The 72,089-nt window shown below is 38.8% G+C and overlaps 2 protein-coding genes and 1 long non-coding RNA gene across 5 annotated transcripts; all 3 read right to left on the bottom strand.

Moving 5' to 3' along the window:
- Positions 1 to 23,504: 23,504 nt before the first annotated feature.
- LOC128367029 (uncharacterized protein C1orf232) lies at positions 23,505 to 26,472 on the bottom strand. The gene is made up of 4 exons (XM_053327817.1): positions 26,392 to 26,472; positions 25,128 to 25,205; positions 24,811 to 24,917; positions 23,505 to 23,865 (listed from the first exon to the last, which is right to left on the bottom strand). Exons 1-4 carry the CDS (start codon positions 26,470 to 26,472, stop codon positions 23,505 to 23,507), a joined length of 627 nt encoding a protein of 208 aa, XP_053183792.1.
- A 31,579-nt stretch (positions 26,473 to 58,051) lies between these two features.
- LOC128366553 (uncharacterized) lies at positions 58,052 to 61,832 on the bottom strand. The gene is made up of 6 exons (XR_008321863.1): positions 61,681 to 61,832; positions 60,255 to 60,272; positions 59,862 to 59,891; positions 59,459 to 59,506; positions 59,157 to 59,213; positions 58,052 to 58,696 (listed from the first exon to the last, which is right to left on the bottom strand). It is a non-coding gene; the product is annotated as an uncharacterized LOC128366553 (long non-coding RNA).
- A 2,124-nt stretch (positions 61,833 to 63,956) lies between these two features.
- Positions 63,957 to 71,007, bottom strand: dhdds (dehydrodolichyl diphosphate synthase). 3 transcript variants are annotated; one of them, XM_053327376.1, is made up of 9 exons: positions 70,994 to 71,007; positions 70,353 to 70,433; positions 68,734 to 68,850; positions 68,489 to 68,631; positions 67,193 to 67,309; positions 66,975 to 67,076; positions 66,735 to 66,849; positions 65,491 to 65,598; positions 63,957 to 64,696 (listed from the first exon to the last, which is right to left on the bottom strand). In XM_053327376.1, exons 2-9 carry the CDS (start codon positions 70,413 to 70,415, stop codon positions 64,451 to 64,453), a joined length of 1,011 nt encoding a protein of 336 aa, XP_053183351.1. In that variant the 5' UTR covers positions 70,416 to 70,433; positions 70,994 to 71,007; the 3' UTR covers positions 63,957 to 64,450. The 3 variants fall into 3 exon arrangements, with proteins under 3 accessions (XP_053183351.1, XP_053183350.1, XP_053183349.1); XM_053327375.1 differs by having other exon boundaries at positions 70,982 to 70,996; XM_053327374.1 differs by lacking the exon at positions 70,994 to 71,007 and adding an exon at positions 70,857 to 70,987.
- Between the last annotated feature and the right edge of the window lie 1,082 nt (positions 71,008 to 72,089).

Here is a 72,089-nt window from a genome sequence, read left to right as displayed (position 1 = left end):
CAGTATACACTGTCCAATAATCACTTGTGTAACACAGTCATTGATTACCACAGCTAATGCTTCATGCCTGTTCAGCGGTCACAGCTGTGCAAGCAATAGAGCTGCAAAATGATCTAAACAGGGAGACTGTTAGTGGTCAATCCTGTGAGAGAAGAACCAGATATTCAAGAACATAAATGCACATTGAGTTTAAATCTCACCAAAGAAGTAAAAAAAATTAAGAACATGTCATAAAATAATATATGCACCTCAAAAAGTAAAGGAGCTCAAGCTGTCAGACCCCTACTTGCATGTGATTTAGGATGTCACTTTAACCATCTGGCAGTTTACAGCAATTTAACCTCCCCAGCTGGCTCCATCAGCCTGTTTCCCATCGAAACAAGCAGGGGAGGCTGAAGCCGCCCTCCTTTTCTCTGATAACCACGGATCCTACCTCACTTCATCCATCCTTCAGTGATTCTCATTTTATCTCCATGAAAGGTCATTTCCATTGCTTGACCTGGAGGATGCCACTGAAATACAAACTCGGGGTCTGCAGAGGTATGCAGAGGTTAGACTGAGAGGCGTTCACGTCTGAGTGTTATTGAACCCAAGGGCACGTTATATTTGTACACGTGATAAATTAACACAATTAATTGCAGCCTTGATATGTTCTTTCTGTATTTGTCATCAGCATGACACGCTCCTGAAACTCCTGAAACCTGGACTTTGTTTGGTTTTGTTTTATATCTCCCCTTGAAAACCATTTGGTTGCATGTTTACAAAGTTGCTCCGTAGATTATGAATCTCTTTTTTTATTTGATATATATAAGAGATTTAGTTTTTATTCCAAAGACGTTTGTGTATGATGTACACAGCAAATAAACACAAATAACTAAATAATTAAGTGAATGTCGTTTTTCTTTGTCTTTGTTGTGTTTTTGTTGTGTTTTAGGGTAATTTTGGAGACTTTACAGTACAGTACCTAAACAGGAAAAGCTTATTTTATTAACACATATGTTTAAAAATCTATCAACACTATCATCATTTAAGAAATGTATATGTGTTATTGACATTACATTAAAAGAACATTTTTCCAATAGAGTGAAAGTAGAAAAAGCTTTGGCAGTGACTTATAGTCTAATCTTCTTAGAGCGTAATGGTCGACTGAGTCAGTGATGTTACGCTGTCTCGTCCTTGACTCTTTGTTGCCTCCCTTCACCACATCACGTCTCATTTTTCACATTATCTCAAGTGGCTACACGCTAATCCTTTTAGCATTCCCTACATGGTGTGCTCTTGAGTGAGTTGCAACAGGTTGTGTTTATAGACAAGGAGGCCTCTGTGTGGCTTGATGCTATGTCTACGCTGGCTAAGAGCAGACCCTCCACCCTGTCTGCAGACTTCTGACACTCTTTGTCTCTTCTCTCCTCTTCAGCCCTGAGTCAGCATTTGTTTCCACATGCATAACAGTGGGTTCAAATGTTAAGAGGAAAATCTATTTACTTCATGCTGAGCTTGAATCTTGAAGTGAAATAAGTATTTCTGTTTGAAGAAATAGTTCAACAGGCACATTTCTTGCTGAGACTGAGCTGAGGAGATCAACACCACTCTGAAGACAGAAAATTATATCAATCTTCTGATCTTACCGTCAGCAAGAAAGCGAATAAGTGCATTTCCCACGATTGTCAAACTGTCTCCAGATGATCCTAAATGTCAAAATGATATTCATCAAATTTGGTTTACAGATGTTAGTTACAGAGTATCTCCACACCCAAGTAATATCAACATATGTGTTGTCTGGCTTCAAGTTGTTCCATTATTCACTGTCCATATTCTGAAGATGACTTCACCACTGCAGAGGAGAGACGAGTTTAAATTCACAACGGAAAAAAAATAACCCTTAAAACTATTTTAAGGACTTTCCCTTTAAAGAAGGTTTGAGGACATTTAAGGTTCTGTTGTGCAAACGCTGAAGTTTTGCAAGCTGGTTGTTTCTTCAGCTAGCCCTACAGTCTGTAAGCTTCAAACAGCAACACATACAGTTGTATTTGCACACACACAATCACATGTCTGATTCTCTCTCCCTGTGCACACTTCCCTTTCCCTCTCCCTGTTTCTCTCTGTCTTTCCCAAAGCAGAACAAAACAATAGCCCTCCTGTGTTCCTGTGTCTATGTCAGTTTCTCTGACCGGAGGGCCTGCTGCGACATCCTGTTTTGGGTTCATAGGACAAGGTTTAAACATATGGTCATGTTTTGGGTTTGGCCTTTCTTCCTCAGTCTGCTTAGAAATAAACAGACAACAGCTGGTAGAGGACAATTCACTTCTTATTATTACAGGGTTTAAGTTGGTTTTGTGCTGAGCAAGCAAAGTTTTCAGGGAAAAGTTGAGCTAGTGTACGTGTTTAAGACTTCGGTGTGCTTGCAAAAACTGCCTGGTAGTTTAAAAAGTAGACGATAAACTGGCAGGGATCCACCACTCCAGGCTTTGATGCTGCTGATGTGGTTCCCATTCACACGAAAAAAAAAAAAAAACGCCACAGGGGGTCTGCAGACCTCCTGCTTCACACTTTTTGCCCACCAGCAAATCCTGTCCAGCAAATTACTGACCCAATTATGACTCAACACGCTGGTTTAAAGTTTTTACTGAGGAAAACCTCAGTTGAAACCTCAAAGAAATATTATCTTAGCTAGTTAATAAGCCACAAATGGAAGACATTACATTGTCAATAATTCACACAAACATCTGTGGTTTACTTTGGGTTATTTTGAGGGGGGGGGGGGGGGATTACAGGCACTCCCTGCCACAAAAGCATAACATATTCATTTTTTGGGTAACGGATGAAAATGTAATTCCATTTTAACATGAGTTTTAAACTTCCTGTAGCTTGTGGCTACTGTCGTGACAATATTTTCACTCTCACATTGCACAGGCAGGCATGACACAATCTTCTCTCAGGATACAGACCTTCAATCCAGTTGTTTGATAACAACTCAGCTCAGATACTATCAGTTTGTGTCTGAGTGGCCTCAAACTGCACTGATGCATTTGTAGCTGGGATTTTTTTCTCCCTTCTGTGTTCCGAAAAGCAATAATGTGTGTCAGAGTTAGCATGGGTTGTGAAGTGTGTCAAATCTGGCCTAGTTCTTCTGCGCCAGCAGCTTCAGCAGACTGCGGATGTCTACGCTTGGGAGAAGCTTGGTTCATGACTCAGGGACAGAAAGGGTAAAAACACGCATACACACACACACACACACACACACACACACACACTCTCAAAACTTGCACACAGGACTCTGCCAGGATAGGAATAAAACATTGTGGCCAATTAGCAGCTGTTACCGGGGCACATTTTAATCAGTAATGAGCTAGAAACATCAAAAAGCTACAAGCATCAGAAACAGCAGCAGTTTGTAGCAGCAGTGGTAGACTGGAGCTAAAGATACAGGTGCAGGACAAGAGCTGTGTTTCAGTTTCATACTATATACAGATTCTGACAATGTTTTCAGATGTTTACTCAAACATGTAAGAATGCACACTACATTTTCTATATGTCAGAGGGTGCTGTTGATTGACAGACAGAAAATAAATACTGCAGGAGCATTGAAAACAACAAAAAGTGCAGAATGATATCAATTAAATGAAAATATGCTTTTCCTGTGAATTTACAGTTTTAAGAACAAAGAACGCCATCAAACTAAACAGATGCTCCCAAAAAGACGATTTATTCAGTACAGTTATGATGTCTCATAGACTTACAATGGTTTTTGGGAGCATATATTTGGTGTGTGGTTGAGCTTTGTTCTTGATTTAGCTTTTAGCTGCTTACCTGATAAAATGTTGAGGTGTGAGACACTACTGTGAGACATGTATATTGACAGGAATATTCTACTCCAATTAGTTTATAGTATAAATATATGGTAGAGGTCAGATAATCATGACTCCAAATCATCTGAGAGGTAATATGTGGATGTATTTAAGATTGGACACCACAGATGGAAAAAGCTGTTTGCTGACTTTGTAAAATGCCAAAGTCTTACAGTAACGTTAGCTTGGTTTCTCAGGTGACTTGAGTAGCATCACTAATAAACTGAGCATCAGGTTTACAGTGTAGTTTAAGATATGGTGCACTGTGGATTGTGTTTGTAGTTATATGTTAAGTGCACATATTAGACAGGGGATGGCCTGTTTCAAACAGAAGCTGAAGTGAGAAGCTGTATAAAGGGTAATAAGATATGTTTTTCAGACTGTAAATCATGCAAATATATTCAGGTAGAGACCCAGAATATAAATATATACATGAAAGTGTGCAAGATAAGAAAACATATATGTTACCATTAGTTCTATCTTGATTTTTTTGAAGAAGTGAGTTTGTAATACTCTAATTTAAGCTGCTATGGTCTTGCGCCTATAACCAGAAAGGTCACCAAGACTGACTCACAACAGACACATTTTCTGACAGACTAAAATAAAAACTTAATAACTGAGTCCAAGGAATGACTAGAACGATCCAGCACAGCAGCGGTTGAATCAGTAGCATAAGGGTTTTCCAAAAATCCAACAGCTGGGTAACATGTGGGAATGCAAAGTACCGGATAACTGAGTTGTACCTGCTCATTGTCCTCATGCACTACATTTTAAAATCTAGTTTCACCTATACACACAACCCCTGTGACTCTGAATGCCAAGCTTCTTCATCTAAATGGCTGAAACCTTAAACCAACGTTGGCAGGAGATGGTGGGGGGATCTGCTTTGGTGTACCCCCACCTCTGTAACAAAAACCATCTCTGAGCGGAGGGTATCCTATAGCTACGTCAGGTCATAAATCAGAGGAGTGGCCCTTTTCATTCCCCTCTCTCTCATGCGTGACCTCTGCTTCCCGGGGGGTCAGGGAGATAGCCTGAGCCTCGCCTCTGTGGGAAACCCGACCAGGAGCCATGGACCCTCTTCAAATAACCGCCTGACGTCAGGATAGACTACAGCAGAACAACGGGAGCACTGCCGCGGGGTGTCTAGTTCAACCCTGACTGAAACTTACAGGAAGAGGAGACATGAGTTTTATGTGTTTTCTTTTCAGTGTGCTGTTAGGTCAGTTGACCCGCATTGTAGAACAAGGGCTGGGATTAACCACAGCTGGGCTGAACCGAAACTGAATATTGAAAAGTTATTACTTTGTTTTCATTTTAGGGAGTGATCCGACTATTGACAAATTCCTGGTTAATGGACTATTTGTTGCCAAGTGAAAGAGTTCACATTGGTATGAGTTAAACAATGGACTACATATGTTTTAACGCCTGTACTTTCACACACAGATTTACAATGTAACACTTCGTTATCAAAAGGCAAAAAATGTCAGCTATCTCCTTTGTGTGACTCAGCACTGGTAAGACACGTCTGGTACGGAAAGAGAAGATTAGTCAGTTAATCGCTATAATCTTTTTGGCACTCTGACCAGCATTATTTGTCGGCATTACTTGAAGCAGAAATCTAACAATCGACTACCCGTATGTGAGAAAAGGCATACCACAAAAGAGAATGGGATGTTTGGTTGCTACACTAATAATAGATGAGTAAGTTCAATCTAATTTTAACCCATTTCCAGGGTACTTGAGTAAGAATGTAAGACGTTTCCAACTAAATTATGCATAATCATTGCCAGTAACTGGGTGGTGGCTTTTTTTTTTTTGAGTATAATTTTTGTTAAAATATATTTGCACACTCTCAGTCATTCCAGCTATCAAAATCAACTCATTACATTAGTGAAAATGTTTGTGCTAAAAGTCAAACATGCAACATTTTGTTTAATTTCATGTTATTATAGTCGTGTTTTTACTGTCATCCATATGGCAGAAGAATGAAATATGAATATGTGAATATAAGAAATATGTTTGAGTTTTGGTTAGAAACATAAAACCCCATCAACATGTTTTGCACTGTTAACTATGGCACGCTAAGGTGATTACCCAAAGACTTTTATTTGTTGTGACAGGAAAGAAAGAAATTAAAGTTCTTTGTTGTGACAAATCCAGTGTTTTGGATAGCTGGGGTGGAGACTGTGTGGTCAAGAGTTCAGCCAAAAAGTAGCTGCAAATAATCCTCAGTGTTTGTTTTCACCTGCGAGGAGTGCAGATTAACAGGATTTACTGGAAGTATGAGTATGAGAATGAAGAAAGTTCTCACTGGAAAGTATATTAAATCAACATTCAAACACTGTAGCGTAGGAGCCCTTCCGATCTGGGAAAGAAAAGGAAATTAAAGGAAGGAAATTTGAAATATTTTAACTAAAACACTCTTTTGAAGAATGTCAGAGAGATCATACAAGATTTTGAGGATAATGGTTTTCTGCTGTTTTTTGAAAATGTGTCAGTTTGTTGATCATCAAAAGGCTAGTCACATTAAAATAATTATAAAACAATATCTGTCTGATTTCCTTGCTCTCTTCTTTCTACACAGTAAGATTTCATGAATTCTTGTTTTTCTGCTGTTCTTCCTGACAAAGGAGGATGTTTTCATTCTCCACACCCCTCATTCAAGAGTCTATGAGCATAAACACATCACGATTAAAGCCTGAAGAACATTTCTGTAGGCAGTACACCACAAAATAAGTCCAATATGTCACACTATTGTTGTCAAACACAGCATATTCTCAGTGACTCTGTTTGTAAGTTACTTTGGGAGCAGATACACCAAAAGCAGATGTTTCTCAAAACAAGAAGTAAACAGGTTTATAATAAAACGATGACTGTAAATCTAACTGCTAACCACATGACATCTTTCACCAGTTGCAGATGATGTTGTTGTACAGGGCGGGAAGCCTGCGCAGTGATCAAAACCAACTTCTCTTCGCAAGCTGACATTTTGTTTGTAAGACTTTAGCAAATTGCATTATTGAGATTAAAGAGAGATGGTAGGGAGAGATGATTTTGAAAATGGGTAATTTTCAATATTTTATTTTTAATTAGTCAGTCTGAATGTGAAGTGGCTCTCAGAATATGTCTGAACACATCAAACGTGTCTTAATTCAATACTTCTGGAGCAAATACCTATTCAGAATGCAAATGTGAGAACTTGCTATCACACCCTTACCACCCTGACAAACAACACAGAGAGTCCAAAAAAAAATCATTATCACAATCTGTGTAATATTGCAATTTATTCTACATCTTTTCTGAAATATATTCTTCACTGTGAAAGCATTTTAGGCCACTGAGTAGTGAGAAAGCAGCATAATCACATAGTCGGATCTATTCTGAGTCATGTGGGAATGAGAAAACATCAGGTCGACAGCTGGCACTCGCTTCTCGTCTGTATCCATGAAAACATTCTCCTAAACTTCTCCAGTTCTGATATTTGACTCCCACAAGGGCACCAAGTTCATAACTCATACTCTACCATACAGTCCCTTTTTATTGGTCCCTTTATTGCACCCCTATGGTTTCAGTTTACTCTCTTTCACTTTCAGTTCTTGATGTTTTCACCAAACAGCCTAAAACGTCTCCTGGGACCATATGTTCACGGTTACAACCAATGACAGGCCATTTCCATTTTAGGTGGCACCTTTGATGTGTTCCCCAGCCAGTTAAATTTGTTTGGGAAAATGTACATTTAAAAAAGACAAATCATCCACAGGCCCAAAAAGTCTCCTCCTCTTTCACACAAGCCTTCAGTGATGGTAAAGTCCTCAAGCCACACGTTTTTATCTTCAGGTTAACAAGGAGGTCAAGGAGATGCTCTACAGAAGCCTATCACTGTACTGGACACAAAACAGATATAAATGTCAACCTCATTTGGTTCTTATTGTTTAATGGTTACTCTAACACTTTGCAACCAAATGCTAACTGTTGGAATAATTGTACATAAGTTATCTCATATTTACCTTTTATATTGCAACTAATCTTTTCTATTAGAATGTACAAGTGTGCTGTTTAAGTTGCTTTTCAGGAAGCCTTCAAAGTGTTGTGTGACCGGCTTGTGGCCCTGCTGAGCTTCCGACGAAAAACAGGAACCGAACCAAGAGGCAGACGCAGCTGAAACCAGACAGGCTAATTTCTGCCACCGTTTCTAAGAAGAAGAGATTATACCTACTGAAGAAGTGATATGCTAATGCAAACTTTAAGTTTCGATTACGTTGCTGCTGTGTGACCCCCACCCTTTAGAGCAGCGACGACGATGTAAATTAGGGAAAGTCCTGAAGACAATAAAAAGAAAGGGTTCGGCAAGATATGCTCAGAGCGGGTTGGAGATTGTAACTGAGTATATCTCTTGTCCGTTCTCCTTGCAAGTAGAAACTCTAATCCTGTTGTCTTGTCTTCCTTTGTCTGATATTTGAATGTTTTAGACACTAACTAATCCAATTACCTTGTCACTTAAAATTGGGGGTCTATGCATTAAAAGAGCTACAATTTATACACTGTTCATGTAAAGTTGATGTAAAAACCCTCACCCTTCACACTGACATTAGCCTTGAAATAAATGCAGCCTGCTCAGTCACTTGAATGAGGCTAGCCCAGTGACACAGCAGGATTTACCAGTGCAGGGGGGGGGGCCCCGACAAAACAAAAAACACCAGCAAAAAAACGTCAAGCGCACATTCCTGGTTGCTCATTTTGTAATGTGAATGGAGTATTTGTACTGTTCACCTCGAAAGATAAAATAGTTGCCATTACTAAATGTTCCAGAGTTGTAAAATCTGGTCTCTGAGTATTATAAAAGTCTGAATCAACACGACACCACAAACCAAATCAAATGCAGGGTTGTTTTCAGTCTCATTACCCACTAAGAGTTTCCACTCTGTAGTTGTATTTAAAATCCCAAAACCTGCCACTGTACACAACCACACACAAATATATCTCATGTGCCATGTGCTGGCTATAATTTATGCAATGCAAAGGTGAAAACCAATATATCAATAGCAGTATATGGCTCCACAAAATAGCAGGTAGATGAGCATGACATACTCATTTTCAGTGTCTCTGTAACAATGTCCTGGAGGCCGAGCTGAAAATATTTTGGAAAAGGATGTCGGCTGGAAACATTCTGGTGTCATCACATTTTTTTGTTTTAGTTAATTTATGACAAAAACATTTTTGCCTCGAGCCAATATGAAAAACCTCTTTTGCACCGCAGATTAATTTTGAGCACAGCTTCAGAACAGACAGACTGAGTCCAGGCTTAGACCGTAACCGTCGGGCTGTTCAAGAGATTCAGCAGAGGCAGACACTCGAAATTGAGAGAGAGGCAGGAGGACTGGAGAGTAAATCACTGTCTGCTCCTTGAATCTCTGTCTGTACCACTCTAATCACACACTGTTGATCTGCAAGAGGCAATTTCTACATCTCATCTACAGTACGTACTTTCTCAGAGTGGGGGTCAAGCTGTGGCACAGTGGAAGGTTTGAAAATGGAGAGCTAGAGAAAAAACTGCAAACCAATGCACAAGACACATGAGAATAAATGGTGACCTTGGATAGATATTTACATGCGCTGCTCCTCTCTGATAGATGCACAGGAATTAGCCAGTGCACACACACCACATACACCACAGGAGCAACGTTAGCGATCAGCAACACTTGATCTGTCCTCCCGGAGCTTCAGAGGAAGAGCGTCTGTCTCCACCATCATCAAAGCAGACCAGAGCATCTGACCTCACCCTTGCCTCCACCGCATTTTTGGGGTTAGCCATTCCTAATTTAACCCCAGTCTGGTTGCCAGGGCGAGGGAAGGCCCTACACCATGGCGCCATGCTGGGCAGGACCTCCCCTGAGGATTCGGCCAGTGACAGCCCTCAAAACCCACAAAGGATCCCCACCTGACATATTATCCTATGTGGCATCTAATTGTGTTGTGCAGGAGAACGCCCGTCCATCATAAATGGCACGGAGGTATCATATTTATCTATCTTTTCTGTAATGCTTGCTAGTTTTTTAGGCCCTCTGCTCTTTTATTATGTCATGGCTAGTTTAATATATTCTTCCTGTTTCCCAAAGACTTGCAGCACTGTAAAATACTACTTTGGAGTCAGCACTTGAACATGAAAAGATGTGCACATGTTCCCCACACTGATAATTTGATGTTTTCAACAAAATTCCCTCAACTGTTTGGTGGATCTCTGCAAACAGAAACCCTCAGTAATGCTGATTCTAACTTTAGCCCAAACGGCAAATACCAAGAATACTTCTGCAGTCTAAAGCCTATACGGGAGTATCTTTAAGTCTAAAACTGATGTCCACTAGGTGGTGGCTCAGAAAAAGAATTCTTGGCTTCAACCTACTTCCTTTCAAAAAGCCTCCGCTTCTATGTAGAAAGTGAATTTCAGAGACTCTATTAAGTGTGTTAACTGTCATTTTGGAAATTGTTTCATTGTTAATGTAGTTGTTATAACTAAAGTTCAGGAATAAGACCATTTCCTGCTCTCTCATATTAATCCAAACACCCGCGCCTCACTAAGTCAATCACCTGTAGGTGTGTCTAACTCTTCTCTCTCCTATTTGTCTCACTTCTCATGACCCTTCCCCCCAAATCTCCTTCTCTTTCTGTCTCTCCTACCCGAAGTTAGCACTGTAGCCTCACAGCATAAAGGTCCTTGGTTCAATCTTTGGCTGTCCCAGGTCCTTTCTGTGGTGAGTTTGCATGCTCTCCCCATTTTCACATGGGTTTCCTTTGGGTGCCCCAATTTCCTCCCACTATCAAAGACATGCGCGTTAGAATATATACTTCCATCTCAGTAATGTTCCCTCTACATCTTTCATTATAGGAACCACTGGGGGATGATGAAGCTGAAAGCTCATCAAGATGTGCCCCCACCCTAAGTTTCAACCCCTGGGTTTCTAGATGCTCTAACCACATCATTACGCCAATTGGTACATCCAACTGACCCCTTTCATCCCTCTCCTCAACACCTATCATCCCATGGTACACGACCTCGACCAACCGCCAGCTCCTGTCCCACCCTCCAGACGATCGACCCTCTTCGTCCCTCTCCTCTACACCAATCAACCTACTGCAATTGACCCTCACCCAATTCTTCCTAAATCTTCATGCCAAACCCAATAAACTACAAACTAATAAACTGTGGCACAAATGGTGTGGTTATATGAGGCTTTGATGTCTGTCATTTGGGCGTTGATTAACAGCTGTTTGTTTGCTTGTCTGATACCTCCCCCAAAGAGATGGCACAGATCATAAGCATCAACTCGCTAGCTCCAATGGAAACCAGTGGATGATGTCACACCTCGTTGCATCTATCTTAATATACAGTCTATGGTTTGACCTTAAACCAACAATAACCACAACTATTACCCCTTGTCTTTGATTGGTTATATATACTAAACAGTTGCTTTTCATCACTTATTGTCATGGTAACAGTGAAAGCAGTGGAAGTGGAAAAACTATTAAGTTACATTAGCCTCTTGTGCATCGTCTGCTATTCGGAAAAACATCAAAAATGTAGTTTAATATTAGCTTCATCTAAAATAAAACAATAGACTTGAGTTACATTTTATAATAACGGCCAACAGCAAAATTGCTCCAACAAATAATTGGAAGTAAGTAAGGAATACTTAATGGAAGAATAAACTCAGTGACGTAATGAATACTGATGGTAAGTATCCACAGAGCTGATCCCAACTGATAGATAAGAAACTTAAAAACAAATTATCTGCCAACAAATTACATGTGAGCTGCCTGTTGACCCAGCTAAGTCCAATGTGATCTAATGCAGTCTGTTTCCTCTAATTACATTCTTCGGGCCATCAGCAGGAGCTCTCATGACTTATTGCCAAGATCCTGAATTACTGTGAATAGTCCAGTGAGGAATGCAGCTCCATGACGTTCACACTGCAGAATATCAGATGTTATGTAAGGACTGTTTTGATCCAGTCTTTTGTTAATTATTACGTACTATAAAGGGACAAAGGCAAGCTCTTTATAGTGGAGTTTTTTTGCATTTGGGAAACTAATCTTAGTCATTAACTTTAGAAATAACATTCATGAAGCAGACACAGCAGTGAATCGTGGTAGAAATAGTAGTCCAGTCTAAATTACAAATGATGTGATGTTCAAACTAAAGAAATCATGTAAGTTTGGCCTCATCACTTTCTCTGCTTGTAAAAGTCAATGTTTTCATAGGATGACAGGATGTAGACTGCTCTGTTGTGTAGTGTTTTGGCTCGAGCGTAGCATGAGTGAAGGCCACAGCTGAATCTGAATTGAATTGTCTAAAACATGATACGCTGCTGCCTGTATGTGACACCCAGCTTTTGGACCGGGTCATGCCCTATGACAGTCGTGTGTCCCACTGAGGATGACTGACTGATCCAGGTGTGTAATTGGCCAATTAGTGTGTCACAGGTGTAAAAAACTCTTGAAAGAACAATTAGTCACCTCATTAAAGAAGCTGGTGTTGGATGAAAGGATTAAGCGTGCTGTAATCTTCTCTGATTCTCCACAACAGACACGGGGCACTAAAGACAAAAGGTTAATTATTTTTAAAGGGATTATTACACTTCTCTTAAGATATATCTCTACTCTGTCTCTACTCTGTTTCCACACTAGAAGAGAGCTTTCTACTTTTCATGTTTATTTTCAAATCCATGGATCACATTTGCCCAAATATTACACATGATGATGATGTTGAATTTCAGGCTAAAGTTATGCAAACATCTTCTGCAGATAATCTAAATTGTAATCATTTACTTGGATTTATTAATATATACATTCATTTATTATTTAAATGTTTTTATTGGGTCACATAACACTCACATCAGCCCATGGAGGACTGGCCAACACCCCAAAAACACACATTCACAAGCCATTTAAAAACTATAAAGTTGTACATGGCTGTGGTGATCAGTTACAAGTATTACATTATATTTCTTGTAATACTGACAGTATAGTAGTCCAGGAATGGTTTCCATATTTTTTGTTATTTCCAACTTCAAATGCACCATCACCTCATCCACCCAGCTTCTACATGTGGGAGGCGGGTTACATTCAAAATAATATAGAATTAGACTTCTTGATAAAAGCGACAAAAAGGAAAACTGCTAAACTATGACATACATTACAAACACTGATACGTGGACGATATGTGGATGTATGCTCTGGACATGTTTTACTGAGGATTTGTATTTTTATCAACAAATCCAAGAAGTAATTTCATTTTACACGTGAAGGTAAAGCATAAAATACTGTTTTATCATTCTTTTAAAACCCACATAGCTCATTTTACTATCTTATGTCCACATAAAGAAATCCCTATAAATACCAATTCCCAACAACAGGCTTGTCCAACAATAGCTCAACCTCCTGACAGCATCCATCAACACTTTATCAAATGGCAGCATCTACACCCGACCACCTCTACACCCAGACAGGCTGCGACATCCTGGATTCCCATGTCAGAAATAGAGATGGACAGGAGGAGGACGACAACTCTGAGGAGAAGCAACATGCAAAGGAACGCAGGAATTTCTGTTGGGGGGTGAAAAGCAAAAGAAAGACCGACGGAGAGGGCTTTAATGACATCTTGATGACAGGCTGGATGAGGGTATGCATGACTCCTGCAGCAGTGTAGGAAGAGAAGGTTGTAAGGCGAGCCATATGGGCTTGATAGATCTGAATAGATGCCTTCTCCTTTATGCTCCAACTCTGCTTGTCTTCATACCTGCACCGATCATACATGATGAGAAACAGGAGCATTAAGGTCTCCAGCTGTGCATCAATTTGTGTAATTTCCGACTTGGCCAGTTATGTTACGGGCCACTGGTTTCCCCTGGCTCGATTTGCTGAGCAGGGAAGCATGATCAGTTTACGATGAATGAGGGCTGTTCCTGATGTTGTGGAAAAACACTGAGAAGATCATTTCTCTTTTTTCCCCTTTACATGACTTGAATTAATCACCTAAGCAGTCATTTAAACGCAGAGTTTCATTAGCTTTGGGATTTTTTAGAGAAAGTTAAGTGTAACTGTGAAATGCAATAGGCTTGAAACAAATCAGGTTGTGTAATATGTTTTTAGATCACATGTAAAAGGAAGTGTTCATACCTGGTCTGAACACTCAAAGACAGGGAAAAACTGTCCATAGCCTCCTCCTGGCTGCAATAACACTGCTTCTCTGATCTCCAAGAATTGTTTCAAAGTGTCTTAGTAGTATTGAGACAATGAATAATATACAGAAGTGGATATCACCCTCAAGGAAGTAATACCCTTGCTCTCAGTTGTACACAAGAAATGGAGCCAAAAAAATAGAGCTTGACAGAAAAAATTACACCCTTGAATAAATAATTTGGGAAATATATCTATTCACTTGGCATGAGAACATTTATTTTGTGAATATTATGAAAACGTCCAGCAGTCCATTAGCTTAGCACAAAGATAATAATAGGAACCTAAACTGGCTCTGTTAGATAATGGTAACAAAATCCACCTACCAGCACAACTAAAGCTCACTAATTAACAAGAATGATCAGTTTAATCTGTACAAAAGTTGTGGTTTCTATCTGTATCTGAAATTTAATTTATGAAATCAGAATTGGGATTTCTGATGCTCCTAGATGATCCGACAAGCTATGTTTTAAACATACTGAGATCAAAGCAAATCTAAAGCAACTGGATTTACTGTTTTATTATTTCAATTATCTATGAATCCATCTGATGCGTCTTCATATTTTTAAAAATAAAAAATAAAAAATCAAGTCCAGTCACCTATGATTTAGTACTTTTAGATATCCTACTGCTTCAATAACTGAGGGTCTTTTAATGTGTTTTAACCTCTTAACGCACGCTGTTCCGTCTTAGGGACGGGACGGATGTTAGGAGGTAGCCACACGTTCTTCTGAATGTTTTAAACACCAACCCTTAAACATATATATTCATGCTGTACATCGTTGGAAAGCTTAGATTGCCCTGATTCATTCAAGACCACTCACGACTTATATGGTTGCTCACAGCCGTAATAGTATTAGCGATTAGCTCGGCTAGCCACTCAGCTAAAGTAAGAACAGCTATAATGCTACATACCTTCAAAGTCGTCCCTTTATCCACAACGATCATCTTATGACTCAGGACTTTCTGTACAACTCGCCAAGTATCCATTCTGCTGAAATATGAAATCTGTTTCCATAAAACCGAAATACTTTCCTCAATATGTCAACATGTATTTAGTCCAACACGTAACGTAATAACACAAATAACAAACCATATACGGTCCGTTTACGTCATTTCCTGACCTGCACGTCCATCTCAGAGTACACGTGACTAGACGTTTACGACCGTGAGCCTCTCCTGCTTCTGACGACACCACACACAAGCCAATCGGTGTTTAGGATTAGGCTGTACATGCAGAGACATTGCTGCTACTCCCACTGGCGTTACAATCAGATGTAATGTACCTCGGTGGTTTCAAGTCAGTTACAGCGAGGGTATGTTCGCTTCCTGTTTTCAAAATAAAAGCACCAACTCTATCGTTATGGTTTTCTTAATAATAAAAGGCAACGGGTGTTTTATTTTGTGAAAATGACCGGAAGTGCGTTACTCGCTACGGCTAACTTGAGTGGCTCCGAATTCGCAGGAACAAAACTTTAAGCAGATGTTATTTGGACAAATTAGCGTCACATTGTGGATCTAAAGGGCTACTTTCTCACCTAAAAAGGTTAGACATGTGGATAAAGTGGTATATTTACAGAGTTAGAGCTAAAATAAAATCCGGCACCGGACCTGGCAACCCGACTGCTGGAATTACTTTTTGGTTGTTGCGACCACGATCTCGAGACATTAGATGGCGTTGTTCTGCTCATTCTACATATTCTACCTTTAAGCATACTGAGATCAAAGCAAGTCTAAAGCAACTGGATTTACTGTTTTATTATTTCAATTATCTATGAATCCATCTGATGCGTCTTCATATTTTTAAAAATAAAAATAAAAAATCAAGTCCAGTCACCTATGATTTACTACTTTTAGATATCCTACTGCATCAATAACTGAGGGTCCTTTAATGATTTGTGATTTTAATACTTTTTCAAAGCACTTTGATCCATTAGAAATACAGTATGTGACACAAGGCAATAACTTTATGTCTCCATCATCATCTCATAAATGCTGTTTTTGCAGATACATTTTTTGCATGCCTTTTCAAGGCCTTACTGGAGTTGGTTGGTTCTCACGGTGGGCTATGTGTGTATGTGTGTTTCTCTGTGTGTGTGTGTATTTCTGTGTGTGTGTGTGTGTGTGTGTGTGTGTGTGTGTGTGTGTGTGTTTAGGATTTAGAGGTTGTAGCTGCAGGTCGGGAGCAAAAGCAAAGAGCAGCAACCCCAAACAGCTGTAGAAACAGTAACTTGAGCCTGACAGGGACTCTGTGGAAAGCTAAAGAATCGATTAGCATTCCAGCAACCACAATACCCAAATATACAATGTAAAGATATCACACACACCAGCACTTTTATTGTCTGAGTGACCACAGCAACCAGCGGTCCAAAACAACAACCTGACAGTCCGGCTCTGAAAAGCAGTATGATTGATGAAGAACTGTAACCCTCTGGTATATTGCTCCCTTAAAAATAACTCCACAAACTATAATTTTGGAGTCAGAAACATCTCAGATGCTCAGTTATATTTTCTGTGTGAAATACCGAGGCTCATGTTTTACAGGCTCAGCACGGTCCTCTTGGTAGGTGGCCCTTGTTTAATGGAAATAATCAATAAAGCCAACAAATACAAATATGACTACACATATTGACTGAAAATATATTGACTTGTGGTCATAGGGCAATCCTGTGAATCCCTGAGCTCTTGTTAGACAGTATCAATAGCTGTAGAAAAATCAATCTATTTACAGCAGATTGTGACAGACCTAGATTTGGAGATGGGTGATCAGATTACAGCAGAGATGGAGATGATAGGTAGCAGGGTGCATGTGTGTGTGTGTGTGTGTGTGTGTGTGTGTGTGTGTGTGTGTGTGTGTGTGTGTTTCTGTGTTTGAGTGCTTGTGCCTGTGTGTATTTGGTTTTTGGGGGGTGGGGGTGTTGTATTGTGGCCAGGGGTAGGCTTAGCAGAGAGATTACCCTTCTTCTGGGAAATAGAGGGGGTAGGAGGCAGGTTTTCTTTTCTATGGGGGTCCCAAATCCATACCTAAAGAGCCACGAGATTACAAAACTGAGATTGAGCCTGCAGATTAGAGGGATGAAACGTCCTGTGAGAACCTCCTTTAAAGAGAGTAAGGGACAGAGGATTGCCGGTCTTTGAATAATTCACCCTCCTGCCTCCCATTACAGTCCTCTAAAATACCATGAAACCTTTCAGAGAGGCTCTACAGTAAATTATCACCACTCTTTTTTTAAAAATTAAGTATCCAAAACTGTAATTTTAGTAACATTTTGTAGACATTTTCACTTAAAAATGAGACATCCACAATTCAACATGATTATATGTTGCTGTTATGTGCCATTTTAAGTCCTCTACCTTCAAAGTAATAACATTTCTGATGATTAATTATCTTATGTCTGAATATTAAGTGACAAGCATTTAGTAAAAATTAGAAAATGATTGTGGCTCTTAAAAACTAAACCCTCATTATATTCATATGATCACGTAAGGATTAATAAGGCTACAGGTTGTGAGACAGAGGTCACAATAACCTAGCAGAGAGTTTGACTGATTTAAAAAATCAAAAAATGAATTCTTATCTCTGCAGACATTCTGCAAACACTGCTCTGGCTACATGCTTGTTTGGGTGATCTCCTGCTTTTAGCTGATAAAACAATCAAAGTCTAGTCTGGCACAAAGTTGCAGCTAATCTCACTTTCTTCTGTCTGAAAATGACCTCTGTGCAGTTGTGAAGGCAGTAAATTATGACTGCAGCACTTATGGGACATTAGTATACTACATTAGTAAACATGAGAGGTAATTAGAGAGGAGATTAGAGGCCTCTAAGGATATTTTATATTGTGTGCTCCTGAGTAGGTTTTCATATTAAATCTACTAAGAATAATGGTTTACAGACACTTTAAAATACTGCAGGACTGAAAAGACTGATTTTCGGATTAATCGCAAATTAGCAGAGCAGAGTGAAGACATGGAACATAATTTTAAAGTTGTGTTTAAGTTCAGTAATCACTTCATTTTTAGCCATGCTTTTGTCTCCTGAGGGAAATATCTGTCTCTTGTTGATAAATGCACCACTGTGTTCATCAGCTTGTTGCTAACTTTGTCTGTTTTCTGTTTAGTGCTGGGCAGGTAGTGCATGGTGGATTTATCTAAGTTTTGCGATTGAAAACAACTGCCTGCTGCTGCTAGAAACAATGTTGATGAGAGTGGTGAGACTGAACCAAAACAGTAAAGCTGCAGGCAACCCAAAAGACGCTTTAATTTGAGGGTATCAACATCAGATGTACAAACTGTTGTCCTTTAAACACACAGTGCTTCTACTGTGTAGAATTGGCATGGAGAAAAAAAATCTTAAAAAGACATAATATTTAACATTTGGTCGCAAACAGAGGTGTTTAGTACACAGGTAAACAAATCTTTATTATACTGAGTCACCATCGTCCCTGATTGAATCAGTGAGCAGTGGAGCTCCTCTCACTGAGGATTGAGAGCACCATTATCATCTCAGCCATGATTCACAGTACGTTACCTCCTCTTTAAAGCTTATTAAAAGACAGTGAAAGCTACAGAAACAGCTTTGACTGAAAGGCTGGTTATAGGTATAGGTTAGTTTAGAGTAGCAACAGATTGAATGCACTACTGAACTAAAGGCGGTCAGAATCAGTGCTGAATACATTCATTTACTGTACATTTGGAGAGTGATGCAACAGCTTATTTTAGTTTTAAAGTGAACATATTACATCTTCAGTGACAAATCTTTGAACTGCACAAAGTTCAGCTCAAAGATTCGAATCAGTGATTTGTGATTTACCCATTGTTTGCAGAGAGATCAACGTACACTTAACAGCTCTCCTGGTGATGTTCAGCCAGACTTGTACCGCAGCCATTTTTATTTCTTCACTAAATGTGGATGTGATGTATTCAAACACTGTTAAAGCTAAAGTCATGATCTCATGGTACATCCAATATGACAGACAAGTGATTCAAACATGTCTCTTTGTGCTTTGAGACTGCACTGTTAATGTACTTTAAGTGTGTGCATACTTTCCACGTCTTTGCCTCAAGCAGGTGTGGCAGTTGTAGGTAGATCTCAGACAGTGTGTTTTTTGTATGTATGTGTGCAACTTTACTCTGGCAGTTTGGTTTCCAGATGGGACTGCTGCTGGAGAGTGTGAGTCACTGTGTCTGCTGTGAAGCCCAGCATAGCATCATCATACCTGAGTGCTACCAGACATGTCTGTCTGCCTATGAGGGCTTTCATGTAAAGAAATATGTGTGTGTGAGGTTGGAAGTCAAATATCACCTTTCCTGTTTGCTTTTACTGCCAGTCTTCCATAATTTCACCTCTACATCTTCTCTCAAACAAACGTCTAATCTCAGATTTTTACAGACAAAACAAGCTGGGGAGACGACACCTGAGGGCCAAACTTTGATGCACGTTTCTTGGTGACTAACGCTATTTCACCAGCTTAACCACCTCAATGCATCGGGTTGTAATCTTGAACACAAACTTCTCCAAATTTGGCACAGTAAGGTCACTTCGGCTGCATAATTTATGACTTGTCTTGACCAAGAGGAGTCACAAAGGGACACATGCTGGATATGCAACATCAACTTACAACATAATCACATGGTAGTCTGACCCAAAGTCATCATACTGAGCTACATCTCTAAAACGGACCTACTGACCTAATGCAGTGCGTTTTCTTCCTTTTTTTTTCTCAGCATACCATCTACAAAGAGAGGAGTTTTGTGAATAACCAATTTTCCCTCAGAGGATTGACAAAGCATCTATTTATCTTGGGGAAAAAATACTGAAGTTACCCAAGAGCCACTACACCTTTGTAGCATTACCTTGTTTCCGTAATTACAGTGCATTATTACAAAACACCATCCCACTCATAAATATCATCCTACCACAAAAGACTATGTTGGGTAGAAACAGAATCAGCTCATCTTCTCTCTAAAAATGTCTCACAACTTGATGATCCAGCAGAGGGAAGGAAAAGCATTGTGCCCTATGTGCAACAATTAAAGCAAGCTCACACCATGTTGTGGGCTGCTTTTGTTTGAAGTAATTACAGCGTGTGCAACAGTGCCCTTCGGCAAGGTGTGAAGCTGTTTAGTCATCACTGTTCATCAGGAGGAAAAAAATAATAAAGTACTGCCGCTGAATGATGTCTTCGTGTAGTGGAGGGGTAGGGAAATGAATGAGCCAAATGGCAAAGGCCGCAAAAGACAGGGTTAGGTACACACCTGCTTGAAAACTCTACAAATGAGAAGACTTCATTCTACAACTTCTAAAACGTGATTGAGAGTATCAAACAGTGAGTACTCAAGTGTTTTAGTTTTCCTCCTGCTTGTATTTAGTCTCTTATGAAGCAAATGTAATGTCTTCCAGTGGTGATAATAAGCAGCTCATTATGTTGCAGCTCTTGAGATACATTTTTAAATGCAGCTCCCACACATGACAGACTTCATCAGTGCATTTGTGTCCCGCTGCAGTTTCACCGCAGTCTCCCGCTGCACAAACTGCCAGCCAACAGTGCTCAGTTTCTGATGTTTTCATGCTCTACAAACTCCATTTCCACTGAGTGTCGCTCATTTAGTGTCAAAAAAACTGCAGTATGTACCTCAGCTCTGCACACAAGCATCAAATAGTCAGCAGCATTCAGCCACTCACGACACTCTCATGATCCTCTCTCTCTCTAAAAAAAAACAACAGTTTTTGTGGAGTATATTTTCCTCCTGGGCTTGTTTTATGGACTCTGACACAGAAATAGAAGAGTTACATAAAAAAACTGAGCATGTCAATGTGTGTGAGTGGTGAAAGATGTGTTCAGACTAAAACTGAGGCTGACAACTGTGGAAGTCTGGACACAACTAGTGAGACTCACTGACTTTAAAAGGATTAATGATGACAGCCTGAAATCCTACTGACTTTGGAAAGACATGGAAATAATGGAGGTTTGGTCAGCTAAAAAAAGCACGAACCTGCATTTGCTCACGTAATCTTCACCTTTTATTAGGGTGTATGGTCAAATTCAAATGGAAACATCAACAAAAGCCCCTAAAGGCGAAAGGAAACTGTATTGTACCTGAGAAACTTGGCAAAGAGAGAGGAAATGAGTGTAGATCGGGGGGGAAAAACAGGAAATAAAAGAGGAGGAGGACAATGTAGATCAGAGAGAAGTATTTTAAGGTACTAACAGGGAATTTGATTGCATTTTTATAAAGGATTAGTCTGGGTTTAGTACAGAGAGGAGGGCAGTAAAACATAGAGGAGTAGTGGATACTACAGTTTACAGTCCAGTGGTGAAGGCTGCCCCCTGCTGGTTGCAGGAATCAAAGACTGACTACAGATAAAATTCATGCACGACTTTTTCCCAAATATTTTATATAATATCAGTTATACAATTATATACAAAAATGTACAACTCAGACAAAACCTAAACTGAACCAACCCATAACAAAAACACATATATCAGAAATCTGCAACCTAAATAAAATTCTGTACTTTTTGGAGGAAGAGTTTGGAGGAAGTTGGTCTCCAAGAATGTAGAAACACTAAGCCATCAGGAGAGACAAATTTTTTTATTATAATTTTTTCAAAGATGTTTTATTGACATGTGACATTAAATAAAACTTTTGAAACAAAACAAACTTTTTGAAAATGAAAAATGTGAAAACACTGTTAACTCTTCATGCTATTTAAGGCCTTTGAAAAGAAATGACAAACTCATCCATGTATTCGAAATATCACGTGATCGATATTAAGAGACAAAGTAGAAAGTTTACGATAAAACCTTTAAACTACTCTAACTGTATCTGGAATTATTACTACCTAACAGTGAAGCCAGTTAAAGCATTTTTTATTGTACTGTGGAGTGAGTGTGACTATCGTAATGCTTTAAATCCTGTTGCCCTGTTATCATCCTAATTGTATGTTTGTTATAGTTTTGTTCTCTTTATAATTTGAGAAAATAAAAGTAATCAATTAATAAGTGGTTCTTTTTAATCAGTATCAACCCTATTTACATTTATATTACAATATTGAACATAAGACATGCCTGATGGTGTGAAGTTTGTATAACAGACTGTAGGTGGTTATTTTTTATTTAAGGTGTGCATTAAACTATCTTGTTCAGTCTTTATAAGAGGTGTTTAATTTTATCCTGTTTGGCTGAAGGAAGAAAATTACATTCACTCATTCATCTTTTGTCAGAAGTGCAATAATCTTTATTATAGCATACCAGAAAACAAAACAACACAATACAACATACAAGACACAACCAAAAAAGAGAGGAAATAATATGCAAAGCCACATTTTTCCATGTCACAAAATTAGTAATGTTGAGAATTCACACTTTGCACATTTCAGTCTCAGTCACAATCAGAAAATTAAAGTCTATTAAGTCATCACGTCAGTGCACCTGACATTATTTTACCACACGCATTCATATTTTACACATGTCATATAATTGTGCAGAATATTTCACATACCTGAAGTCTGAGGAAAACAAAAGTATTTTGTAATTGCTTACAGAATATTATGTAATAATCATGTTTCACTGCCAAATCTCAAATCTGCTGCCCTCTGAACAGGTTAAGTGAGATAATCTTCAACTAATCCATATATCACTGTCTTTAATCTCTTAATCCAGTTTTTGCAAAACTACAGATTAGATCAGGTTTGCTGACAGATATAAAGGCCCCCTTATTGTGGTTTAAGAAGCACTTCTGGTGAGTCAGTACAGTCCTGAGAACTACAACTGCCTTGTCCATACCAGGTTCAACAGAGAGTAAAATAATGATTCTGTTGTACTCAAGTCTACAAGAACGATTGTAGTTACCCTGTTGGCTACAAACTGTGTCTCAAGATTGTAAAAAGACAGTTATGTGCAGTAAAACACCTCAGTACCATTAATTAGCCTTTACTTTAGCCATTTAGTGCAAACCATTTTAGAAGTTCGCTTTGTGACGCAATCCTACAAATGAAGATGATTCCAAAGTACTTTAACCTCCGGTGCAAATTTGGGTTGCACCAAACATTTGTAAATCCAGCATCACGTTTGTGTGTGAAATAATTGCTAAATTCTTAGTAAATGCTAGCTGGTTTCAAACTAGTGATTTGCTAAATCAGGTTGCACCATAAAAACTTTAGGAACGTCTTCGCTTGTAAAGACTTCAGAAATGTGTGAATTCAAATGTAGGGTTAAAAATTGGAATGGAATGGATCAAAACTTTAATACGAGCGAATGCAATGAAAAGGGACTCCAACAACACCTGCACAGTTTAGTAACAGGACCCTCCCTCTTCTTGTGTAATATATACCCTCCTCCTAAACTTACCCTACCCCTCCTCCTCACCCCACACAGCCACATATTGTTTATATTCTCCAGATTCCACCTTCACAGGTAGCTAGTTGGTCTTGGTCATGCTCTTGGCCTTCAGGTCTGCAAGCTTGTTGGTGACAAAGTTCCACTTAAAGGAAGCATCCTCGCTCCCTCCTCCCAGTGAGACGTATTTGGAGAAGCTATTGTTGCTGCTCTCCCCTCCTCCTTCATTCTCATTCCCCTCTGTTATCTGCCCATCCTGCCTCTCCTCCCCTTCGGCCTCTGTTACCCCTTCCTCAACCTGCCCTACTGACACCTCGTTTTCAGCAGCAGCAGCAGCTGCGGCCTCTGCCTGCTTCTTGGCAGCCCAGTTGGCTGCAAAGCTATCCCAGAATGCTGCGCGCCTAGTGGGTCGTGGAGGCTCCTCTGGCTTTACTGCAAGTGGACTGAGAATTAAGAGAAAACAGAGGGGTTAGATTTGAAAGACAATCAAATACAAGTGGTGACTTTGTCTTTGAAGGGTTTAGAGTTTCTTATCTTAGATTTTATTCTAGTGCTGAACTCTCTACACCACACTGAGGCTAAAATTAACATTTTTTTTAGTTCAGCATTTTTCGGAGAGAGGGCTGCACTGAGGACAGAAACACCAAAGCTCAGCTGGGATGGTTAGTTAAAAATAAGGTTTGACCGCAGGGCCAAAAAAAAAGGCAAGGGATGGTGAAAGAAATAGTACTACTAGCAGCTTAGTAGATGCCAAGGTCATAAATCATTGCCAGTAAGCATCTAGCATTTAGTTGAAGTATTTCAATTAGAACTGGGCAAAGTTTTGTTGAAAATTCACAATTTTTGGGAGGACTTTCTTATATATTCCTACATATGCATTCCAGTGACTATTTCATGCTGTATGTTTAGCACCGGTTTCACATTATAGAGCCATTTAACTGTTGTTGAAACACTGATGATATGTAATTTAGACATCTAAATATTTTTAAACCAATTTTAGCCAAATTTAAACCAGCAAGGGCTACCAGGTAAGTCTTTGCAATTCATATTTTAATCTGTATTTTAAATCAGAGATATTTATTTTAGGTTATTTCTGGTCAAGTCGGATTGTCAGTTTACTAACTCTTCCCACATAAATTTAACTTAAGTTAAAGTTTATTCATCCTCCTTGAATGTTGTGAGATTGGATTGAGGTTGGTTAATTAAACTCCACTATGATTTATGCCATAATTGCAGAAAAGAGTCCTCTGAATGAATACTTCTTATGGAGCCTTCAAAGATCCCTCATAGTCAAACTTACCTATCTTGTTTTCACCTACACAAACCTTACAGACGGTAATAGGTGCAGGGCGGACAGATGTCAACACAAGAGAAAGATTTCCACTCACTGGTCAGGGACTGGCGGGCTCTCAGTCTCCTCTAGAAGCTGGTGTTCGTCGTCTTTGTTGAAGAGAGATGATAGCCTGTTCCAGCTTTTAGTTCCAGCCCCCTGCATCTGGACACACAACCAACCACACACATAGGGTCAAAGGTCACAGTAGGTATACATTTGGGGGATTTCAGAGTCTCAATTGAATATAGATCCTCTGTGATACTTGTAGAGGGAGACTTATTAGCATTTATTATTATATTCTTTTTTGTACAACACCCACATTCTAAAGTATTTTCTTATGGTTAAAAATAAGACAAAGTTCAGCCCACATACTTTCTTGGCCAACTGGGAGACAGCGTTGGGACCCTCATCTTCTTGCACTGGACTCATATCATTCTCCATCTCACAGACCTGCAACAGCAAAACAAAAGACAACATGCATATATTTAACCTGTGCATGCAGTATGTATTCCAAACACACTCCCAGATGTAGCAGATGCACAGGATTCGTGCACATTGAACGCCATCTAGTGAACATAGTGGGTACTGCAACAATGTCAACATAAAGACACTGTAGGAGACTGACACATAAACAAAAAATTATTATTAAAAAGATTGAGTAGATTTCTTGAGTTTAAATTATTCGCAGTTATCTTTTTCTTTGAAATGTATCTTTCCATATTTAGGATTGTTTGTTTGTTTGTTTGTTTGTTTGTTTGTTTGTTTGTTTGGTTGGTTGGTTTATGCCTTTACTGATTAACTCTTAACATTTCCACATCAGGGCATGCTCTGACACGAGGAAAGATAACAGTAATCCACTTTTGTTGTCTCAGATTTCACAGGTGCATGTGGCGCAATGTCAACTCAAATAGCAGCGATAAGAACTACAAATCCTTTTAAATGTAAACTATCTGCAAACACACACACACACACACAGTATTCCCCATCATCCCTGCAGAGGCCCTGGCATTGTGAGAGACCACAGTTTGAAGCTGTCAGCTGACTCGGTGAGTACACCCTGTGGCCCTGGCTATCTGTCTCATCCCCGCTGTCAGTCAGTCAGTGGAATGCCATCTAATCCGTTTGTTCAGCTCCCGAGCAGGATCCAGTTTCTCAGCACTCTAGAGATCTGGGTCAATGCAACACTCTCTGTTTCTCTGGTACCAAACCCTGTATGGGGTGCAGGTATTGCGATAAGACCATGAAACCATTATAAATTGCTTGTTGCATGGCTTTAATATATAGTCCTCCAAGTTGCTATATTGAATTCATTTTCTATCTGCAAGTGGATCCAATTTTTGATACTGCAAAGAGAAGATCTGACAGTGGAGCAGTTTGCCAGTGCTGAACAAAGCCAAAATACACTAGAAGAAGCATTCTCAACTCCTGCCTTTAAGTTCAATTTGCACAGAGAGCAGTCTGAATATCAAGCTCCCCTTCCCTGCAATGAATAAGAAATGATGAGCAAAACAAAACCTGGTGGTTTCTGACTTCTGTGTCAACAGCCACATCAACTCTCAGATAGATTTCCAAATGCACACAAATCGCTAAGAGGAGCACAGGTGGAGTAAGACAGGAAAAGGTTATGTTTCTGTACCTCTTCAGCAGTGTCCTCTTCATATTCAGGATTAAGGGTCTTCATCACTTTGCTCTTATAAACCTTCCACACAGGATTCATGTTTGCACAAATGCGCAGATGCTTAACACTCCTGTGAAGACCTCTCTATGCCTCTGTGGTCCACCCTCAGCCCAATATCTCCACTTCCAGCTTCGTCTTGTCTCAGTTGGGCCAACTTTGACCTGTTTCCATGCATAAAGTTCTCAGCTGCTTTTAGACAGAGACAAAGAGCGGGGAACTTGTTCAGCACCGAGGCTCAGGCTGTTTCATACTGCTTCTCCTGGTCAGATTATGTCTCTTCTTGTCAAACCAACAGGGTTGACAGCTGCTTTCGTCCCCACAGAGTGTCTGAACAGGTAAAGCTGGGAAGCTGTGCTGTGCTGCACTGTGCATGCGCCCACGCAGGTGCACACACACACATGCACACACCCAGCGTCACGGTTGAGAATCCCTGCCTCGGTTACCTGGAAACAGGTGTGGATTTCCTCATGCATATTTCAGAGAATCTCTTTTCCAGAGCCAGAGGTCCATTGTCAGCCAGCGTTGGTAGACTGGCTCCTGTAACCCTGACGCACATGCACAAACACTCACACAAGTACACACACATGTAGAGTATGGTCCTGTTTATAATGTAGAATGAGAGCTTATTTTAATGATTGTAAAGCTACAACAGCTCAGTGCATTGAGAAAGTTCAGGTTTTATCATGTTGCCATCAAAGTTTGCTCTTAACTATTCTTAATAATAAAGTAATTAAAAAAAAAAAATCTCTTGTTATATGACCTGTAATTTCACGTAACTTTATTTTGTACATCATACCTGCAATTTATTTATGGAAATACACTTTTATGCTATCTCAACACTTATCCTCAACTGTTACCTGGCCACTTCCTTGCAGTCCTCCCCTCTGCTCTCATTTGTCATCCCTGCATATCAGTCAAAACACCAATCAAATTCATGACCACTGCAAGGTTTTTTGTGACTAGTCGCTTGGCAACCTGAGAGGGCTGGCAAGTGTTGTGTAGATAAAGGGAGATGTCTAAAGCTTTGATGACTGATTGGGTTTCAACAGCCACCCACAACAATACAACCTACTATATAAATATACAGTTTCTAAGACACATATGCTAATATCTGAGAAATAATTAAATCCAGTGGTTACTCAGAATGTCTCAGTTATCTGTTTTTATGGCAGCAATGACAACCGCATGGCAAAAAAAACAACATAACTATAACAATTGTCCATTTAATATATGTTTACTGTATGTAAAGCTATCTGGTAAAGCCTTGATGATAATCTTAATTATACACTAAAGATATCTGATCCGTCTGATAGCTCTCTTGTTTCTGGTTTTGATTACCATACATAGTTAGACAGTAGTGAAGCTGTAAGATCGTGCAAATCCATAAGAACAACATGAATTATGAATGCAGCTCTATGGACAAGGGTTAGAGCACGTCTATACCGTCTATACACATGTGTTGATGGATGTTGGTTACTTGAAGAGCAGCCAGTCTGGTTGTGGTTGGAGCATATCAGATTTCCGATTGCAAAGGACACACACAAGTTTTTCCCAGAATTAACACCCAACAAAGGAAGTGGATTTTTATGGATGCAGCATGGCCTCTTTAATGACCTACAAGTATGTAATATGACTTTTAAATAATAAAACTGTCTACAAGCGGAAATATCATTACAAAAATTAAAATGCACATGTGAAGGTTTAGAGCAGGAAATCATACAGGACTTTTGCATTAAAACAATTACATAATAATAACATTGAGGTCATGGGCGCGCAGGGGGTTGAGTGGTTAGAGTGCATGCCATATACGCAGCCGACCCTGGTTCGAATCCCGATCGGAGGTCCTTTGCTGCATGTCACCCCCTCTCTCTCCCATGTTTCCTGTCAATCTACTAATGAATAAAGGCATCTATGCCAACAAAATCTTAAAAAAACAAAAAAAAACAAACACTGAGGTCATGATGAGATGAGGTTGACATGTGTCACACAACCATGTCTCCAATAAGGGAAAATATGATTTGTGAGTGAGTGGTTAAGGTTAGGATTAGGAAAGTAGTGGTGATGGTTGAGGTTAGGGTAAGTATCCAGGAATTGAAGACTGATGGCAGGTATACCATCAGCCTGTACTGAAACAGGAAATGAATGTAAGTCTATGTAATATTCCCAAAAGTGGCCATGATATAGAAACACTACATAGGATGCTGTGCTGAAGGACATAAACTGCCCATAAACTAAGATACAAATTTAGCAGGGATACCAAAATATGTATGTAAGTAAATCCTGCATACAAAGCCAAGAATGAACCTTCAGGCTAGTTATAGATAGATGTAGTACAATACATTATGTAGAATATGCCATGTTCATAGAGTATGGACATATTTTAAAGTCTGTTATACCAGCAGAAATTGGGAAATTTCCTGACCACATTAAAGTTTTTCACACATAATAATATGAAAGAGCAGAACTGGAGTCTGACACACAAAAAAAATACAAATATTCACTTTCTTTAAAATCTTTTGGATTTTTCCACTTCATACTCATTACTTAATTTAGTATCATCTGATCACAGACTGTCCTCTCTAATCTTTACGCTGATTATATTATCATGCCTATCGTGCTCATTTAAAAGTAGAATACATTTCTTAGATCTATTTTAAATCTCTGCCAGTACTTAACATGATCTGAATGTGTTAAAGGTGGCCATATGCTTTAATATAAACACACTAATAGGCAAACTCAGAGCTTCAATAAGAACTGTGTATATATTCTTCTTTCCTGGATTTTGTTTCAATGATCTCTTATTCTGATTTGCTTATTTATTACCAATATGATGTTTTTTTTCAGATTAAAAGCAAATACTGTATTTTAAATACTGTCACATACAGCTGCAGGTCATTGCCTCAAGTCACCATCAGGTGGCTCAAGAGTCCTTCCCATTGTTTGACATCTGGTTTCAGATATAATGAAGAAGCAGAAATTGTCTTAATTTTAAATGTGCCATGATTATTATAATACATTTTTATCATAGAATAACAATCTTCTGATGTTTGTAAAAAGTGGTGATGGATTTTTTTCCTCTATAATTTTAGTAATGAAAAGATCAAGTACAACAATAAATACACCATAAGCAAATATTTCATTCAAAATATTTGAGTAAAAAACGTTATGAGCAAAAGGTTCCTTATGAAAATTCAAATCTACAAAAGAGGTTTCATTATGTGTGTGTTTAAAGTCATCAAAGTTGTGATCAGTAAGTCTGACTTTATGTTTCTTGACAACCTTCATTTAATACAAATTATCAGCATTATGACCTTCGCTGTGTTGTCTGTTGTCGAAGGGTTGGTCATTCTGTTAGTCAGTAATTGACCAAGATGTGTCCTTGTTTCAATCTTTCCTGTCCTAAGGTCTTCATGAATGTGGGTCATGTGTTTGTGTCATGACAGTCTTTGTTCCCTTGAGCAGTTGCATGTTTTCCCTGTCAGCTTGTTTCCACCCACATTAAAGCACTTTGTTCCATGATTATTAGCTGAGGAAGGGTTTGACTGCAACTGATTGCTCTCAACACTTTCTCTACATGAGTGTTACAAAAAAAAAAAAAAAATCCTAATCTGGGGTTGATCTCATGACAACCAAGATGGATTCCACTTTGATGCTTGCTTATGCAGTGATAAACCTGATCCTCCTCTCTTACATTTGCCCATGTCTGTAGGGTACTTGAGTCCATCTATGTATGTGCCGTGCAGTGCAACATATGCATGCGATGCAACCTTGTTTGGTGTTGTGTTATTGCCCTTGCCTTCTTTTCTCGGCCACTAGGAGGCGACAGTTAAACAATGCAGTTTGTCAGATATGGAACATAATGTACAGAACACAGTGTACATGAGCATTGGTCCATCATGTGTGTTTACCCTACATACTGTCCACATGCAGACCTGTTCAAAGTCGCCCTTGGGATAAACAACAGCTGAGCCCTTCCTCAGAAAAGTCTGCATTATCTTCCAAACTATAGTATATCTTAAATGCACAAAAGAGGTGTAATTTTGAGCAGATTCAGTTTTATACTTTTGCAGAAACATGTATTCTTCATGCCAAGGACATCACTGCCAGCAGAAATAATTTTAAGATTCTGGTCAAGTGACAGCTAATCCTATGGACAAGATGATGTGACTACATAAGAAGGCTGCAATAAATCAATTCAACCTCTTTTGTTGATGCAGACCTCCCACCAGCACAGAGTGAAGTACAGCATGGGGTCACTGCTGGAGGGGAAGAATAGTAGTGGTCTTCGCTGACCCGTCACATGGTCAGATTCTCCTCACTACTGAATCTAGACCAACAACCACATATATAACCAGGGCATGTCATGAGATAAAACAGGACAGATTATCACAAGTCTTAAACAGATACAAGTTATCTCTCATTGAACAGAGCTTTGTATCTCCCATCAAGCAGCATTGCACACTCTTAGGGATGACATCAGCGTGACTTTTTAAAGGTGCAGTGTGTAGAATTGAGTAGCAATGGACTTGGCAGAACTGGAGTATAATATTCATAAGTATGTTTTGTGATTAGTGTGTAATCACCTAAAAATAAGAATCTTTGTGTTTTTGTTACCTTGGAATGAGCCCTTTATAGCTACGAAGGGAGTGGGTCCCCTTCAATGTAGCACTGCCATGTTTCTACAGTAGCTCAAAGTGGACAAACCAAACACAGGCTCCTCACTGCTAGTTGCCACTAAATCATACACACTTGTCCTTAAGTAGTTGTATACTGAAATATAAAACTTGCGGTACAGTCTCAAAGGAAACATATCGTAAGTGGTGGGGGAAAGTATTTAGATCTTAAGTTAATTTAGCGATACAGCATAAAAATACTATGATATACTATTACATGTGCTTTCAGTATTTTATATTAGAAAAAGTTCAGTATTGCCAATAAAAATATACCTTAAGTACCTATCCTGTGTGTATTATATCATTTTACATCATAATACTTGAATATTTTACTGATCCATTTACATTATGAGCAAGCAGCATTTGTGGAGCTAACGTCTGTACATGCTGTTGGGTAATTGAATTGATAAATATTCAACTAATAATTATAACTGTCAAAAGTAGTGGAGTAGAAGTAGCTTGGAGGTACTTAAGTAAAGTACAAGTAGCTAAAAACAGTATTATTTTAATGTTATGATGATACTGGAATAAATGTGCTTAGTTATATCCATCAATGCAAATGTGTGACCTGGGATGCCGTAGTGTTCCTGTCCAAAATGCCAGTAAACCGTAATCTGAGTGTGGTTAACATGCACCACAGGATGTCCATTAACACCCGTCAGTGCAGGTGAACCATATGATCCTCTGACATAACAAGTTACACTCATTGCTAATTTGGAGTCAAGGACCTTTGCGGTGGGCAATCCTTTACATCTGTGCTCGCCCTTCTCCTCAGCTCCCCATCTACAGTATCTTGTCACCACCACATGCTCATATCCACTGGTGTCCATGTAATACTAGTCCATTTAAGACTCTGTTGTTTAACCTCCTGTGGTAGTTTGGATCGGACAGTGAAATTCCATCAGTGTGTGTGTGGCCCCGGGGAGAAATTAAAATGATGATTCATGTGTGAATGCTAACTGGACAGAATGTTTCCACACCAAAATAGATCTGAATGTAAAGGCAGAGCCACCCTCGGAAGATGAAAATTGGCTGATGGCGGTATGAGCCATGTGCTGAATGGTTAAAAGGGTGGGACATGGACCCTTTTGCCCTTTGCTCTAGTTACTCTGCAGGAATACCTGACTGAAAATAAAGGTTGGAGCAAATGAGACTGGAAATTTCAGACTATATACATCTGACTGTCACTCTCAACTAGAAGATGATAGATCATTTCCAATGCTATAGGCCAGTAGGTCACATATAGTCTGACGCTGACGTTGCTTGGCCTACTTTACTGTGCATGTACAGTTTTTCCTTTTGGTTCATGCAATACATCACATTAAATAACTTATTTGACATTTTGATAAATATCTTCATTTACTTTCTTACAAGTTAGACTTAAAGATCTTTGTCTTTGCAGCAAATATGAAGCTCCAGCCAGCAGCTGGTTAGCTTTACTTTGCAGGAGAAAACAGAAAGTCTGGCACTCACCAGTCTGTCAGCACCTCTAAAGTTCACTAATCAACAAGACATCCCATTTTATTAATACATACAAAAATGTGTTAAAAAATGCAATTTGTGGTATTACTTATTATTTTAAATGGACAGACATGACAGCATTACTGATCTTTTCAAATCTTTACAAGAAATTTCCCCAAATTTTGAACTTTCCCCAAATTTTTAGCTAAAATCAAGACATATCTGCTACCCCTCTTCACAGACTCAATACTGTACAGTATCTCAATGTTTAATCTCATTAATTGTTAGAGGACATACATTTTACAATATTACAAAAGAAATAAGCAAAGACAAGACGACATGAGTCAGAAACAAAGTCAATTTCAGTCATCCACTCCTCACTCAGACTTATGTTTAGTACTATTGTTCAATCCAAAGAAGGTGTATGAAAAAAATGTACTAGGGCATACTGAAGTTCTGCAAAGAAATATTCACCACAGTAGTATTAGGATCATATCTCAAACCATCCACAGTTCTGCTAAAAAAAATCAGTAGAAACAGCTTTCTTAAAAGTGTTGTTTGTTGAAACTATTTCATGTCTCATGACGAGTCAAGTCAAGTGAACATGCAAAATATTTGTTTATACAAATGTAAAAGTAAGTGTAAATGTTGTACATAGCATGGCTTGAAGGTAAGTGGTGATGTGTATCAATGCAAGCAAAGAATAGTTTCACTGAAACAGCTAGATAAACAAATGAAGGACATTTCATTATGACTAAAGTTGATCTTCCACTTTCTGCCTTTTTTTGTGGCATCTCTCTGACTCCTGGATGTGTGCTTGAGTATTTGCACACAGCACGTCTGCCCTTATATAGTGTTTTGGGGGCTAATAACAATTGGCCAGCTGTGTCTGATTTAAGATCAAGTGGGATTTGTCATTGAAGACACCTGGGTGAGAGCAGATTTGGGTGGTTAAGAACATTTGGTGCATTATCTTATTTTTTTCTTGAATCTTTTCTCTAAGGCTAAGTTCACACTGCAGTTAAAAGTGACCTGAATCCGATTTGTTTGCTCAAATGTGACGCTTATCTGATTTGTTTCTGACAATGTGAACAACGCAAGTTGCATTGAATCTGACATTTCCAAATCCTGAATCGGATATATATCGGATTTTTTTTTAATGCAACTGCAATCTGAACAGTCAGGTCGCATTTAATGCAAATTACTAGTTTCATGTAATGTTGTCTTTACAAAGTGACAGTTTTAGCAAATATGACAAAAAGTTACTTTTATAAGACTTACCAACTGCAGCTTTAAGGCCTGCAGTGTGAACGTAGCCTTCGAGAATGTTGCTACATGAGGTAGATTGTTTTGTAGATCACCTCATTGTACTACAGTAAAGACTTATTGGTCACCTGCAAAAGGCACAGTTACATCTGCATTAGTGTGTATTTATTTGTTATTTGTATACATCCATATGTGCATGGATATTTGACCCACATGGTCGCATGTTTCAAAAAAAGCTGTTGCATAATGCGGCCATTGCATGAACACCTCTGCTTGTTCGCATTTCCTTCTGTATTCTTCTCATGTTTTACGAGGCTCTGCAGACATGTGAGTTTCAGCGCAGTTGCTTTCCATCGTGCCAACTGTTGTGTAACGCACAATAAAATGCCCATTCACAGCTCATCTTACCTCCCAAAACAGACTTTCACTGAGGTTATTGTTTCCATCATCATCTTGGCGTCAGACTCGGTTTTACATAAAAACTTTCAAGGTTACTACTCCCAATGTTTTCACTCAAACAAGCACACATGCACACTTGTAGCTCTCAGCTGACTGAACATGTTCAATTTTACAGTTGTTTTTTGTGCTTATTATCTCATTGTGCTATCATAGACTCATCCAGTCAGCACTGCAACAGGCCTCATTGTGAAATATCATTTCAATCAATTGTCAAAATATCACTTGCAGTCTAATTACATTCACTCATAATAATTAATTGTATAACAATAATAGAATTATGAAAACAGGTTCAGCATTGTGCAGTGTTATGTTGAACGTAATAACACAGATAACAGTGCAGAAATACAAATAAAACTACACCCATATCTATAATTTTGTTGCCTCAGTGCAGGCTGGGAGGCTTCCCAACAGGCCCAAACCCTGGGGAAACTATAATGTATACTCCTTTCTTTAGTAGGAATGAATCGGTATCACAATTTGTAACAATCCAAGAGTCTAATGAACCAAGCTGTTCATACACAGTTTAAATTCTAACTTTACTCCAGTTACTGTGAATTTAGAGTTAACACAGTCCATCCACCAGCATCACTCAAGTCTTTGATGTGAGCTTCAGGTTGACAGAGTTCCTTAAGTCCCGACCTCTGTGTTGTCTTTGAACACATGTACACAAATAAAACTTCTTCTCACACCTGCTGAAAGGTTGGTCTGTCAGTGAATAGTGAAGCATTCAAATGACTATCTGCAGACACTGAAGTATAGGTGATTCAATCTTCCTTTCAGAGGCAGCGAAAGAATGGATTGGTTCAATGACTAAATCAGCTTAAGCAAACCTTTAACATGTTGGAGTTTAGATTAGATTAAACCTTCAGTGTCATGAGTGTCAGTCCATGTCGGCAGTAGGACAAGAAATTACTCCAACATTTTGCATAATTGACTCGCAGAAATAAACGTTACCAAATATTAAGACAATGTGAATGAGTCTTTCTAATCTCTTTTTATTTTTCTTGATTCAAGAAGGAACTTATAAGCATCCTTATTAGAAAAACACAGTTGACAAATTGACCAAGATTATGATTTAAGCCAGACCAAAAAGTAAAAAAAACCTGAGGCCAGATAGTCCATGAAATCATTCAACCTCAAATAACCTGATTATTCCCACATGAACAACAGACAGTAATGTACAGACACAAGAATCATCTTGAAAGTGTTTGGGAGGATCTCAAGCTGTGACTTGTGAACCTACAGTTTACTGCCTCAGGGTGATATAAATATACACACACAACCTATTGCTGTAATTCCTGAGGTTGTGAACTCACTGACATGACATCCTGTAAGAGAGAAGACACTCCAGTTCACCATAATCACAAGTCATTCAATGTCATCCCCAATTCAAAGACATTCAAAGTTGGTTTTGCATGGTTTAGTAAGCTGCCTATGAACTATAATTAGGGTGTACTTTATTGTTGAGTCTGTCCATGCAGCAATTTCTTCTGTTTACGTGTGTTGGCCATACTACATAGATGAAATGTAAAAGAATAAGGTGTAACAGCACTCCACTCAACAACATCAACTGCAACCATTTTCTCATCCACATAAGTAGATATGGCATTATCGGTGGGTCAGTACATCACTTTGGTCCCGACTGAAATAACACCTATTGATGGATAATCATGAAATTTTGTGCAGATAGTCTTTGTTACAAGATGATGAGGTCAATAGTTTTGGTTTCCTCATCAACTTCTAGATAGATTGCCATGAAATTTAGTACAGATGTTCATATTGCCCACAAGAATGAAATTATAATGTTGATTACTTCCCATATTGCGTCATCATCAGGTCAAAATATTTGGCAAAACAAATGATTTTCCCATTAGGTGTACTTTGTGTTAATAGAATAAGAATGTCTTCTCGCTTTCCAGGATTTACTGACAAAGTTATAACGAAGAACAGAAAGCAGAGTGGTGTCAAAATCGTGCCAGGATTGTTCTGTTGTTGAAATGTGGCTCTGGCCTCTGGGGGGAAACATTTTGGCAGCGTGACCAATGTCGGTTATTTTGGTAAGAGAAACACTGGTCACACAACTTTACAGGTGAGCAGCTCGAGGATACTAGAGCCAAATGTTTGTGCTCCAGTTTGTTTACTTACAGTTACTTACCTGGAGGACACGTTGAAGGAGTCAGCTTTTCATATCCAAACACATTTCTCAAATTGTATAAGTGGTTTCATGCTCTTCTGTTTGCCCGTGTAAGGTTTTTTTTTTTTTCAGGATAACCTGTTCAAACCAGCTGAGGAGCAGTTACAAGCGGATTTTTTACTGCAGGCTGGAGGCAGTTCCCCAACAGCAGGCCTGCAGTTTTCGCTCAACAGGAATCTAAAGTTAACCACCAAGAAGTAAACAGTCATACAGGCACATAGAGAAGAGTTTAAAAATATGTTGCTGTACACACGTGTTAGACTAAAACATACAAAGATTTCAAGCGGGTATGAAGGAAAGCACATATATACGCAGGCTTCATATACACATATCGCAGCAGAATTCAGTCAAGAACATACAGAAGCATGTTGTGTATTCAACACGCACATGTAAATTTCTTGGTACCTGCACTGAAATGTTACCTGGGTGCGGTTTTGGGTTTGATCCAGTCAGCTCATAGTGCTCCTGATCAACTGTATAAACTCATGTCATGCATTAGAGATGATAAAATTAAGCCCTGGATTGAAATTATGCATACCGTGTGTTTTTGATTCCTTTTAAAAGCCCGAGAGCAACATCACATTAGAAGAAAGTACTCACTGGGCTTGCTCAATGTCAACACAAACACGCATGACAAACATAGTGAAACGTCATGTAAGAAGCTATGTGTCACGTAGTACATGTATTAGTGTGCATCATACACATGGCTGTGAGCATGTTAGCCAGCAAACATGACCAGTGTTCATGACAGTGAGATGAATCATGTTATGCAACAGAGCCATATGGCCCCAGAGATCAGTTAACTGACAGCTCATCTGACCAATAAGGAGCAGCTGTTGATTCAGAGCAAATTTAACTAGCATGCAGTGGCAGTAAATTTTCTAGTGTTGACTGTCCCGGTTGTTCCAACTGGATGCGAGCCCACAGGTTACAATCAGCATCCATATGAAGAGACATGTGTGAGCCTCTCTTGCAAAACTGAGGCTCTCAGATGACCATCGACTCCAAAATTAACCTGAACTGCCATAAAGTGTGTCAGTGAAGAAGAGAAGGGGTGTCTGCCAAGGGAAGATTAGAGGAAGGGATTCAAGGGGACGGAGGGATGAGATGAGAGGATTAATATGTAATAGCTATCGTTCAACTGTGCATTCTCTCTATAGCAGTGCTGGGTGTGGATCTCTGGAACTGCTACTGCGGTAAGAGGAACTTTACCAGGTGCCAGATGAGTTACACATACAGCAGTGACAGAAAAGGAAATAGAAAGAGTAGTAAACAGAAGAGAGGGTGTTACATTTGGACACAAGCAACAGAATTGGCAGCAAGCAAGACATTTTGTTTATTGTAAACTGAGTGAAGTGATAAAGTAAACAGAATAAATACAAATGCTCATATATAAAAGCCCACAAAGGTGCAAGTTGAAGCAGGCAAACAGACTGACTGTGTTTTCCCTGACTCTGCTGTTAGAAAACCAGCAATGTATAACTAAACAGAAATTACTGATTAAATCTGCAGGGGTTCTGGAGCACCAAACAAAGTTGAATGTAAAGCTTAGATACATTCATTGTGTTACTGGAAAGAAGTAGCTAGATTAAATCTTTAAACCTGCTGGGAAAATCTAAGTGGAGGCAGAAAATGAAGGGGTGGTAATACCCTCTGGTTCCTCAGCAGCTTAGCAAGACATTAAAGCCAAATAGTGACTGTTCCAATGGGAGCTTCAGCACGCAGCTCCCACTCTTAACTACCTGGATGTGAAGCAGCCTATTAAGGAAAAAACAAACATTTCTGTTAAGCATTGTCTTTGCATGGTTTTGACAGCCCATGATGCACTCCTGGGGCGACTCACTTAATTACTGCAGGTGTCAGCGTAATAATCACTCAATCTCTCAACAGTTGGCAGACAATTTAAAGGAGCCCGCGGGTATTTTAGTCACTTAAGCTATTCCCAAAAAGGTGCTACTGATGTCTAAAAAGATAAACCTGTTCACATCATCTCAGATTGGGTTTGATACTTTACAATTTTTAATAGGAAGTTTTCTGTTGCTCGCTGAAGCCAGCTGAAGGTGTAGGGTTTGAAAGGGTCAGCATCTAGGAGGTGGGGAGGGAACTAATAGAAGATGCTATTGAGTTGCATTATGGGAATTGTAGATTGAAAGATGTATTCAGAGCTTGACCCACACTTGAGGAGATTGGTACCCCTGCTGCTTCAAATTATTTTTCAAATTTGTCCCTCACAAGTCCCCCTACTTTATGGAAATGCAAGACAATATCACAGGAATACCCGTTTCAGCAAAATGTTAAATAAAGATTGAAGATGAAGACTATAAGTGTCATTAGAAGTCAACAAGTGCATAATGGAAAAACTGGTGCAAATGAGTACTGTGCCATGTTACACCTTATGTAAGATCCTGTTTACTGGTGAAAAGTAGGCCACATGGCTCAAAGGCATACCCTCTGTGTGATACTGTATATGTCAGGACCTGATAATGACGTAACACAGAACGGTGATCTAACAAGTCGGTCCCTTGGTCAAAATGTTTGGGTCACACATCTTTTAACTGAGGTCATTCAGAGTAGTGCAGCAAAGAGATGGACAGGAAGTGTATGTGCAAATACCAGACACTGAAACCTCCACAAAATATTTCTGACACACTTTTGCCCATTTAGGCCCACTTAAAGCTTTATGACTGAAGATCTGTGAAAACACATTCTGTAATTCATGTAATCCATTTGACCAAAGAAAACATTTCAGAACAAACTCATAACTGAAATAACTGTCAGAGAGTGACAGTAATCAAAGTATTCAGCATTTAAACCAGAGGGACTGAGAGTCTGTAATTCCCAAACCACTGCCTATTCCCAGCTCTGGCTCCCACAGCCGCTGGTGTTCTCACAAGCATTCCCAACAAATACAGATGGGAAATCACAATCTGACTGTCACTACTCTTCTCAAAGGGAAATAGTCTGAACTAAAATGGAGAGAGTTTAAACGGGATTATTTATTTATTCAGAAAACAGTGGAACATTTTTTAAACTTTTGGTTAAAATAAATGACCTGATTGTTCTCACTATACCAACTTGCTGCAGGACACTATTTAACTCAAAGTTGTCACTTGATTTATGTGTATTCTTCCAATTAATAAGATAATAATGATAAAACATTAACGTTTCCAGATGTAAAGACGCTCACTATTACATACATTTTAATGAAGAATTGAATGAAGAATACGATTTATCTTATTATTAATTTAACCCTCCTGTTGTGCTCAGGTCAAGGAAGGAAGGAAGGAAGGAAGGAAGGAAGGAAGGAAGGAAGGAAGGAAGGAAGGAAGGAAGGAAGGAAGGAAGTGGAGAAAGAAGGAAATGAGGAAGGAACAAAGGAAGGGAGGAAAGAAGGAAGGGAGGAAAAGAGGGAGGAAGGAAGGAAGGGAGGAAAGAGGAAGGAAGTGAGAAAAAAGGAAATGAGGAAGGAAGGAAGGAAGGAAGGAGGAAAAGAGGAAGTAAGTAAGGAGAGGAAAGAAGGAATGAGGAAGGAAGGAAGGACGGAAGGAAGGACGGAAGGAAGGAAGGAAGGAAGGAAGGAAAGAGGAAGGAAGGAAGTGGGGAAAAAAGGAAATGAGGAAGGAACGAAGGAAGGGAGGAAAGGAGGAAAGAAGGAAGGAAGGAAGGAAGGAAATGAGGAAGGAAGGAAGGAAGGGAGGAAAGGAGGAAAGAAGGAAGGAAGGAAGGAAAGGAGGAAAAGAGGGAGGAAGGAAGGAAGGAAGGAAATGAGGAAGGAAGGAAGGAAGCAAGGAAGGAGAGAAGGAAGGAAGGAAGGAAGGAAGGAAGGAAGGAAGGAACAGTCAAAAGAAATATGGTCAATTTGACCCGGGAGCACAACTGGAGGTTTAAACAACCCGGTGCTCAGTGCAGAGAGTAGTCAGGGGAGCTGAGGAGATCATAGGCATCCCTCTACCCTCCATTCAGGACCTCTATCACAGCCGATGTCTGCATAAGACACTCAGCATCGTGAAAAATCCCTCACACCTTCTTCACAGACTGTTCGATCCTCTGCAATCACGCCAGTGGTTTCGCAGCATCAGAGCGAGAACCACAAGACTGTTAAACCGTTTCCTCCTAGTGCTGAACAGTAGTCTCATTTCTGTCTGATCAACTGTAGCAACAACTGAAATTGCACACTTAGGTCTCCACGTCTTTACCCCAGGGATTTTTATTTAACTTTCATATTTATTCTTTAAAATATCTATCTACTTGATGTCTACTTAATGTCTGTGTTTTTAGTTTTCATTATGCATTCCAGAAATGTAAAAATTACAATAAACTGATTTGATTTTATGTATTTTGTCAGATTATTATTATTATTTTAAAGTTTCTGTGTCATGTAGCTCTTTTCATTTTACCAACGTTTGAATTCCAACATTGACAGTCATTGACATCTACCCTTTCCCTTACTTTGGGTGTAGTGAATATAGACCGGATTGTTGCATCATATTTTTACTTTGACAGATACTATTTGCATGACTGTGCCATAGCTGTGGTTTACTGAGTCACCACTTCCTCCTCCAGTGATTTCCATTTAAGTTTTGTAACCGGTTCTGCCATTTGTTTTTACTCAGAAATGTCAGACAGGCAGAGGATTTGTAAAAAAAAAAATTAAACGTGTTATGACAGGATGATACATTATGTGTGACAGAGGGGCAACAGTTGTAAGAGCACTAGTGGCTCTGTTCTGTCTGCAGGGATGACAGGCCGATCCCCAGCTTATCCTATCCAAGTGTCCTCGTGTAAGACATTGAACCCCAAGTTGACAAGCAGGCCTTTCTCTAATAAGATAGAAAACCACTGTAGGCCTGTGTGTGCAGCCCTTTTACCATTTTACCATGTTTTGAGTTCAGTTTGGAGTGAGATTTGCTCACAGTGGGGGGTGGGATTGCTTATTTTTATTTATAATAAAATGAGTATCACTTTGCCCACTTCTTGTCTCTCTGGCCTCATGAACCAACACATTTTTCATAAGACTTTTTTTATTTTTGCTCATTTGTGTTTATTGAATAGCATTTTTTATATAAGCTCCAGATATTAAGAACGATCTATGCACGTCACCATGAGCACCAGGTTATGTGTTAAAATGGAGGAGCAAACCTTGAAAGATACTTAATTGGTGAAGGCCTGTGGACCTGTGGTGTGTGTGTGTGAAAAGTGTCAATCACTCACAGTCAGTGAGTGAGAGTTGGCAGCCCTGTTTTACTCAGAAACAGCTTTGCTTTGAGCTAAACGCTAACGTCAGCATGCAAACGTGCTCACAATGACAATGCTAAGAATGTTTACAATGTAAAGCATCCTAATTTAGCTTGTTAGCATGCTAATGTTTACTGCACACACAGCACAGATGGGGCTAATAGTAAAGTAATTAGTTTAATTATTAGTTGAAGAGTTTGACATTTCCAATCCAAGAGAGTCACCACTAAATACTTTTAGCTCGTCCTTTTTCTTTTCCTTGCTATTTAAATGCCTATTAGTAGAGTTAAAGTAGTCTTTAACTCTTTTAACTATATTAATGTGAACTTTTCTGAATAAGATTTTATTGATATTAGTGGCAGAGTGGTGACACTAGTCATTTTTGTTTTCCTTGTTTCAAAATATTATCATAAAATATTTGACATTACATTTCAGTGGACAATATATAATAATTAAGAGTCCTCATGTAAAATACACTTCTTTTTTTAAGAATTGAACAGACTTATCAATGTCTATCGTTCTGCACACTTTCCTCTTTCTGTTTGCTCTGAATAGATGGCATCAGCTGGTGTCAGTCGTAAAGCAAAGTTCCCTGTGGGAAAAAAACCTTTGAGCCCATAAATAGAGAAAAATAACAACCATAGAGTCCACAGATAAGCAGCTTTTCAGTAAATCCTAATGAAAAGGGAGCCACAGGGAGATAGAAAAATCAGAGTGAGATTAGGAGACAGAACATGATGTCCCACATCACTGACCCGGCAGGGTAAAGGACTGATATAGGAGACCTGACTGCTGTAAGAAACCTATAAACTACAACTTCACGATTGTTAGGTTAACGTATATGGCACGTTTTCTGGGCAGGGCAGGTTCACTATGAATCATAAAAGTGAGGGATTCTAACAACTAAAAGTCTAGTATTTAAAGATTATTTTAGAGTCTGTGATGTGGCAGTAGATAAAAAAAGATGCTGCTGATTGTGCTGCAGGGCGGGGGTGTCTGGGATCTGAGAGACGCTGTGTTCTCTGCAGTCTGCACGTTGGACGCCAGTCACAACAGCGGATCCCCAGGCAGCGGTCACCCCGGACTGAACCTCCATCCAGCACATGCTCCAGCGGGGCACGTGCACACTCTCCTCAGCCAGTGATGCTCTCAGATGTGACCTGATGTACAGTGCACAGAAACAGGATCATAGTTTGCTTGGGCATTTTGTGTTTTTTAATAAATGTCCAGAGGAAGTTTGAGCATAGCAGAGACTTAAATTATTCATTGTGTGCCTCTTAATGATTGCAATATCCTGTGTGAATGTGCATCAAATTCAAGGTTGTCAATATAGCTGCAGCGAGAGTGATTATGATCTCATCCGTGTTTCTACTTTTTAGCAGCCTGCTTCTTAAAGATTCTACAAGATATAAACACCAAGCAAAGAGTTTATTTAAATGTATTTATTGAACATAAAGCAACAAAATATAAAATGTGCATTGGTGGAGGGTCACACCTCATGAAGCTCAACCACTTCATCCCCCATAAATCGGGGGTACATACAGCACTTTCTACAGAAAATAAAGCTCCTTCATAAGTTATACAGCCCATCCATTCTCTCATTATTGCACCACCTGTCTAGAATAAGGTCATTTCAAACATATAGGAGCAACAAAATCTCCCACAACCATACAGTAAGATGATTTTCCATGCACACACAAGTTGAGTATATTTATTATATTCGTTCTACCAAGAGATTGTGAACTCTGTTTGGATAATTCAAGGTGAGTCATCTGAGGACGAGCTTCATAGTCCTGTTTTTCATCTCTGGTTCACACCTGCAACTCAGAATTCCTTTCATTCCTAAATAATTGGTTTTTTTTTTCAAACAGCTTCAGCCATCACACACACACACACACACACACACACACATCTAAAAGCCATGTCGTCTATAAGGCTAACTCTGCGATTTTTGTGAAAATCTGTTAAAATCAAGACAATGGAGCCCCAATCTCCATCCTAAATAATGATCCTCCCAACCACATTCTCCACCAATGACCTTATCCTCCTCTTTTGTCTCTGTGGCTCAAAACCAGGCCGAGTTTGGTGACGCATCACCAGTCGGCCAATGGGCGCTCTTCGTTAAGGGTTGTGTCCTCGGTTAGCAGCACCGAGACGCCAAAGTGATGTTTTTGCCCAGTGATGTGCGAGGGGGGGGAGGAGCTTGTAGCGTGGGCAGAGGGGCACGTTGCACCCAACGAGGTCTCAGCCTGTCACAGGACATCACATCAGACAGCGAGCAGACATGCGCAGTTTCTAAACTCACAGCCCTGCGACACCAAGAGAACACAGGCAGAAAAGTAGTCACGAATCTGCCTCAAACCTGTCTGTGCAGACAGGGGAGACGGGACTCAAGTGCCAAAACATGAGACCAACACCTCATACTTACATGTTCCCTAAATAACAGAGATATCTAGGTCTACAACAGTATGAAGAATGCGCCATGAATCATGTGAGGTGGTGAAAATGGCTGCCATGTTTGAACTATTATCAGTCCAAAGCTGCATGTTAGTTCTAGTTAACATCTATAGAGACACCACTTTATGGCAAGCAAGTAAATATTCACAAGAGAGCCAACAGAAATCATCCCTGACCGGTTCCAACATCCTATTTCCTTCACAGTTTGAGCCTCAAATCCTTATTTTTGAACCACTTCTAGGTCTTTTATGAGGAGCGTTTTGTCTGCCTTCATAAATCTTCAACAAATGTTCCATTTTAATGTTTTACTTAAACACACAGATGCTGAAATTAATCCAAGTTGCAGTATAGCAGACAATAGCTAGATATCCAAGGCCTATTGGTTTTTTAAGATGAGCATGTTCTCCTCACACCTAAACTTTCATTCAATACAACTTTTGTCATCAGAAAAAGCCACTTACACTAAAATACATTATACACACCCACATACACACACAAATTTGCAAATTAAATGTGGGCTAACATGTACAGAGTGCAGACTAATGGGCACAAAGAAGAAAAAAAAGTTGTCACGCACTTATGAGACATAACGCGTGCAACAGCCTGACCACTTCCTGTTGTGTGCAGATGACACCACAGATTCTCTGATACAGGAAATACTGTCGCTCTGCAGCACCAGCTTCCAGTGCCAACCGTAGGACTGCTCTGACTTAACTCAGTGATTGCTTGAATGTGTAGAGAAACTATTAATCTGGAGTTAGCTTCAAACTAAAATTTTCAAATTATACATCTTTCAAAATACTCACAGCTTTATTAAATCATTACAAGATAAAGTAATACATTCATTCATCAATAAAAACAAGACAGACTCATGAAATTCGCTTTGATTAAAAGTCTGCACACCCATGCAATGTTCAGTAAAGTTAAATGTTTGCATTAACAAATAGTAGATGCTGCAGGAGGAGTTCTTATTAAGGTAGCCATACATCTTATTAACAGGACTTCATTGATTAAAACAGTGTGAAATCACAGAAAAGAAGAAAACCATAAAAAAGGTTGTGAGTTATTGAAAGTCCCTTTGCATTTCTATTGAAGTATTTAAAATGTTTCTGCAGTATTGTGCAAATATTCACTGAATCTGACCTGATACATTTCACAAGTATGCATATATTGACAGTATTTGGGTAGAGCTCCCTGTCTGTTCACAAGGCTCTGCAAGGTCTTCCCACTTAAGGACAAATTACAGAAAACCTAAAAAAAAGGGTTGAGCCAAACTTTCTTCCCATTTCCCCATGTTCTGGGTCTGCCATCACTTTGTCACAAGGTACATCTCAATTGCAGAAAACCTTCCCTTAAAAAGGCATTACTGTTCACATAATTTAACCCTATTTGGACAAGCTTTGAGCACTAGCAAAATTCACAGTTTTCAAAAGGAGTCTCCTACCCCACGCCTTTTTTTTGTTAAAAGCTCAGAACAGTATTGACGGCATCTTGCAAGCATGTACCTTTGTGACAACCAATGGTCAGACCCAGTTGGCAGTCGCTGGTTTTGATCACCCACCCAAACCAGTCCATAAACCCAGTCGTGTCCATGGCTCCAAGAGAGCCACCCCCCAAAATCCCTCAAGGTCCTGACAACAGTAAGTATAGAAAACACTGGAGTCTCTGTGCGGTGTTGCGTGAGGGATCCCAGAAAATCAGTGTCTGAGTGTGACTATGACTGTGAGGTGAGAAAAGTGCGGTCCTTGGAGACACTGCCATGTCTCCGTTTCTACGTCCTCGCTCCACCTCCTTCACTTCTCATTGGCTTGTCCATCAACTCCAAGATCAGAGTAGTCAAGTCTCTTCAGGGTGCAGGCTGGGCCTGAACCTTCTCCGTCATCTGTTTAGCACTGTAGTAGGACAAACTCAGGCCCATGATGGCCAGCATCATGGCTATCTGGTTGATGGCACGGTCTTGTGGCTGAGTCTGCACCTCACCGGCTACTTGCCTCTGCAGAGAGATAAAAAAAAAAAAAAAAAAAAAAAAGAGACACACAGGACAAGAAGGTCAAAGGTTAGCCATCAGAGGAAACAATGAGCCATTCAGAACATGTTTGTCTTGTCAACAAAACTACTAAAGCCTGATTGGCCAAACCAAAAAAAGACATTCAAATATTTTGCCCGAGGAGGCCTCTTCCTTAAAATACCCAACATCTGTAACTTCAGTTCCTCAGTCCTGTGCCATGTGACGGGACTTTTGGCAAAAGCAGTATTTAAAACATTTAGAGGGGGGAGAGCTTTTAGCACAACGGGAACACAAAGTTCTTCACACACGGTAAGGTATAAGGGTTTGCATAGTTTGTGACAACAGCCTATGGCCAGAGTCCTTTCTAAATGTACAGCTCCTCCTTGCCCTCTCTGTCCCCTTTGAGATAGGAATGTCAGCATTTAAACAGCTCAGGTATTTAGCACCATCCCCCTCCATTTGAAAGAACATAGGTTCAAAACACTACCAGGCATGACTTTACTACTGATGATACGGACTTAAAGATAGTGGGATCAAAGAGGAAACATTTCATCAAAGCCTAAATTTGCTGTTTTACAGTCAACAAGTGAATGATTTTATGAAGAAATTTTACTGAGGAGCACAATGAAAAAAGTCATATGTACAATAAAACAACAAGTAGAATAAGATAGAGGAAGATTGTGGTGAATTCAAATCAAACTGGTCGTTGTGTGACAAATGACAAGTAGGCCTTATGTAACAGCCACTCACTTTTCTCCGGTCTGTTAAGCTTTTGAGTGACTGTAAAGCCATACGAGGGGACGGCCATTATTTCCAAATTAGTGTAAACATGCGTACAAAAATTTGACACAAAGGCAGAGACATATGGAGGGTCACTACTGTCGAACGGATTACAATGACTGCTGAGGAACAAAGGAAACACAGGAAGTGATTTCACAATGATTAGCGTCGCCCCTAATTATATGACAGGTTTTGACATCAAAGCGGATTGTTGGCCACACAACAGCCGCGTGCCCCTCGTCTGAAAGCAGCTCAGATTAGAAGCAGAGTAGATGCTTGACTTAAAAAGGATAAAGGACGAAACTGATGGAAGTTGACGGCTAAAACCTTGATTGATAAATACAGCAAAAAAAAAAGTGAAAGTGAGGCCTGTGAAGCTTCGGTGAAAATGTACAGATTCACAGATGGTGTAGTGGGTGGTGGAGAGTAGTGATATATCATGTGTCATCACTACCCTAATTAAAAACATTGTATTCTGACATTAAAAGAGCATTTGATTGCATTTCAGTGTTCATTTGTAAACTGTGGTGAAGCTGCACATACCTGGAGGAGGCGGAAGTATCCAGGGGTCAGTCTGCCCAGTCTGATGATCATGTCTGCTGATGTGGTGAGGTGGGTCACAACGGAGGGAAGAGCTGGGATGGCTCTTAAGATCTGCAAAGAGAATTCAGAGGATTCAGTTAGCGTCCGCACAACAGTCCAACAGGATACAGTAACCGAGGATGAAGTGACAAACAGAAATACTGTTGATACTAAGATATCGAACAAGCTGAAATAAGGTCCGGGAGTTACAGCTTCAAAAGAAATGACCATTTTACAACAAAATGAAAAGTTTCTAGTCCAGTTTAGACGTAAACAAATTTTGATTAGTAAGCCTCAGATGCAATTGACTTTTCCAGTCAGTCAAACCATCAATACGCTTTTTTAAATGCCCGCCTGCCAAAAAAAGAAAAGATCACTGCCGTTAGCTTGCAAACTAATTAAAACCATCTGATCCATGCAGAAGGAAGGAACATTTATCGCCTCGGGCCACAGCACGAAATTTGCTGCGCACAGATCTCATATGATCGACATGCAGAGAAAATATCCAATATAAGAGTGCCCATGTCAGATGTTTCACATCTGGAATCATTTCTGATCTGACCTGCGTGGCACAGTTTTTCATTCCACAGTTTCTAACCCTGGATGCCTCCAAAAGCCTGCTATTATTAAATTATCATGTTTGAACCAGATCTAGAGCAGAGCAACAGTGCTTCTATTCATGCTGCGTCAAACTGAAGGAGCAACGAATAAAGAACAACTTGATTCAGTCATATGTGAGTAATTCAATATTCGATTGATGAGGAAAGTGGGCTTTTTATATAAATTGTTGGACACCGACTGCTCAAAAAGAAAAAAATACCAAAGAAAATCACATTGAGGAATGGATTGTCCATTGAACCATGACTAGAACAAAAAGTACCCAACAGGCAGAAGCCAAGATTTAACTATTTAGTTAAAAAAAAAAAAAAAAAAAAGCACAAACTGAATCATCTTTAGTGGTGCAGGGATGGGAGGAAGACAAGATATGAGGTCATCCTAATAAAAGCATCCCAGTAAGACCAGTTGAAGCAGATGAGTTTAGGCGTTTCAAGACAAACCGCCAAGTGCCAGCTTCATTAACAACAACCAGAGAGCTGGGATTTGACCATTTCCTCTGAGATCAAGGTTGCAGGGAAGGTGAGGAGGACGACTGTGGACAAGGTAAGACATATGTGAAGCCTTAATGAGCCAACCTGGTTGGAGTCACACCTCTTATGAGAAGAAGAAATGCAATTCAAGCTTTAAAAGTTGCTCCTTTGTGGAAGGTCTTGTTGATGAAAACCCAAACAACTCTGGATTTCTCACCTTCTAGAGGTTCTCTGGTGGGGGAAAAAAAAAAAAATACCAGTACAAATTCCAGCGGGACCTTGTACTTCCAAACCACGCTGACAGATGCCAAACAGAGTGATGAACTTGAACTACTGAGAAAGCTAATGCACTGTGCTCCGCCTTTTATACAGCCCCGTTCTCACCCAACCAGATCTGCGGGCTTTCCTACAGCACACGCCCACTCTCAAACACATACACATACACATACACAACACTGTCAAAATGCATTACTCTCAGTGGACCGCTTTCCCAAAACCCACCCCTTCCTACCTCTTTCCAAAACTAGAGAAAGAGCTGTCGGATATGATTTGTTCATTAGGAAACAGAGGGGAATAATACAGGAAAAACAACAAAGGAGTGTGACGGTGCGGTCTTAACGGAGCGGGCATGTCAGAGTGTAGGATTTCACAACCAGCCTGATGTCCGTTTAATCTCAAACCGAGGCAGAAATTAAATGTTACAGAGCTCAGAACTGATCCTGAACTTGAGACAATGGGTTCCTCATGTATTTATGTGCATTTTGTTTCTCTAATGGTTGTCTGTGTTATATAACCACTTTCCATTTCACTGAACTAATAGTTGCAGCTTCTCTCTGTGGATCTTTCAATGGTTCAGAGAGCTACTGTTTACATCATGCAATTTGAGTTTTGGGAGTTTTGACTAAAGATGGCGGCCACTAGGCATGAAACTATAGCTTAGTTAAAGTAGTGCAACTAAATACATCACATAAGGTGCTATAAAATTGGATTTGAAGAGCTAAATATGCATAAGCTACACCTTGAAGATTTGTATTAGATCCAGAGCCTCCGACCAGGAACCAAACAAGTTAAATGAACAAGGTAAGCCTTTTGCAACACTACGATTATGAGATTAAGTTGGTTTATGACTCCCTGCTAGTTTCCATGGCCACAATAATCTTATATAAGTAGCTTTTCAATTGATTTTGTACTACATGAGACAAGATTTAACCAGCATATCTGCTTTTATAGAGACACATGGTAGAAAGGAGAAGATAAAGTGAGAAACATGTTATTGTGGTTACCTGACGCTCCTTTAAAAAAAAAACATTTTCCAGTGATCAATAATGTCCAGTGTAATGTGATGACAGATCACAGGTCAGATACCTGCAACGTGCCAACCGGGATCAGAATAGTGATGAGGCCATGCTGCCGTATGACACGGACTGTAAAAGGGACCAGTGTTGATTTAATCTACACAGCAATAAATGCTTTCACCTCTCACCTTTAGTGTTTTTTGCTCACAAACGGAAGTTGAACAAAACTCATAATGTACGAGTTGCTGTCATTTAAATGTTCTGCAACGATTAGCTGATTAACAGAAACATAATCGTCAATCGATTAATCTGGTTTTTCTGACAAATGCCAAAACTCTCTTGTTCAACTTCCTAAGTTTGATTTTCTACTTTCTCAATCATCTATGTGAGTAAAATGAATGTTTTTGGGGTGTGGACTCTTAGTCGGGACGATACAAGACATTTTAGGTCACATCTTGGGCTTTGGGAAACAGGGATTGACCTTTCGCCATTTCATAGACCAAACAGCTAATCAATCAATTGAGGAAATAATCAACATATCTATTGATAATGTAATTGTTAGTTGCTTTAATATATTATAATAACCTACAGTTCATGTTCATCTAACAAACCAAAGCTCCATGGACTTCATTACAGCTTGAGTTTCCGACAAATCTACTCAAATATGTATCCAGTGTTAATCAGAGATAAACAACAGAGATATTTCAGCTGTTGCACTACAACCTCTCTTTCTGTCCCACATGTCACCTTACTCAGCCAATTAGTTCACTGCGTAGATACTACAGATACTGTGAATGCTTTGGCAGGCTTGCAAACAGATAAGGTATCGCCTGCCTGTAACGGAAACTTTGATCTTGTCGGTACACAACAGTGTGTGGTACTACGCTTCGGGGACAATTGGACGATGCAGCAGTCAACTTTTCTGTCCAGATATAGTGGCCATCACCGGTGACACGGCCAGCTGATCTATTACATTTCTGTAAAAGTCCACAATACAGATCAGAAAAATAGACAAATGTCGTGTTTAAAAGTAAATTATGGGGATTTCCATGTTTGCAATTTTTTCCAATATCAAAAAAGGACTGGAGCTGAGCTGGTAACTATTTAGCACACTATTGTCAGCTGTAGTTCAAAGGAGGAGCGTCACGAGTCGCCAGTCAGATGGTGAAAAAAAACTTCTGAATGTAGTAAATCCTTACGCACAGCTGATTCAGTAGTTGAGTTCTTTAGGAGTGGTTCACTACATGCTTTGACATTAACCCAAATGAGTCACCTGTGAACTAATCAGGTTTATCTGGAAGTGTTAAATAAACATGTGGAGGGTGTTCCCCGCTTTCAAAAGACCAGCTGGGCTAATTCTCAAAATATGACCTGGTGGTTGTCAATACAGACAGACTCAGCTTCACCATATAGAAGTGATTTTAAGAAGTTATACAACGCTGATCTGAATCTCACTAAAGGCAGAAAAACTCTTGTTTCCATCAGGAAAGGCTGAGTCAGATGCTGTGAAAACACAAAGAGGGGTGGGCCCGCATTCATTTATTTTTTTAATATACTAGTCTCCCTGAGGAAGATGAAGGATGTCAGTCAGTATTATGGTCACACTTGGACCGGGCACAGAAACCATTTACTGGGTACACTGTGTACTCTTCTCGAATCAGCCAATGAAATCATCAGCACTGCTTTTCTTCCTCTCTTGATCCCGCCTACTCATGTCACTTAAAATCCTCTCTGCAGCCCATCCTCCCAGAGCCGGGGTTCTCCGGCTGTGAGTGAGGGCGGACAACAATATGCCACATGAAAGACGGAAGCATCAGCTGTTGCGGAACTACTATCAATGGAGTAAAGAAGAGAAAAAAAAAAAAAGTCATCCAAAGCAACAGCAGCTCAGGATTACATTTACATCATTTGTAACCATCATCACTGACTGTCTAATTGTGCAATTGTCTGGGGCATCCTCCACATTCATGACCATGGCATGTATTTGACTGTTGCCATGGTTTCCCTGTGTCACCAGGGTGGATTCACAGTGCTACAAGCGCAAACTCATGTCTGTGTGGTTTCAAATTCATCTGAACAGGCATGATCCACACCAACACAACTTCCATTGTTAATACTTAAATAGACAGCAGCGAGTCATGCTGTTTCTCCATTATGGTAAAGCCATGTAAAAAGGTGTCTTGGGGTTGAATATCACTCATTAGAAGCTTCAGTGCCATGTGGAAACAAGTACACACACATATTTAGTGTTTGGAGTGAAAAAAAGTGTTTAAAAAAGGGAAATGTCAGAGTTGAAGGGGTTAATATGAACATCCAGAGGCAACAAAAACTGATGTCCCTTCAAGATACCATATTAAAGCTTGTTTTCCCAAATGTTTCCCCATTTCCCACATGTAAGCAGTGAAGAGCCTATGATTCTGTGTGCATGCGTTAACCCTCTTCAAATTATTTTTTTCCCAAGAGTAGCACATGTACGCAAGGTTTAGATGACAATGAAACACAAGACATGATCTCCATTTTGGGCCCCCAGCTGTGAAGGAGCCAACATGGCTGATCCACAAAAACAAAGGGAAAGTTGAATTTGAAAAAGTAATACAATGAAGCTTTGTGCATTAAATTAACTCGACCATATGCTTGTTAATTAGCAGCAAAGTAGCAGTGTTTGCCCCCCTACTGTTAAAAGCCACCTACTGAGCTGACACACAAGTGTAAATCCAATCAAACCTGGAGAGTAACCCTCAAATCCAGACTCTTAATCCAAGCTATATCCAAAAACACAACAACTGACTAAATGGTTCACGTAAAAAAGTATTAATGTAACCATTCTTGGTTTTATGTGCCTTGGGAAATGCCTTGAAACCAATTTAAACTGGTTCAAATGTAAAAAATCTCATATGTTCACCGTCATTACAGATTAGAAATTTAAAATTTAATCCACAGTAAATTCCAAATTTTCACTCCACACTTACAACTAACCACACTGCCTATACCATACCATGAAATCGAGGGGGGGGGCAACTGGTTGAGTCTCTAAATGGTGAGGGTACAAAATGTACAGATGGCATGCCACGCACACTGGGACTCACATAGACAGGTCAGATACACAGGGAGTAGCTATACAGTAAAATAAAGCATTTTAACATACAAACACATCTGATATTTTAATAATATTTGCAGGATTTTCAGATGCAAAAAGCAACAGAAAAAACAAACGGAGGGTTTTAGGAGTTCAGTTCATACTTAAAAACGTGTAACAATGCAAATCACTATTTAAAAAAATATGAAATTGTTAAGAGGAAAATTCATTTCATTCATTCTCCAGTACATTTCTAATTGTGATTAAGTCTCAGTCAGCTACATGATACACAAGCTTAGTTTACTTTTACACATTTAAAACCCAATTATCTACTCAAACTTTTATAGGGATGCTTTGTCCTTTAAAATGTAGCAATGTCAAAAGCATCATATTGATTTACAATTCATCTCATCTCATTATTTACTCTATTTAGGACAAAAAGTACGAGTTGTTTAGTAAATGTCCCAAAAACCGGCGTTTCAAGAAGAAAAAAAAAAAAAAGCTTTCACATTTCCTTCAGAGGGAAATCTCCTGTATGTGAGACCACGTGGTGTTAAAGTGTTAAAATGCGAGAGTAAACCTGATAAACTAACCACATCAACTTTAACCACTGAGACAAAGAGCTTTTCTCTCTCAGTCGGTTTAAACTGTTACAAAACCCCGCTGAAGACGCTTCCTCACTGATCACGCCTGTATTTCACTTTTTCTTTTTCTTTGCAAAAGTAACCAAATAAAAAACAATGTGTGTGCTTACCTGTGATTGCACTGAGCTCTGGGTCTGTTTAGGGGGTCAGACGGACAGCCTGGGCCGGCGTTGGGATGGATAGTAGTACACTGTGTACACTGAAAAGCCTTTATATAGGAGGACATGATCTATATGGGAAGGGGGGTGGGGCACTCAGAGCCATGCAGCACATACAAGGCACACCAATGTGCATGAGAAGCACACAGACCCCCACGTCTGTGTGAATTGAGCTCGCCCAACCTCTTGTTCTCACGTGTTTAAACTTGCTGGAACATTTTGTCTTTTTATTTTATTAATGCTGTCATGCATCCTCAGATACAACATATATACCTGTATGTGTCATGTGTTGTATGTGGAAAACTATAGAAAATAAAAATATATGATCCACATTTTTTTTTTGTTTTTTGTTTTGCTTTGCTTTGTTACTCATTATAAAAGCTATTGGACTATAAAAATGTATTGTGCATGCTTCAAGTGTTTGTTGAGCACATTTGGGGGGGGGGCACACATGTCTAAATTACTTGATATTGAAATGGTCAGTGCAGCTGTCCTGGAGCTTTCAATCAGCATGATCAGTTTGCCCAGTTGTTAAAAAAATGTTGGTTTTATGTTGACTATAAATTGAAGAAGAGTGGAGGGGTGGTGGTGGTGGTGGTGGTGGGGAGAAAAGGGATCACATTAATCATCCAAAAATAGATGGACAACCACATACATTACCTAACCTAAACACTGTTTTAAATAAAGTAGCCTGAATCAACCTGATGAGTGCTGCGTTTGCCTACTTTTTTTAAATGGAGACAGAAAGTTTATTATTGGGACTCTTGGTGAGAAACTCAGCATTTGAACCAAAATAAAAGAAAATAGTAAATTCCAGAGATATAGTCAAGGTGACTGGGTGGCCGTCCCCCATCCTGTTTGACTACTAGTGAATGCATATGAACCCATTCGCCTGTGGCTGGGGTCAAGCAGTTGATATATGCATTCTTTAGGTGGGGGAGGAAAGATGGCGTCGTCCACACTGAGGCAAAACATACTTAACATACATAAACACAGGCTTTAAGTCAGCTTGTTGTCACGGTTACCCGGCGTTTAGTAAAGCTGCAGAGAAAGGTGACACCAGGAACAGGACATCTCTTCCAATGATCCAATCTCAGCTGTAAAAATGTATATGATAGGTCTTTAAAATGGTCAGAAATGCATTAAAAATACAGATTTAAAAGACTTTATTTCTTTGAGATTGCAACAAATAAAAAGTTAAATATGTGGCTGAAGATGCTTAAAGTTTTTTTTTCATTAAGGAACAGAAAATAAAAGAAAATAAGCAGCCTGTGGTCACACCTGAAGTAGAGGAAAAGGTGATATATAATGCTACATCACAGAAAGGGTAAGATTACTGGGCTTTACAACATATTATTCAACAGCTGAGTTTCCTATTTTGAGCCTTAGTAAAGGAGACAGATCTTGGTATATAGGGATTTAATGAACATATATGGTTAAGTATATGTTGTGAGAGTTCATTTCTCATTTTACTGGCAATAACATTAAAGAAGCTCATTTCAAATTCAATAATAAAAACAATCAGGAAGCACAAGCTCTCAAAAGACATCAATTGGACATGTTTGTTTCTTTATGGTTGTTATGGTTACCTCATTTTAATATCAATCTAATACCCTAATGTATATAAATGTCTCTGCTGCAGTGTTCAGTGTGTATGACTTGAGTACGTGCGGTATGTCTCTCTGGGTTTTGAAGCAGACGCTGTCCTCAATGTACTTCTCGTGGTGTCACCTCCCCCCCCCTACAGTTACCCTATTTAACATATGTATTTACTCTATGGTATTTCTCTCCTCGGTTAGGAACACATGACCCTTTTCACCCCCCCAACTAAAACTAAAAGGATGGAGGGAGTTACTGTCACCTTGATGTTTCACATTTGAGATGGACACACAACTAAACACAGCATTTGGAGGAGTATTGTGACATTTTGGAGTAGATTTTATAGAAATGAACGAGCCATTACAGATGAGGAGTCGAGTTTCAGAACAGCTGCTAAATTGATCTTGTGGTGTTTTTGATAAAGCTTAAATAATCTTTAATAATAGCTCTTAGCAGTCTGGAAATACATTAAAGAATAGACGAGATTAGACCCAATGTCACCATGAGGTCCATTCGATGGCTTGTTGTGGAGCTTTTGTACCGCAACACAAGATCTTCCTCAAAGTTGCTGTTCGACTTCAACTTTTTCCTGAGCTCTTTAACCCTTAAACAGGCAACGTGCACCAGCAGATACAGACTCTAACACCTTGGTAGGAGCATGATTGGTTAAGGTGGTTGTTTAATTGTATGCTCCTTGTCCTTTTTCCTTTATTAGTTAAAAAACTGAACTAGATTGGTAGAATTGAAGTTTGTTGGTAAGCCTTTACTTTAAGAAATGATCGAATCAGTTTAGAAACTAGTATGTGTGATATTAATGACAAGGGAAAGCACTTGTTTTTACCATTATGACCGTTTTCATACCTTAATAAGGGCAAAAAAACAAAAAAGTATTTGAAATGTTTATTTAGATACAAATGAGATAACTAGTAAGTATTTTCACATTTCATTTTCTTCTCCTGCCCGTTTAAGGGTTAAGGACTTTTTGTTCATGTTTGGCTTGTAAATTGAGATTAAAAGATATTTTAAACAATCATAGACAAGAAGTCATTAAAGTGCTCACACTCTTTACTGTTGAGGAAGATCATGTGATAAAACTGAAGGGTCCAGAACAGCTACCAAGTGGACTTTGTGGTGAGACTGTTTCCAAAACTGAAAAATTCGAGCTAAAAAAAAAAGAACAAAATAGACTTGTGAGTGTTTCTTCTTGTATTTATTACAACTTTATGAACACAACAAATTTACAGCAAACATGACAGCTCAAATAATAAAAAAATAGTGCAATTAAATATCAGATTAATATCTGATATAAACATATATATTTAAAAAAAGGAAACAAGTCACATTAATGTTTTGGCTGGTAAAAGCTTTTAAATACATACACATATATATAATACTTTTTATACATACAATATTTATATAATTATACATATGTGACATTCACCCTGAATAATGTTAATTAGATATTTGGATTAAAATAGGAGGTAAGAAGCTTTTCCTCTCTTCTATTCCACCCTTTTCTCAGTTTTTCATTTCCATTGCTCTAAAGAGCTCACAGAGTATTAACTGCAACAATGAAACTTATAAAACACATCAACATCTTCACAGTGTGGCCACCACAGTCTGGTCAATGCTTTCAAAACAATACACGTCATATTTGACCGACTTTCTCAGGCTGCACATGTTAAAGGGGGAGGGAGACCCCCGCTGGTATAAACAGATGTGTCTCCTGTCTGTGCAGTGGTGTGTCGCTGCCCTCTACTGGTCCTACAGTGTAGAGACACTCAGGTTTCTCCAGAGCAGGTTTTTACTTTGGACAGTATTTCAATTTTGTGCAACTTTATGCATCCATTACATTATCTCAGTGTTGCTAGATTTCTCCATTAAAAGGGATATGATGCACGGATTATTAAACTACCTGACAGTGGTTGAAGGAAATACAATATAAAATGATATTAAGTGCATCAGTAATGCAGTGGCCTTTTTTTTACCCCGTTGTCTTTGCCCATATAAACAGTGAGTCTGGTTTTACTTGCTGTAATCATGCCTGCTGTTCATACTGGCTATTTAGAGATCCCAGTTTCTATCTAAGTGATCAGGGACGAAACCCACATTGTATTTCATAGCGTTAAGGTTTCTTTTAGTGCAGAATATCCTGTGTGTTATGTGTCCCAGAGAAAGACTAGTTTTGGAGGTTTCGGACATGCATCTGGAAGAGATCTCTTAATAGCTGGTATGAGCAAGCATCAGTTTCAGTGTACTTATAGGCACCTGATTACTGTTTATAGACAGACTTAAGAACATGTGAACCCACCCTTTATTGGTCTACTTCCTGTTTTACCCGGGTTGTTTTTAATGTAGAACCTTTATAAGTGACTTGCATTGTATTTCTGCTCTCTGAAAGGATTTATGTTCCCAAGACTGCTTTTAATTTCAACTCAACCCCTACAGCTAAGAACATTAACAGGTATTTTAGAGTTATACAAATAATAATGTCAAAAGCTGAGCCTACCAAGCACCAACGGACCTCAGCCCTGACCCACATTACAAAACATTTTACTTAATTACTTCCTGAGAGGAAGCTGGGGTTTGAAATAAAACTCCTCTTTTCCTAATTCTTCAAAGGTTTTCATTTCACAACATAAAGACATTTTAAAATTTTTTTATTCAAGAACATTTAGATCAACCATTGAAATCAGAAAAGCTTCCTTTTCCCCCCTAACAGAACATTAACTTAACATAACTTCTCATCAGATGATCCGAGTTCACATCATACATATTTGGGATGTATCAAATTTTTGACCTAAGATTTTTTTCCTTTTTTTTTTTCTGTGGCATTTTTACTGACTAAGACGCATTTTCAATATACAGTGTTTCAAAACATTTGGTAAGCAATTTTTTTATTAGTTCAACATTAACACACAAGGAGAAAAGGCAAAAGTCCTATTCTCCCTAATTTTTTAACAATATGCTTTAGCTGCCTTATAATGTTTAAAATTAGATTCAAAAGTCCAACGCCTTGGAAAATATCTATTACTCAGCAGTTTAAAAAAAACAGCATTAGACAAACTAAAAATGCCACGTCTACAAGATATGGACGGTAATGGATATGGATGTGAGAACAAGTTTTGTTACATCAAGTGCAAGCAAGTCCAAAACAAATCTATAAATGACATTTGTAATATAAAACTTGGTAAAAAATACTTATTTAAAACTGTACAATCACCAAGTACACAGAGTGAGCACATCAACCGTTATTCATTTGGTTTCAGTGGCTTCAGCCTTTGGCTCCTGGAGAAAGAAAATAAGAAAGCAGCGCGTTACATGCATGGTTTGTTTTGGCAGTATGACAGTACATTCTCCTCTGCTGTGATCATCCTCGCCAAGATGTGATTTCATCTTAAGTGTGTGTGTTTGCAGGGCGACTACATGTTTCATCAAGTCAGACACATAATTTAAAATCTCCTTTAATACCACCTAAAATTGAAACAAAGGTCACTAACTTTAAAAATATATCTCTTATAAATGATTTCAGATTGCTGATAGAGAGACAGGACGACTGCATTTATTGACAGAAGTGCATTGAAAAAAAAACACTTTATTCAAAGTATTTATATGGAAATAATCCAACTCCACTTGAGGACTTTAGGTGGCAGTGTTTCAGACATATCCAGAACAAATTATATATACACAATAAGAAGAAAATGTATGTTGTGTAAGATTTATATTTTTCTGTCATCAAAAAACAAACCTCAGCCTTGGTGTTTCCATTTTCTGCAGGCTTGGCCTTCTTTGCTTTGGGTGCCTTCTATAAAAATAACAGGACAATCTATTACTAACAGATGAGGATTTCTCTATCATTACAGATTAACACAAGCTTCAGAATATTGAACAAAATGTTGAGTGCTAAAATATCAAAAGGGTATATCAAAGGCCTTTTTTTCCTCCCTGCAACTGGTTTCTCTTCTGAGAACTGAAGACCATGAATCAGTTTCACACATCACATACTGCAAACTGAGGTGTTGTGTTGCAATCGGTTAATCAGTTTCATACTTTTACGGCAGCCTTTTTCTTGACGTCCACTGGTGCAGCTTTAGGTTTCTGTAAAACAAGAAGAGAGACATTTCACCTTGTGTTATCTAACAGTAGATAACCCAACAGAAGAGCGCGGGCTACAGTGAAATATAACGGCTGGTATCTCTGCTTTCTATTGTCATCAGAACAATACAAAAACTGTATTTGTTACTTCCTCTTATCAGTAATAAATAACTACTTTAAACGGGATTTTGATACATTTCTATAGAGGACATGTGCAATGAGAAAAGGCTGATGCATGCATATATTAATTTCAATGTTTACATTCTTTTTAGAAGCTACTAATTTTTAGATAAGGAAAACAAAGTATCACTACTATACAATATATATTTGATTCATAAACTGGTACTGTGAAGCTTACCAATGCCAGCCGTGGGGAGGTTCTTCTTTGCTGTGGAGATAAAAATGAGGGAAAAACGTAAATTAAACCTATTAGACTACACTTTACAGGGGTTATCACTGCAGATGTGACAAATGTGCCTAATGTCTAACACATGACATGAAGTAAACATAATATTCACAGCACTAAAACTGGTGCCTGAAGGGTTAGTCTGTCAAAATTACAGGAATCGGGAGATAATAAACACTAAAATTACATTTTTAAAGTAAAAGCAGCATTAAATTACAAATCTCAGAAGCTCCAATCTATTTAAAAAGTAAAATACTGGCTATATTACTTTATGAAAATGCACAAATGTATAATACTCTTGCAATAAAAGAGCACAGTAAAAATATAAACAAAATGTTTACAAACCTCGGGAGGGACAGTCTGCTGAAAGACAAAAAAAAAAAAAAAAATTAAAAAAGAAAATGTAATTCATATTTTTAGTTTGAATACCAGTATTATAAACATATCAAGTCATAACAACAACATCTTAAAATCCCACAAGTGTCAAGATTTCAGTATTTCTGTCCCCACCCTAATTTAAAGACAATTTGAGAATCTTGCACAAAAGAAGTTCCCGCGCATATTTGAATTCAAATTTAGACTGTCTTGTCACCATGACGACGTTTTGGCGCCCTGACAGCTTCCTTTGTTTTGTATCAGTGCGCGCCGACAGACAGCTGTTGGGAAACTGATAAGATTACAGCTTTACTAATCTGTTGTTACCACTAATAATAATAATCAATGCAAAAGACATGCGTTAAGACTACAGAGATTGCAGATGAAATTAAATAACAATGTTTATGTATATATATTTTAGAAAAGCAGTGTATAGTTTTAACCTTTTTTTTTTTTTTTTTACATTCAAATGACTAACTGCTGCTTTAACAGACCGTCATACATGCTAAATTACAGAATATATAACCCTGGTTCAATCCTTACTCAAACAAAATAATTTTAAATGAACCATATTTAATTTTTACATCGCTTCATTTGCTCATATGCAAAAATTCAAATGCAGCGATAACATCTTTTTAGCGGGGATGTTGGATGTTTATTTTTTTTGTCATCTTTTTAAAAGGCTATTGTTAAATCATATGCATGACGTATTAATTAAACCCTTTTAAAACAGTTATTACGCGTGAATAATCCCTACTTTTCTCATTCAAAACAGAGTAAAGAGGGGGGAAAAAGAAGCCACTTCCCCTCCCCCCTCTCTCTCTCTCTCTCCTTCCTCATATTATCAGTTTGCGCTTGAACTTATTTTGACTGACAGATAACCGCTCGCCACTTGATAATTATTTACCTCAATTTACAAAAAACAAAAACATGCATTGAACCCGACAGCTGTGCATTAACAACATACGTCGAAAGTTTTTTGTGGTTGCGTTTTTAACCTGTCGTTTATTTATTTAATTATTTATTTATTTTCCCTCCAAACGACCTGCCAGTGATCTACAGTGGTTCAAATCTGTCAAAGGCTGCACTTGCGAGGAGGGGCTGTGTATATAAATACTATCTTAAAGAATATTTTTTAATGTTGCCCATGTTGTAATATACAACTAAAAAAAATCAAATGGGAGAAAATGCGGAGGATGCCAAAGCAGGTCTCCATTGTCGGGTCCGCCATGGCTGCTGCTGCTGTAAGCGTTGTTTGGTGGATGATGATGACGCTCCTCTGATGCAGATATATCAAACGCAGCCTGCCTTCAGTCAACTTAAACCACACCGAGCTGCTTCACCAAGTTCAAATTAACAGAAAAGTACACAATAAAAAATTAGAAAAAAATCTTACCTTCGCTTTTCCCATGTTGTTGGCAGAAAATGCACAAAAAATAAGCGTAAAAAATGAGTTTTTTTCCGGAGGGATGACAGACTTCAACCGACTGGGTGCTGTGTAAAATGGCGAATGTATAATGCAAACCAATGTTTTTGTAGTTTATACGCTGAAATATAAGAACGAAACCGGTTTGAACCAGTTCAGTATTTCCACGTCTGCCATTGGGTTAAAGTGGGTCACGTGGTTACAGACACCGCCCATTTGTTAAAGAGGCAGGAGGCCATCTGGAAAAATACCGATCACTGCCGCAGGGGGGCGTAGCGATTTAATACTCCTGAGGGGATCAATCGATGACAGATACTCAATTATATGGATACCATTAGATAAGCTTCACGTGCACTATTTTAGTCGGATAAACCCAATTTTTAGAGCTGACAACTTTTTTTTTTTTTTTTTTTTTTTTTTGAGTTGACAAATCTGAAGCATTGACAAAATTAATCTTGGCAGGTGTAGTTGTCTAATACAAGCAGGGTTAGGAAGGTTACTTTGGATATGTAATAGGTTACAGATTACTAGTTACCCTATGTGAAATATATAAAATAAATGTAACTCTAATCCGTTACAGTTACTGAAGTCAGACCTTTAAGATTTGACTCAGGAGGAGAGTTTTTGTCCTAATTTTTAAACATTTGACATGTTACTGAATACATATTGCTATTTTTAATTATTTGAAAAGAATATTTTGTAAACAAACCATGACAATTTTTATCCAGTGGGTCTGGGTTAATGCAATACTGGCTGAAAGCATTGAAAGATGTTGTTAGCTGTATGCACCAGCCTGCAGCATCAAAGGGGAAAGCAAAGAAAGAAGGAGAGACTGTGTATGATGTCCCCAAAAAAAGATAAACTAGAGAAAGGAGGATATAGAGGAAGAGGTAATGAGAAGTCCAAGCACTTAACATATTAAACCTTCAAAGTGGGGTCATTTGGAGCACACATGGGCTTAAATGGTGTCACATTACCAATTAAGCCCATGCCAGACTTTTTACTTTTTTTTAGAAAATATCTTTACTTTATATTCAAAATCTACATAAACTAATGAATACATTATCAAATGAGAGATAAATCTTGTTTTTTAAGAAATTATCTCCTTTATAAATCATGTCAGTATCCATTTAACTTAGTTTTTAGTGGACTTAATAGGTACATTAACCCAACAGGTGAAAACATTTGTTAGAAAATTAGAAAAATAATTGAAAAGTAATCAAATTTAATAAGTTACAGTACTTTAATGTAATTTAAAGTTATATTACTCATTACATTTTAAATAGGGTAACTACTAATCTGTCACATTTCCAAAGTAACCTCCCCAATACTCATTATACAACTAATATTAGATACGATTCATGTTTGTTACTTCACACTGTTAGTCGGATTAACCCAATTTTTGGTGCTGATGAATGAATTTGATGCAAGTTGAATGGAGATTGCCTGCACAGTGGCGGAGGAAGAATTTACTTTGTATACTGTTGGGTAGTTCAATCTAAAAATGCATTATATATTAGAGCAAGGGTGTCAAACATGCGGCCCGTGGGCCAGATGTGGCCCGTTGAGGGGTGCGATCCGGCCCATTTGCCATCCTGTATTCTTTTCCTTCCTTCCATCTGTCCTTCCTTTCTTCATTTATTCATTCCTTCCTTTCTTCCTCCTTCCCTTCCGTCTGACTGTCTGTCTGTCTGTCTGTCCTTCCAACCTTTCTTCCTCCTTCCTTTTGCCTGTCTTTCCTTCCTTCCTTCCTTCTTTCCCTCCATCTTTTTAATGATCCGGCCCACATGAGATCAAATTGGTCTGTATGTGGCCCTCGAATGAAAATGAGTTTGACACCTCTGTATTAGAGGTTGAATATATTATTTGCATGTAAAATATATTAATTTGTAAAGTATCTCAAATAAATGTTATCAGATGAAAAGTAAAATATTTCCCTCTGATATGTATTAGGGTGGAAGTATTAAGTAGCCTGGGACATTAGTAAATATGATGTCTAATGTGTATTCAGCAGTTGCTAGTAAGTTCATTAAGTTAATTTAGCTGAAGTGGCAGTATGGACCGAATTATTTCTATTTCTAGAGACGCCCTTCTCCTTCTGTTTACTGAAATACATTAAACTTGTTTGCTGCAGCACAAATTAAGACAGATACTGATATATGTAAAAAGCCAGATTGAGACAAAAACACTGTAACTGTGGCATGTGGCGTTATAAATACAAAGGAGTGAATCGTACACCATTTAATTACATCAGACATACTTTAATTCTGTTTTAAAAAGCTGGTCAAAATCTAGTTATATCAGTAACATCACACTCAACAATTTGACACTTGTTTTAGGCCTCAACAAAAAAATGCAAAACTATACCGATTTATATTAATCTGCAGAACTGCGTGGGAAACATTTCCAAAACACAGGACTCCTGTCTTTCAGTCATAAAATTTGAGCCTCCGATCAATGGCATGCATTTGACAGACAATTTACACAAGTATTTAACTAAATCTTGACCAGACATTTCCATGTATTAGACTTCTTTTTAAATCTACAATCATAAATAACACAATTATTCTACAGCCCCATAGGGGTGAAATTGCCCTCTCGTCTTGTACAAATCAGCAACAAAATGAAACCCTTCCAAGTTACTCGCTCACTCTTCCCTTTTTCACAGAAGCCCTTTTGGGAAGAGGATAGGAGAGGTTTCATCCCCACTTCAACATAGGGTTTCTTCTTTAAAGCATTCCTAGGCCGAGATGGCCGAGCTGCATAAGTCAGTAAAGAAAGAGTCTCTCTTGTGCTTTAATGCGTCTATGAAGTCCTGAACTCGTTCTTCCCGGCAGGCGGTGTAGTGCAGCTGTGCCTCCTGTCTTCTCTGGGTGTCGACGGGCTTTCCGTTCCCATGATGCTGCATCTGCTGTTCTTCTACACAGGCACGATCCGACTCTAGCTGCAGTAGGGTTTGATGCTCTCGATGGAGGTCTCTTGCTTTCTGAAATACACACGTTAAATTTCTAATTAGTCATTTGTAAGTGGGAATTGGGTCAATCAGCAATTACAAGGAAAGATTTCCTTTTTTGGTGAAAATAATCATTCTTTGGGACTCCCAGTGCTCAGGAGAGTACATGTTATGCAAACTGCTTTACAAAGGAATATTGCTAAATTAGCCTGGCAGGAAGTCTCATCTTTTTACCAACTGTACTGGAGTGAAAGATGTGAGGCAATAAGGGTAGCACAGCCTTTGCCGCATTGCAATAACACATGCAATAATTGTTTTAAATATTTAGGGGAAGAATAACCAATACTTGGATTTACAGTGGCTAGATAAAATAACGGAAACATCTTACAATCTATCATCATTGCAGAAGATACCCATTTAGTAATGGATGGTGATGAGTCATTTTTGGGACCACAGTTTGTTGTCCTATTTTCTGCATTTGGAATATATTTCAACATTAACAAGCATTTATTTTGGCCATTAATGAGGTACCAAAGTCACATATGGACCCTCACCTTCACTGACTGAAAACATACTTTTTAGGATATATGCTTTATAACATAAGAGTCTCAAAAACAAGAGAATGGAGTTCAATCAATCAATCAATCAATATATCCCACAGTGTCTCAAAAAGCAATCAATACGACCCTCTCCCAATCTATATTTACGGCAAATCCAATGTGTTGTGAGGTGTTCTTGTTATTGTGCTAACCCCCCTGTACGCCTTTTCAGATACATATTCCCATATTGCTGGCAACACAGAAATGACGTCTCAATAAAATGCTTACCTGAATGGATTTGTGACTTAGCTGATATTGGAGAATGGCTTCACATAAGTTCCAGAACGAGTACTCGGGCCACAGTACTGACTGAAAGACTAAACATGAGTGAGAAGTCTGTGGGATAAAGGATAAAAGAAAATGAATGCAAGTCACAGAGAGGAAGCTCTTATATGATAGTATGATGATTTAAAATGGTATACTATGCAGGATTGTATAGATTCTCACAGAAGTAATTCCTCTCAATCATCACTTATAACCCAGTAAAAATGTGAGGCGGTGTGTTTATCTGCACACAGGTGTGATGTTGGGACTCGTAGCGTAGAAACCAGGTTACATCACTGTTTCCGTCTCTGTCCTTTGCTCCACTCTGCTCTCTGTCACTGTGTGATGGGTATATAAAGAGCTGCAGAGAGGCTACAGCGGACAGGATGAAGCTCTGCGTTTACACCAGAATCCAGCAATGCCCCCCCCCCCCCCCCCCCCCTAAACTCACTCGACCACTACTACTCTCACTTCCTCTCCCGCTCATTGAACTGGGCAGAAGGGGCCAACTTTGAATGCTGAGTGTCCACAAATATCAATTGACAAATCCAGCATAGTATACCTTTAAGTGTTCAACTTATTTAAAAAAAAGACATTATCAAAGGCCACGCCCCTAAGATACTAACATGTTAAGATGTCAAAGAAATCCAACAAAAATCCTTGTATTGTATTCCAACTTAATAAGGCAGTTCATGTGACTTTATAAAAATCACTAATCCATTTGGCTACACATTGTAAAAAAGCTAATTATTGCTGAAATGTTATGTTCAGTTCATATTTTTTATGGCTGCACCATTACAGATATAGCCAGTAACATACATCACTGACTCTAACCTTACTCTCTAATACTGAAGTTTACCAGTGAGTCGTACGGGGGAAAAAAAACTAAAAGCAAAGTTGAATCATGTCTGCTTGTCTTGTAAACATGACATCTGACACATTTTACCAGCTCAACGATAAAAGACAATTGTGGGGCAATGTCCATATGTACTAAAGGCATTGGGGAAGTCAGTTACAGTTACTGTGCCGGGAAAAAAAAAAGTTGTTAAGCACAGTTTGCAATGATGACCAAACACTTCAACATCTGTCTCCTACGGTTACCTTGCTGTTTCCAAAGTGTTAGTGAGATCTCTCAAGGAGCATATTAATGGAAACAACTCCTCTGTTGTTCCAATCATTTTTCAATGTAATCATTCTCACATCCTCACCTGCCAAAGAAGGAAGTCGCTGAGTCGCACCTCTCCAGAGGTACGGATGAGAAGGTCAGGGTTTGGAGAATTATTGCTGTACAGACACTCACTGAGCAACGCCTCTGAAACATCACTGAACACAACAGACAAACAGCTTGTGAGGGCAATGACTCTCCAGGTTTCCCTTTTATATGCCATGTCGCATCACGTTTCTGGAATATAGACAAGATTTACTTAATTGGTTTTGCAGTTGTTTACCTTGCATTGATCAGGCCCTGCTCCACTCCCCAAGCCATTTCCCTCACTGCATTAGTGATTTCATATCTTGACGTGTAGGCAAAACAGACATTCAGGAAACATCTGCAAAACAAGCATGTGGTCTTTTATAAGGTATACTATAAAAATCAATCACACGGGTTGTATGGCGTTAAAGTTGCATCACTAATGAAGAGGGTCATAGAGATAAAAACACATACTTATTGTGAGCTTTGGTTGTGACCACTGCTTTGGCAATGATTTGCTGAAGGTCATGTGGCAACATATTTAAATCTCCCAACACTCGGATACACACACCATACTTCTCCAGATTGTCCCTACAGAAAATCAGAGACAAGAGAGGCATTTATAGGAGAAGAAAAAATGAGAAAAGCATGAAGAAGAACAGGGAGAACGAGAGGATTACTCCCTTCATATGAGGCTGCTGAAACGTGTCTGTCTGCATTTCCTGCTCAGAGCCACACATGATGCCTACATGTAGGAATTTCTACCACATAGTCAGTGAGCACAGTTCCCCTTTCATACTCTGCAGTCCAGTGCTGTGCATAAAACACTTTGCCAAGTGTTGGTGCTCAACACAACAACACTCACATAAACCATTGTCTTGGTGGCAACAGCTTTGTAGTTATACCAAGTAGTGCTACAAGACACAACATTTTAATACTGAAAATGTGGAACTGTTGCATAAATATATTATTAGTATCAGGACCGATAAAGATTAAGCCCAATACGATGACATGCTCATCAGCTTCACAGATCTGATACATTTGCAAAGTATTTAGTGACAAATCAAAACACAAATCAATTACAGATTGAAAAAAAACATGACAGAAAATCTGTGACATCCACAAAAAGTTTCTACAATACAGTTTTGAAGCCCAGACTTAAGGTTTTCTTCATCCTGTCAAAGGGGCTTAAAAGGAACCAGAGCGAAAAGGAGGCGGGGCAAGCAAGTGGTAAGCACCATAGCTCAGTGAGACAGGTTAGTCCTGTCAGTGAAGCCAACGTGCTCCAACACATGCACATCTTTCAGCTGTATGTTTTTCATAATGCTAAGCTATGTCTTACTCAATGGCCATTGCAGGTGTTGCTGTGTCGGTGTCATGTCCAATTGCACCAAAATATCCAAACAGACGTTTCTTCCCAGATTATTGTGGATGTTTTGAATGCAGTTAAGTACAAGGTTGATTTAAAGCATCGACAGTGAACTCAGATGACCTTTGAGGAGAACACATATTCCAAAAAAAACAGATCTGTTATTGTTGGCTTCTCACTACTATCTGAAACCCGGTTTGATTTTGCAAAGACGGAAACATGTGAGTTTCAGTCTTATACTTAACTTTAACTGCAGTACTGTGTTGGAGCACTGCATTTGCTTCCTCTCTACTTTACTTTGGGGAAGATGTGAATCATATGATGTTTGAAATGTGATTTGTTCCACAAGAAATAACACAGTGAAAAAGCTATTTTAAAATCTTCTTTAACACAAAACTCACCGTTCCTCTAACAGTCTCTCAAATTTCTGCTTGGCCAGCTCCATCAGCCCATCCACCTCATCTTTAGTGCGCTTGAAGTTCTCAATGCTGAAAGCGTACACTGTAACCTCTGGGATGTTCAAATGCTTGCACCAGCGTAGTGTCTGGAGGGGAAAAGTGGTTACAAATTAATTAGCAACTGGATCACTTTTCATCCCCAGATGACGTGCTTGAGGAGACAGATTTTAATCCTAATGCAGCGTTACCTCTGCCAGCTTGTTGAAGCCCTGCATATGTCCTTCCTGACGCTCCATGTTTTTCTTACGTGCAAAGCGGCGGTTACCATCCATAATAAAGGCCACATGTTTAGGCATGGGTCCCGCCTGGAAAACACAGATCAGGGGAGTCAAGAGAGAATCAGGGTATACTGACAGGGACATTATTTACAGTTAATCAGGTTTTTTGATCAATTATGATGATCTCACTCTCAAGTCATTCGCAGATCTAAAATCTTTCCCGTCTGTAATTAAAAAAAACAAAGATCTTGTTGTTCTTGTCATGAGTGGTTTTATTCTTGGAAATTGCAGCTTGACTAAACAATTTCAACTCATGCTCCAGTTATTGGCATTTTCCTGATCTTTCAATAACATCTCACAATCTTCTTCAGCAGATGACATATGAACAATCTCAACCCGTTGATTCTCATCACATAAATGAAAACTGATTTTAATCCATTTCCCCAAGCTGAGACTAGATTTCCTGTCCAGGTAGCCAGACATGACACGACAAAAAATCTAAATGTGATATTATATGAAATTCTTTAAAAAAATAATTTAATATAACGTTAATATAGACAAACAGAATCAATCTTTTTTACTGTCCCATATGCATATTGAGCACAGGTACATGTCAAGTTTTATACTATTTTGCTTGGTTTGTGTTTGTCGTGGCACTTTAATGTTACATGTAGCACTACTGGCCCCACAGGAACGTGACTGCAAACCTACTGTGTACTTGTATATGGATTGGCTGACAATACATTTCCCTTGAGTCTTGAGTTATTTCTGGCCACTGCATTTGTTTGGAAGCTTGACTTGAGAAACCAGTTTAACTAAAGTATTTTTTATTGTGCAATAGTCTGAATATTTCTCCATCAAAATGGTTAGAGAAGTCTGATGATCATGGTAATGCCTACTGAACAGTGTTAAGTATTGTTAAATGACCCTCTGAGTGTTTCAGGGTACCTATGTTTCAGAGAAATATATGTTGAGCTGTGTGTAACGATAGTAGATGAGATACACATGCTCGGGTTAACAGAGAGAAAATGTGGAAATGTCTTTTTTTAATGGTTTGTGAATGTCAGCTTCTCAACATGAACTATATTTGGCAGAAGAAAATATAAACTCACAGTGTAAACGACAACATAGTTACGTGAATGACTCATTAATGTGGCACAATAGAAACACATAATTTTACATGTAGCCAGTTCTGGTCTCAAACCAATATACAGCATTTAGACTTTCTCTTATTCTTGTGGCCACTGAAAGGATAACTCTCCTAATGTGATACAGAGACTTTCATCTTATCGAGATCCGCAACTCACTCAGCTCTATACATTTTATCATTATTTTTTTTATCCTTGACTAATGATTGTTGCTGTCATATTGTCATCAGCATATTCCTGTCACCTGTGTGTGCAAAACCTTTTCATTTCAGGTGTCTATGAGTTTTTAACAGCTCCATCAAATAGTAATTATAGTGGTTTCATTTCAATGCACGTTTAAATTATCCAATATTTCACCAAAAATCAAAGATTAGAGAAACAGATTTTATGTATCAGGACTTAACACAGAGAGGTACATTAGAATATACAAATTAGGCTTACCTTTAGGATATTAGCTGAAATCTTTTCCAGGATGTTTAATTCACCTTCCCGTATCCACGACATGTTAACGGTTTTAAGGGTCTGCAAACAGGTGAAATGGAAAAGGAAATATAAACTCGCAATGTATACGACAGCACAGTTCCGCAAATGCCTCAATGTGTCACATTAGAAATATCTATTTGGCTTTATGGCGAAGTCTGTTACCCCCGTCGATATGTGCCCCCCTCCCCACCTTCTCCATAACCCCAACCAGTCGTCTTTTGAGCTGCTTCGCCTTCACTTTAACCCAAACTTAGCATAACCACAACCAGCTAAACTGTAACCATAACCTAACTCCAAACGCGGATGTGTTGCTATGAGAAACACGATGTTTTAAAAGGAGGGGGACATTATTCCAGAGGGTAACAGACTTCGACATAACACCGGTGCTGGATTTGTCACTGCCAGCCTGGCCGCTCAATGAACTAACTGCTATGAGGCTAAAAAAAAAGAAAAAATACAAACCTACAAACACAACGTCAACAAAACAACTATTCGTAACAGCAGTTGCTTCATTCATTCAAACTACTGAACCACACGCTGTTCTACACACATTAAACGACTTGCATTTTTTATCACATTTCACAAACCTTCCAACTCACTGATTTTTACGATGACGACTGCTTCCGCGTTGGAGTAAAGTGACGTAGGCCGCGCAGTGACGACTTCCTGTCAGAGGTGAGTAGATTTGTAACGCATATGGATGTGCGAGCTGACCATGGCCCCAACTGGTGTTTAAAATATAAGATTTGAATTATGAAAATATAAAAGATATCGCATAAACAAAAGACAGACAACTATTTTTTTTGTTTTGTTTTTTAATTTAAAAAAATGTTAGTTACATTTACATTACAGTAAAACAATGTCAGTCTTTATGGTGAGAATATTTGAGACTTGAACAGTGGGAGGATTATTTAGACATAAAAGGAGCAATGCCACCATGCAATTGCTCTATTTTAACCCCATGATGCTAAGTGAATCATATTTGAGAGCTCTACATCATCAGTCTGAGAAACCTGATGTATAAGATCAGATAACAATGCAGTGTTGAATACTAAATATTTTTTATTACAAACCTATTACAGGCCTAATTCCTATTGAAAATCTGTCTATCAAGGCATGGGTCATTTACACCTGTCAATTTCATGCATTATGTATCATCATCATACATAGAAAGTTTTGTAGGTGGTGATGTGAGCTTTACCCAGGACCAATGAAAAAAGAAAAACATGCTATGAAAAATAAACTGCAAAAACTTCTAGATGTATCAAATATGATACAATATAAAATTTACATATTCAAAGTGTTTTTTAATACATTTTTAAATGACTTGTCAGAAGGTCCAATGAACTCTCCAGTTCCAAAGAATTTGAATTTTCTGGCAATAATTTGATGGTTCAGGCTTTAGAGGGATAATAATAGTAATAATAATAACTTTATCCATATAGCACCTTTTAAAAACAGAGTTTACAAAGTGCCTTGACAAAGTAAAGGTAGTCCAATACGAAGCAGAGTCATACAATACAGAGAGCAGTAACAAGGCCAACATTAACAAGATGAAAGTAGAAGACAATGAACTACAGTAAGGAGATGATGAAGATATAATAAAAATAATAAAATAAAAGACAGAAACAATAAACGAACAACATCACATAGAAGCTTATGGGTAGAAATTAGTTTAAAGAAGTGAAGTTACTG

The sequence above is a fragment of the Scomber japonicus genome, chromosome 10 (genome assembly GCF_027409825.1).
Source record: "Scomber japonicus isolate fScoJap1 chromosome 10, fScoJap1.pri, whole genome shotgun sequence".
NCBI lineage: Eukaryota > Metazoa > Chordata > Actinopteri > Scombriformes > Scombridae > Scomber > Scomber japonicus.
The sequence above is the reverse complement of the archived record's forward strand: the minus strand, read 5'-3'. Positions and strand labels throughout refer to the sequence as shown.

Excerpts from the sequence above, each read along its gene's own strand:
- dhdds (XM_053327376.1), bottom strand. The coding sequence starts at position 70,415 with ATGTCGTGGATACGGGAAGGTGAATTAAACATCCTGGAAAAGATTTCA. Across the intron at positions 67,310-68,488 it reads GAGAGACTGTTAGAGGAACG|GGACAATCTGGAGAAGTATG; the intron begins GTGAGTTTTGTG and ends GATTTTCTGTAG. Across the intron at positions 67,077-67,192 it reads ACAACCAAAGCTCACAATAA|ATGTTTCCTGAATGTCTGTT; the intron begins GTATGTGTTTTT and ends CTTGTTTTGCAG.
- LOC128367029 (XM_053327817.1), bottom strand. The coding sequence starts at position 26,472 with ATGAATCCTGTGTGGAAGGTTTATAAGAGCAAAGTGATGAAGACCCTT. Across the intron at positions 25,206-26,391 it reads AAGAGGACACTGCTGAAGAG|GTCTGTGAGATGGAGAATGA; the intron begins GTACAGAAACAT and ends TTGCTGTTGCAG. Across the intron at positions 23,866-24,810 it reads AGCCCGCCAGTCCCTGACCA|TCCACTTGCAGTAAAGCCAG; the intron begins GTGAGTGGAAAT and ends CTTAATTCTCAG.